General features: G+C 44.0%; 1 protein-coding gene and 1 long non-coding RNA gene across 3 annotated transcripts in view; one reads left to right on the top strand and one right to left on the bottom strand.

The window, feature by feature from the left end:
* The window catches only part of GOLGA7 (golgin A7), a 16,852-nt gene extending 5,960 nt beyond the window's left edge, over window positions 1-10,892 (bottom strand). For both annotated transcript variants that reach the window (XM_065947078.1, XM_065947077.1), the window contains exons 1-3: window positions 10,767-10,892; window positions 10,418-10,550; window positions 5,253-5,405 (exon numbers count right to left, since the gene is read on the bottom strand). In XM_065947078.1, the coding sequence (XP_065803150.1) occupies window positions 5,253-5,405; window positions 10,418-10,528 (264 nt within the window). In that variant the 5' untranslated portion in view covers window positions 10,529-10,550; window positions 10,767-10,892. The remainder of the gene's footprint in view (window positions 1-5,252; window positions 5,406-10,417; window positions 10,551-10,766) is intronic.
* A 21,607-nt stretch (window positions 10,893-32,499) lies between these two features.
* On the top strand, window positions 32,500-37,336 carry LOC136176927 (uncharacterized). The gene is made up of 3 exons (XR_010664651.1): window positions 32,500-32,632; window positions 36,095-36,421; window positions 36,955-37,336. It is a non-coding gene; the product is annotated as an uncharacterized lncRNA (long non-coding RNA).
* The last annotated feature ends 34,753 nt before the right edge of the window (window positions 37,337-72,089 follow it).

Genomic DNA, 72,089 nt, shown 5'->3' with positions numbered 1-72,089 from the left:
GGAGGCTGCTCTGCAGCCTGCTCCTGTGTCCTAGATGGGAACCTCAATTTATAAGTTTAGTATTAAGGTTGTAAATGTCAAAGCAAATGTAGACAAAAACCAGATAGGATAAAAAGGAACTTCTGGAAATTGCCAAATCTTAAGCTTTATTAAGGGCAATTCTGAGACAGATAACCTAGAAGAAAATAAATCTTAATAGCGATACACAAAATCAAAGAGTCACATGTTTTATTTCAGATTCAAGGTCATTATAATCCTTTGCTGGCTCTAATCTTCAAAGAGGCTTTGATCCAATTCTTTAATTACTGTATGTTTCCTTAAATTCACACTACCAGAATATGATAAAGTCGCAGATAAATGTGATGACAACATAAAGGGAAAGAAAGAACTGTAATATGAAATATGTAATATGAAAACTGTAATATGAAAATAAAGCTGGAAATGAAGAAATCTGATTTAACTGTGGGTCTATAATGTGCCAGGCCAAACCAACATATTAGAATGATAAAATGTAGCTGCTTTGGCATAAACTGATTTAGAATTGAAAACTATGCTGTTTATATAATGGATTTTCTCATTGAAGGACAATAAACAGTCTATTCAGGTTACATCTCTGGGGAATAATACAATCTCATGTTTTACGTTTTTTTAAAAAGAGCATGATTTTATTAAAAGAGCCATCTGCAGGGTTATGAAGTAATGTAAGAATACTATTTCTAAAGAAAAGACTTTTTCACCTGATTTCCTAAAGTACGTATGTCATTCTCCTATTTTCAACTCTCAAAGAATTTGAGCAGTGCCTGTTCTTTATGAGCAAAAAAAAAAAAAAAAAAAAATCTCAGTCACTCTCCACCAGCATCTGTCAATCATGCTAAAATATGCTAAAAAGAGGGGAAGCAAGTCACCCATGAAGGTGCCCAACTCAGGATTCTCCCTCTTCTCTCCAATTTCCTTCTGTGCTCACCTGCCAGAGCTGGAAGCCGGAGAGCCGGGCTCCCCTCGCCCCGTCCATTGACCCTGGGGGGACAGTGAGAAACCAGCCGGCATGGCTGGTTTCAAAGAAAGGAGTCCTTCACACAGCTCTCCTCCCCGCCTCGAGTACAGGTTATTAGCAAAGACACAGCCATCCTTTATTCGATCCAAGCATAACTCTGTTGTGCAAGGCTTTTGTTTAAACTTTGATAACACTCATGGCCACTTGGGTTTCAGTTCAGAAAGAAGACAATCAGCTTTCCTTGGATACCAGCTGCAAATCCTCCTGCAGCACTGCAGTGAAGACAGCACCGTGCTAACCCAGACGTGTTGTTAGCAACAGGCAACTCACGGACGTGCGTCAACTCGCACCTCACTCCGGACAGGACGGAGCACCGTTCTCACCCTCAAGGAACTTTGTGTTGACGTTTTAGTCATCCTTCACTATTTTTAGTAAATCGTTGTTAAAACAAACTACAATACTGAGCAAAATTATCTGTTACCTTCAAACCTGCAATAAAAACCTCAATTTGTATAGTATTTACAAAGCTAAACACTCAGACCTCAGGAAAGGCAATTGTCCTCTTTGAGAATAAGCCTCTCAAAGCCCTCGAGGAAAGATAACCGAGGTGGGGCTGAGTGAGAGGCCCAGAGGTTGTGTTTCCAGAAAGCTCTGAGTTCCTCTGACTTGGGCAGCAGGGACGTCCCTGGTGGACGAACACAGCAACTGCTCCTGAAAGAAGAACGTCCCACAGGCCCATTTGCTCCCTGATTACGATGGGCAGCGATGGAGAGGAGTAACACTGAAGTCTTTATCTTCATTGTAAATCAATAAATAGCACATTATAGGGGAAAAAAAAAGCGTGATTGTTCTAGTGGGTTTTAAAAGGCCTATTTACAATCTCAAAAAATTTAACCCACGTGACAAAGTGTAAGTGTCATTATACTTGGCTTACTGTTTGTAGACTGGAAGTTTTAGTGTTTAAAACAGTAAAGACTAAATGACTCAATTTTGTCCCTTCATAAAGTAGAAAATAATAGCACAGGAATTCCTGAGGGGCAAACTGGAGAGAGGGAGTGGGTGAGTGCTCTAACATTTTTATCATCTTATCAAAAATACAAATACACATTTACAATGTTTTCTTTTAAAAGTACATGGAGATTATATCTTTATTATGACCATTCCAGTTATGTACTTTGCATCATCTAGTCAATTCATGTCCAAATTTCTAATATAAAATCACATATTTCTAAAATGTGCCATAAATTTGGGTTTCTTGACTGATTTTATTGGGTCTTTAATTGCTTTATAATACTTACTCTGTAAAAGACACCTTAGTTAGACCTGTAAAATAATACCTTATATGTTACTTATGAACTCAAGTCCATTATTTTCTGATGTTGAGAACTGCCTTCCAAAATTAATAATCAAAATAATCAAATAATAATCAAAAAAGATTTTAATTGAGCTGCTAAATGTTTTAGTAGATAAAGAAACTAGCAGCTGCTAAAAAAAGATTACTTATACACTTATACACTCACGGTAAAAAAAAAACCTGTACATGTACGCACACACGTATCTGCTTAAAACATATATATACACACACGCTAACTTGATTTTTAAGTCTATCTTAAGAAAACTTTATTTAGCACCTGCCATATGTAAGGCAATTTATTAATGCAAAGATCCATTACATTTCTTTTTTGGATTTACCTTTTTTGTGTTTTAAACAATGTTGTGTTAATTACTGCTACCCAGCAAAATGACTCAGTTACACATGTTCACACGTTCTCTTTCATATTCGGTTCCATGACGGTTTCTTTCCTATGTCTCCTGGTCTGCTTCTGCTGACACCCACCCCCACTCCTTGGCAACCACCAGCCTAAGACCCACTTACAACTGAGAACTCAGATTTGGAGAGATGAACTTGTCCATGACTCAAAACTAGGAAATGACCTGGCTGGCACCCAATTATCAGTTTCTTTTTAAAAGTGATGCCAGAGGCAGGTATCTGTTATCTGTTTTAGCAAAGGCACACACAAAAATAAGTCAATTAAAATCTTATCAACAAATGTAAAAACTACAGTAAAATAACAATTCAAGCATGTAATATTTCATGAGGCGTGAATGAAACACGCTGGAGGACGTATTTCTGACTTAAGTTGACGACATCACACGTCTTCGACAGCCACGTGGCATGGCTGTCTTCCCTGTGCGAGCCCAGCCCTCCCAGCCCACCCCCTCCCGGGGTCAGCGGCTCCTCCTCCACCACCTTGTCCCCTGAGTCCGCTCACCTCCTACCACCCCTGCCGCTCCCTCCCTGCCCAGGCTCTCCTCCTCTCCCGCTGGACTTCTAAGAAGTGTCTCCCTCGCACTTTTATACCTTTCTTCCCCAGAACCAAGAAATCCGTTTAAAGTGAAAATCAGATCCTACCACGCTACTGCCTGAAAAGTTGCAGTGATCCTTCCCTGCCTGGAAATAAAATCTAAGCCTCTCTCCACGGAGCACACACTCCATGGGGCAAGACCAAGTCCCCTCACCTCTCCCGTCACCTCTGCCCTCCCCTCCTCGGCATGGGGGACCCACGCTCTGCGCATCCTCCTCCGTCCTCGTGAAAGGCCCCAGGCTCCCCATCCTTCACATGGCAGCTAAATGTGAGCACCCCAGCAGCCCTTTCTGACCACCCCATCTAAATTAGTCTCTCCGGTTATGTTCTATCCTAGGGAAGCCTGGTTTTTTCCCCAAGGCATTTATCACAACTTACAATTCTGTGGACTTTGTTTCCTTAGGACCAGTTTTTACCAGACTTATAAATTCCACAACGTCAGTAACCATGTGTGCCCATTCGGTTATATCCTCTGCACAGTGCTTAGCACAGAGTAGGTGTTCAATAAATATTAACTGAATGGATCCCACGTCCCTTCACTCACCAAAAGTATCACTAAAGAGAAGCTGCTAAGACAAAACAGACTGAAAGTGGATACGGATCCTCTGTGACTTCTGATGTGGAATGTTAAGCAGGAAAGAACGTGTGTGACATGGAGAAGGACATAAACTACCTGTTTAGCTCTTTCACTGTTCACTGGGGGCTCACATCAGGACGGCAAGGAAGAACACAGCGGCACGTTCAGCCCTCGGCTCAAAATGCTGGAGCCGCACCCGTGTCCGCTCTCCACCACGTGGAGTGCAAGACAGTCACGGGGCGACGTCGGCCGGGTAGGTGTGATACTAAGCTCCTTAGAGCCTTCCTTTTCTAAACATGGTCAGAGCGGAATGATCTGCTAGGGCTCTACTGTGATTAATGTACATCCATTCATTCCACACACGAGTGCCTCCTACGCCCAAGGCCTCGTGCTAGGCATCGAGAGGGAGACACTGTCCTTGATCGCAAGAAAAACACACACTTGACGGGCAAGTAAGACAGGAATATAAATGCTACATTCCTCAGCAGAGAGTGCTTAAGTACCAGAAAACAGATCCCAGTAAAGCGCTGTGGGGACAGAGAGGAGAGAAGGAACCCAACTAGGAGAGCGGATGAAAAGTCAGCTGAAAGGCGGACCGAGGACTGGGGCAATCCAGACATGGGAAGGCATTTCAGGGGGAGGAAGACTTCTCAGAGGGTGCGCCGGGCTGAAACAGAAGGTGAGGACGGGGCGAGAGAGGGCTGGGAGGGGCTCGAGCAGGCCCCTCACGCTGCAGGAGAGGCCCGGCTGTGCTTCACGACACTGCAGCTGCTTGGAAATGGAAGAGCAAAGAGGAGGAGCAAAGAGGGGAGGCAAGGGGAGGAAAGAGGATCTGAGGCTGCGGTGCTGGTCTGGGAGAGACGTCACAAGGGCATAAATCAGGTGTCATAAAGTTGATGAAGGGGAAAACGGAAGACAGCTCGGTCTGACTACTGATACAATTTCCCTCTTCTCGACCCCTACCTGAAGATGCTGGGCGAAAAAGATGGGGTGCCACTGAACAAGTGGGGAGTGTGAGGCTTGACTTTCGGACCCCGGAGTTGAGACGCCAGTAGCTCTGGCTCCAGCAGACAGTTCAAAGGGAAGACAAGGACTCAGGTGGGAGGAGAAGATGGAGGGGAGAAATTGGGGAAATAAAAACTCAGTACTCTTCCATGTGTCTGGTCGTAGAAGCAACAGTAAAATCTGAATTATTCTTACTGTAAAAGGCCCTTTAAATTTTATAGCAAGTGTCACCATGTAAACATAACCTGTAACAAACCCATTTTTTTTTTTAAATGATTGTAAGAGACTGGGAAAACACAGGTAGGCTTACCTTCTCATAGTGAGTTTCCATGCACAAGAAGATGGTGTACGCTGTTAGACAAGCCAGGCAGCCTTCCAGATATGACTGGCCCCCAAGCTTCTCGGCCTCGGCATAAAGGTTATTTAGGGTCCGAACTGTTTCTTCAAATTGCTGCCGATCAATCTGTACAGAGAAAAGAATTTTAAAATAAGTTTTGAAAAAAAAAAAAAAAGATGGAACACCTCATTCCTGCTTTCGATCCCTAATTAGGTCACTGTTTTGTCAACATTCTTATCTGTCGGCAAACAAACTTTTAGGTGATTAAATCTGGATCTAAGTTGCTGAAACTGGTTAGTGTTTGTTTAGTTTCATCTTTCTTTTGGACGCTGTGCTATGTCCAGGCTGAAAAGGGTGTCTCCCGATCCTCTGTGCTGAATCACAAGTAACTTAATTAAATAACACAGTCCTTCCGGCCCTCCATTCTCCCACGTTCACATTTACAGAGCTCGTAGCGTCGGGCATCACCACAGGCCTTGGAGAAAGCTGAGCAAGGCACTGACTCGTCCTCACGGCATTTAGTCATGAGCGTAACAGACACGGAACAGTGGAAACACAAGAAGCCAACAGAACGCTGGGACTGAGGCGTGCGTGAAGTACGTGGGGGCACCCGAGGAGGGGCGGCATGCTCCCCTTACCTGGAAAGGGCAGGTGATCTTAAATCGTGGTCCCTAAATGCCAGCATTGACTTGGGCCAAAAAGGGAGTAAGGACACTCTCAGCAGACCAAAAGGGGCAAACTCGGTATGATCTCCCATCTCCTTTCCAGTAACTACTTGGTTACTAAGAGATCGCACTGGAAAAGGCAAAATCTCCCACTACCAGCAAGGCGCTTCTCAGCAAGGACGCCTATGACCTTTCTCTAGTCCATGACGCCATCACCTAACACGTGTACTGACACGACTGTCATATCTCCTTTTCTCTGATCACCTACTTTCACTTTCTTCTTCCAGTATCCCTTTCCTTCCTTCTTTTAACAGTACTTTGTCAATTTCAAACCTCCATGGGAATTTCAGGGCCCATGGTAGAGCATTTCACCCAATTCTATCATTCTCGGTAGGTAACAAAGCCCAACTTATCTGTCTTTATCCTCAGCCTGCTCTCACACAGTATCCCCCTTATTCCTAAAACTAATACCTACTTACATATTAATTCTTTCCTTTATGCAGGCTTTACATAGAAGCAGACTCGGAAAGAAACTCCAAGAACCTTAATATACACTTTGAGACAGAACATTTCCGAATGTCCAAAACATTTCCAAAATTATGCTCCAAGAACATAATTCTCTGTTAACAGATGATCAACCTTAAGCTATTAAAAAACCTTTAGGTAAGAGGCAGCTGCCTTGTCCTTCATGTGAAAAATGGTGAAGATTCAATGAGCCAAAGGCATGAAAATCTTAAAGTGGTGGTGACTCAACCTGCCTTTTAAAAGGAGCTACTTTAAATCTCCCAGAACAGGAGTGTTTCTGACGAGGGCTGGGTGGGTGTGGACACAGCTGGGAGCCAGGGCCGCCACTTGAAGATGCGCCCTGTCACTAATGGTCACCTAGGCAACCTGTCACCATTCCCAGAACACAGTCTTAAAGGAGAACTGCTCAGTGAACAAGTGTTGATGGTAAATTGTTATCTCCACCTGGTTCTCCCAAAGTTAATGTCTTCTGTTTGGTCATCAGTAAAACCATGAAAGTCCAAATAATTTCAAACACTCGCACTTGATTTATCTACAATGTTATGATCTGAAAAAGAAACTTCTCTGAATTATTTATGTTTCTTTGGATAGAATGATTAAAAACTAGGTGATCCAACCCAGAAACTTTTTTTTTTTTCCACCACACCAGGTGGTCTGTGTGATCTCAGTTTCCCGACCAGGGACTGAACCTGCGTCCCCTGCCTTGGAAGCGCTGAGTCTTAACCACCAGACGGCCAGGCAAGTCCCCAACCCAGAAACATTTGATTTCTTTCCGATCTGGAATTACAGATCCTACCAGAAACACTAATTCTTAAAAGTTATTCCATGACTGCAATGCTTTACAGGATGGAGGCAAATCATAAACCATTTTTTAAAAAATTTAAAAATCCAAGGTGAAGATTTTTTTAAGTTTAATTTAAAAATAAACAAAAAAAGGTGGGAGTTCCCTGGCAGTCCAGTGGTTAGGTTTTGGCACTTTCACTGCTGAGGGCCCAGGTTCAATCCCTGGTTGGGGAACTAAGATCCTGTATGCTGTGCAGCGTAGCCCCCAAAAAAAGGCTAAAAAAAAAAAAAGTTAAGAGTTTCTTGGAAAGGTTTAAAAAAAGCATGATAAGCACCAGTAAAGGCGAGGACACACAACACGAAGGGCTCTGTGGGGAACCCAGCCTTGCTCGCACGCCCTGCAGGCTCACGAAGCACGGCCGTCAGCGGTCCCCTCTGGGTACCTGGACACCGACACAGCAGCTATGCCGCAATCTGGAGGTTTGTCAAGTTGGAGCTATTTGGACCAATAAACAGTGGAAGTCTGAATGGAAATAGGAGTCAGGCTCGTCTCCCCAGAATTTTTGTTTCGTGTTGAACTATCTGCTCAAAGCATCAGGCTGAAGCTTATCAAAGGTAACAAGTCAGAGGTGATTTCTACTGACTGGCTGTAGAGACATAGTTTTAAAGGGATGCAGGGAACAAATGCCTCAATGATAGCCCGCTCACTTCTCTTTCTGCCCACACCAAGGGTTCCTAAGATGTCTGTATGCTGGCTAACGTTAAGAATCAAGCTTTCCTTTAAAGAAATGTGGCGACAAAGCGCTTACATATCAAAGTATTACGTTCTCAGAGGCAGTGAGAATGTAAACTTGTTAACACACAGAACTTGTTCTTACTCCCAAATTAAAGGGTACAAATGTGTGTGTGTTTAAGGCTTTAAAGTCATACAAAACAGCTGTATGTTTATTTCTCTCTCTATTACACTGCCAAGTACGACGTTCTCACAAGGGGAAACGCAGCCTCAGTGGCAGCGCAATCAGCACAATTTCTAGGTTAAGCAGTAGAGAAACAAAGAAAGAAACCTTTCAATTTTCCATCAAACAAAGCAAGGAAAATTTAAACCTGTAATTTAAATTTAATCTCAACATACTTAAAAAAAAAAAAATCAAAGCTTTCCCAGTTTAAAGCATAAGCTAGTGTTTTAGTATATGTGCTGCCGAAGCGAGCACATAAGCTAGTGTTTTAACCCAAACATTTAAAAAGGAAAAAAAAAATTTCAAGGGTAGCTCAGCTGATAAAGAATCTGTCTGGAATGCAGGAGATCTTGGTTCAATTCCTGGGTCGGGAAGATGCCCTGGAGAAGGGATAAGCTACCCACTCCAGTATTCTTGGGATTCCCTGGTGGCTCAGATGGTAAACAATCTGCCTGCAATGTGGGAAACCTGGGTTTGCTTCTTGGGTTGGGAAGATCCCCTGGAGAAGAATATGGCAACCCACTCTAGTATTCTGGCCTGGAGAATTTCCATGGACAGAGGAGCCTGGCGGGCTATATTCCATGGGGTTGCAAAGAGTCTGACACGACTGAGCGCCTAAGCACACACACATACATAGTACTCAGAACATAAAATAAAGGCTCCACCACACACAGAGTTGAAGGCTCAAGTCTGATTCTGCATAAATAGACTTGGCTCAATTATGAGCTGGAAGTTTGATTTTTAAATCCTTTAAACAAAGCATCAAGTGACATCCAAACAAGTGTGGGGCGAAAGAGTTGTTTACATTCTGATCTGAAAGCACATAAACAGTATTAAGTCAGAGTTTCCCTAAGAGACTTAAAAGTGAAACATTTGATCTATTTCATATAAGTACTAAAAAAGCCTGTTAACTGTAATGCTAAATTATTTAAAAAACCACATTCAGTAGCTCTAGCCAACAGGCAACTTGCTCAATTTCTATCTTCTCAAACCACCACAGAGGTGTCCAGCTAGTGTCAGGCTGAGTTATCTCCTAACGTGGCGACAACAAACTGCAACAATTACAGGGCATTTCACAAACAAACTAATCTACAAATCATCTTTATAAGGTGTGGTGGGTCCTTAATTTGCATTTAAAGAAACATACTTGGGCCACTAACCTGCTGAGGGTTCTAAGTCAAGCCAAAGCACACGGTCATTGATCTTTGCTGATCTTCCCACCTTGGCAGTCGGGTAGAACGACCTACCCTCCCACAAGCTAATTTTAAGTGACTGCTGCACATTGCTCCAGGACATGCTCATCGACACCTGCCTACTCCACAGTCAGCACTTCACAGCTCCACACCCATGCCCAATCACCCCTGACTCCCTCACCCTCTTGTCAAAGAGGAAAGAAGCACAAAACCTGCTCCCATCTAACCAGAAGTTGACCTCTGAGCAGGAAACAACAGTCAGGTTGAGGTTACAAACCTCAAGACCAAACAGTCTGTCTTTGGGTGTGTGAACACACCTAGGCACAAGAAAACACATACATAGGCTCACTTCGCTGCACCTTTACAGTAAGATCCAATGACCATTATTATTCTTTTTACTAAGTCTGAAAAAAGGGGAAACACCCCTTCCTGAGCGCAAGACCGCCCAAAGGACCCACATTCTGATGACAGTTCTGACCCACAGGCCAACAAAAGTCGGCTCCCAGCAATAATCAGCACAAGGAACCAGTTGAGGGCCTCGTTCTGAGATTACTTCCCTGTCCAGATCCATGCACTGCTCTGGTTTTCAAGGTTCAGAGAAGGCCTGTCTGCGCTGCCCAGCACAGCACTGAATAATAAACCAGCACAAGCGGCGGGATGCCCGTCACTCGAATGATGGTGATCTCCTTTGCGTGGTGAGGTTGGAGAATGCAGCTTACACAACACGCGGAGGTGGGTGGCCGGGAGGGTCAGGAATCAAGCGCCTCATCACTGAGGTCAGTAACCCGGGATGGGGTGGGGTGGACGGCGGCGTACCGATTCCGGCCCAGACCATCATCAGGTCATCCGGCCCGGCGGCTTGGCCTCATTCCTCCTGCTCCCGACACCGGGTCTTGCTTACCAGCCCCCTCCTGGCACAGCCCTGGCCCAGGCCCCTGCTGTGCCCGGCCCCTCCCGGACCCGCACCCCACCGTCGCCCTGGCCCCAGAGCAGGTGCGGGGAGCCCGGCTGCGTACCCGGTTCTCCAGCTCCGCGGGGAACTTGGTCTGGAACTGGCAGCGGGTGCCACTGCTGTAGTCTCGCTGAATGAAGACCTTCCCGGACACCGGCGCCTGCTGCGGCCTCATGGCGAGGACAGGACGGGCCGCGCTGCGGGTTCGGGGGACACCAACCACGGTCATACCCCCGGCCTGGACCCAGGACCACGGCCCGCCAGCGCCGCAGACCCACCCAGCGCCCAGAGCGGCCCAAGGCCCCCCGGCCCCACTCCCCTTCACCCATGCTGGCACCACGGCCCTTTCAGCTCCCTCCCCGGCCCAGGCCCCGCGCCCCCCCACAGCCCGGTTCGGCCCGGGAAACACGAACCCGCCTCCTCTGCCCTCCAGCTGCTGTCGCAACGCCTACGCCGCCACTTACGTCCTGCCGCAAAAGGCCTCTTTTCCACCCCACCCCTCCCCGCCCCTCTGCTCGAACACCTACTTCAAGTCTAGGACCCACCCTCTCCTCCGGCCGTAAAGCGATCCTGTCGAGACTGCGCGCTACCGTGCGGGGACGCGCTGTGGGCGGGGCCCGGGCGGACTCCTCCCCCCGCCCTGCCCTTAGGAGTCCGGCTGGAAGGAAGAGGCCGGGCGGGGCTGCGGGGCGGGGGCCGGGGCGGGGCCTCAGGCCCGGGGGGTGGGACTGCGGGCCCGGGGGGCGGGGCCGCAGGGTCCACCGGGCCTGGCGGCGGGGTGGCAGGGCGGGGCCGAGGGCGGGGCTGCGAACCCTGGGGGCGGGGCCGCAGGATCCGCTGGGCCTGGAGGCGGGGAGAACGGTGCAGACTGAACTCTCCAGAGGGTGCTTGGCCTGTAGGCTGGGGATTTCTGCCCTGTGTCATTTCCCTGCTGTGTCATTTTCTCGTTCGTCCTGCGGACAGAGTTTCTAATCACTGACTGTAAGGTTTTATTTTCGTTTTTGATTGGAACTCTCAGTTTACACGTACAAAACAAACCGCTCACACGCATCCCCTCCTCCAGCTTTCCTGGAGGTGTTGTCTTTTCCTTCCACCCCAAAGATTTTCATCCAGCACCCCAGCCTCCACCCCTTACGTGACCTGAGAGGCTTGTGTGGGCCCTTGGCGCCTTCCCCAAGCTCAGCATACCTTTGCAAGGCAGCCACAGAAGGCCCTGGTGTGTCTGGCTGATACACTATTCCACCTTATCCTCTGTTTTGCTTTCCCAGGTTTCAATTACCACCTCTCCCTCCAGTCACCTTCAATCTGAAAAGATGAAATGGAAGTTTCCAGAAATAAACAATTCATGTTTTAAATTGTGTGCCTATTTTGAGTCAGTTCAGTTCAATCGATCAGTCCTGTCCGACTCTTTGCGACCCCATGGACTGCAGCACGCCAGGCTTCCCTGTCCATCACCAACTCTCAGAGCTTGTTCACATTCATGTCCATCAAGTCGGAGATGTCCTCCAACCATCTCATCAACCAACCATTTCCCAGCATCAGGGTCTGTTCCAGTGAGTCAGTTCTTCACATCAGGTGGCCAAAGTATTGGAGTTTCAGCTTCAGTATCAGTCCTTCCAATGAATATTCAGGACTGATTTCCTTTAGGATGGACTGGTTGGATCTCCTTGCAGTCCAAGGGACTCTGAAGAGTCTCCTCCAACACCACAGTTCAAAAGCATCAATTCTTTGGCGCTCAGCTTTCTTTATAGTCCAACTCTCACATCCGTACATGACTACTGGAAAAACCATAGCTTTGACTAGACGGATCTTAGTTAGCAAAGTAATGTCTTTGCTTTTTAATATGCTGTCTAGGTTGGTCATAGTTTTTCTTCCAAGGAGCAAGCATCTTTTAATTTCATGGCTGCAATCACCATCTGCAGTGAGTTTGGAGCCCCCCGAAATAAAGTCTGTCACTGTTTCCATTGTTTCCATCTATTTGCCACGAAGTGATGGGACCAGATGCCATGATCTTAGTTTTCTGAATGTTGAGTTTTAAGCCAACTTTTTCACTCTCCTCTTTCACTTTCATCAAGAGGCTCTTTAGTTCTTCTTTGCTTTCTGCCATAAGGGTGGTGTCATTTGCATATCTGAGGCTATTGATATTTCTCCCAGCAGTCTTGATTCCCGCTTGTGCTTTGTCCAGCCTGGCATTTCTCATTATATACTGCATAGAAGTTAAATAAGCAGGCTGACAATATACAGCCTTGATGTACTCCTTTCCCGATTTACTGTGATGAAATCTCTTGCTGTTGGCTCTATCTCTTTGGGATTTCCCAATCATCCACCTCCACCGCTGACATCCAGTCACTCACACAATCATGATCCAAGGTTACCTGAAACAGACAATCCTCTGACCTAGTGTCAGAAGTTAATACAGCCTAAGGCTATATCACAATGCCTACGTTGATCATCTCACTTCCTCTCCTCACATAGTCACCTCATCATCTCGCATGATCATAAGAGAAGGGTGAATACAGTACAATAATATATTCTGAGAGACCACATTCACTTAATTTTCATTACAATATACTATCATTGTTCTATTATTATTAGTTGGGGCTTCTTTGGTGCCTCAGACGGTAAAGAATCTGCCTATAGTGCGGGAGACTGAGGTTCAATTCCTAGGTCAGGAGGATCCCCTAGAGAAGAGAATGGCAACCCACTCCAGTATTCTTGCCTGGAGAATCCCACGGACAGAGGAGTCTGGCGGGCTCTGGGGTCACAGAGACCGGACATGCGAACACGACCAAGCGTTGAACACTTTCACTTTCATTATTATTAGTCATTGTTGTTAATCTCTTACTGAGCCTAATTTAAGAACTAAACTATATCATAGGTATGTGTGTGTAGGAAAAAACAGTATATGTGGGGTCTGGTACTATCTTCAGTTTCGAATATCCACAGAGGTCTTGGAATGGATCCCCTTGGGTAAGGGGGACCACTGTATAACTTGTTAGCACCACTCTCTGATACTGCCTAATATATATTTAAATATTTCTCTTATTGTATTTTATTTTATTTTTTCATTTATTTTTATTAGTTGGAGGCTAATTTCTTTACAATATTGTAGTGGTTTTTGTCATATATTGACATGAATCAGCCATGGATTTACATGTATTCCCCATCCCGATCCCCCCTCCCACCTCCCTCTCTACCCGATCCCTCTGGGTCTTCCTAGTGCACCAGGCCTGAGCACTTGTCTCATGCATCCAACCTGGGCTGGTGATCTGTTTCACCCTAGATAATATACATGTTTTGATGCTGTTCTCTCAAAACATCTCACCCTTGCCTTCTCCCACAGAGTCCAAAAGTCTGTTCTGTACATCTGTGTCTCTTTTTCTGTTTTGCATATAGGGTTATCATTACCATCTTTCTAAATTCCATATATATGTGTTAGTATGCTGTAATGTTCTTTGTCTTTCTGGCTTACTTCACTCTGTATAATGGGCTCCAGTTTCATCCATCTCATTAGAACTGATTCAAATGAATTCTTTTTAACGGCTGAGTAATATTCCATGGTGTATATGTACCACAGCTTCCTTATCCATTCGTCTGCTGATGGGCATCTAGGTTGCTTCCATGTCCTGGCTATTATAAACAGTGCTGCGATGAACATTGGGGTGCACGTGTCTCTTTCAGATCTGGTTTCCTTCCTATTGTATTTTAAAAACAGCTTTCAGTTCAGTTCAGTTGCTCAGTTGTATCTGACTCTTTAAGATCCCAGGGACTGTAGCATGGCAGGCCTACCTGTCCATCACCAACTCCCAAAGTTTACTCAAATTCATGTCCCTTGAGTCGGTGACGCCAGTCAACCATCTCAGTCTCTGTTGTCCCCTTCTCCTCCTGCCTTCAACCTTTCCCAGCATCAGGGTCTTTTCCTATGTGTCAGTTCAGTTCTTTGCATCAGGTGGCCAAAGTATTGGAGTTTCAGCTTCAGCATCAGTCCTTCCAATGAATATTCAGGACTGATTTCCTTTAGGATGGACTGGTTGGATCTCCTTGCAGTCTAAGGGACTCTCAAGAGTCTTCTCCAACACCACAGTTCAAAATCATCAATTCTTATGTGCTCAGCTTTCTTTACGGTCCAACTCTCACATCCATATATGACTGCTGGAAAAACCATAGCTTTGACTAGACAGACCTTTGTTGGCAAAGTAATGTCTCTGCTTTTTAATATGCTGTCTAGGTTGGTCATAACTTTTCTCCCAAGTTAGGGAAGAATAAATAGCATACAATAAACTGGAGGTATCTAAAGCAGATAAATTGAAAAGTTCTAACTTACCAACTGTGTATACAGCTGTGAAACCATTGCCTTAATCAAGATAGAGAATATTCATTGCTTTCAAACGGTTCCCAGAGTTCCTTTGTGATCACTCCTTCCGGCCCCTCCCTAGTCTCTTTCCCCAGGCAGTGATCTGGTCCCTCAGTTCAGGAGTGCCCAACCCCCTGTTAAGAACCCGTCTGCACAGCAGGAGGTGAGTTTCATCTGCTGCTCCCCATCACTTGCCTTACTGCCTGAATCATCTGCCCCCACTCCAGTCCATGGAAAAATTGTCTTTCATGAAACCAGTCCCTGGTGCCAAAAAGGTTGGGGGCCACAGCCCGAGTTTGCATTTTCTTGAATTTCATATGAAATGAATCCTACAGTGTGTACTTACGCTAATTATTCTGTAATTCACCTGTCGTGTTGTCCAGAATTCATTCCTCTTTGTTGCTGGATCACATTCCATTGTAAGGATACATTGTATGAATAGCTTGTTATTCATTCTTCTGTTGGTAGGCATTTGAGTCACTTCCTGTTTTGGGCTATTACATGTGAAGTCTTTGTATAGATGTATGTTTTCATTTCTCTTGGGTAAATACCTAGGAGTAGAACATTGGATCATGGATAAGTATATGTTTGGCTTTTCAGGAACCTGCCAAACTGTTATCCAAAGTTGGTTGTATCGTTTTACATCCCTACCAGCAAAGGATGAGAGTTCCAGTTTCTCCACATCCTTGCCAACACTTGGGTTGTGGTATCTCCTTGTGGTTATAACTTTAGTTTTTCTCTGACTAATGATTCTGAACATCTTTTCATGTATTTATTTGCCATCCATACATCTTTTTTGATGATGTATCTGTTCAGATCTTTTGCCATTTTTATTTGTGGCTATTTTCCTATTATTGAGTTTTGAGAGTTGTTTATATATTTTAGAGAAAAGTCTTACGTCACACATACAGTTTGCAGTCATTTTTCCCGTATTCTGTGGCTTGCCTTTCTAGTCTCTTAACACATCCATGGGTTTAGGGGGATTAGGCTGTGGACATCCCAAGGAGGGCATTATTTTGCCTACCACAGGTATGGAATGAAGTTGATTTTTTTCTTACATGTGGTTATCTAATTGTTCTAGTACCAGTCTGTGGAAAGACTCTTTCTCCTTTCTCTCCTTCCTCCACTGCATTGCCTTTGTGTTAAAAATCAGTTTTTTCAAATATTGTATATTAACATATATATGTGGAATCTGGGAAAATGGTACTGATGAGCCTATAGGCAGGGCAGGAATAGAGACACAGATGTGGAGAACAGACTTGGGGACATAGCTTGGGAAGAAGAGTGTGGGATGAGTTGAGAGAATAGCGCTGAAACATACACTCCGCCGCATGTGAAACAGAGAGCTGGTGGGAAGTTTCTATATAACACAGGGAGTCCAACCCGGTACTCTTCGACAACCTAGAGGGGTGGGATGGGGTGGAGGGTGGAGGAGAGGTTCAAGAGGGAGGGGACATGTGTATATTTATGGCTGATTTGTGTGGTTGTATGGCAGAAGCCAATGCAACTTTGTAAAGCAACTGTCCTCCAATTGAAGACAAATCAGTTGTGTGTGTTTGTGTGGTACTAGAGTGTGTATTCTGTTCCAGCATCTGATCTTGTCGTACATTAAATGGCTATCAGTGTTTGTCTATGAAGTTAATGCTTTCTTACTGACTCAGTAAGATCTCTTGGGAGCTGCTTTCCTACACACTCAATATTTATAGTTGGGAACACCCTAAAACAGGCAAAACAGTCTCCACCTTCAAACCTCAGTTTAGTGGAGTAGGCAAAGAAAACAGTTTTCATACATCATGTAAAGGGGCAATATTTTTGGAACTATTTCTCAGTGAGCCTGCTTGAGGGAAAGCACAACTCAACTCTTGACACTTGGAAAGAAGAATCTGGTTGAGAGAGGGATTAAGGGACAATAAGTCAAACTGAATGTCTACCTGCTCCACACACTCATGCATCTGTATTCTTTCAGAAAGAGCCTGCTGGGGGGAGGGTAGGAGGCGTGGGGGAGATGTCAGGATAGCAGGGCAGGGCAACTTGCTCACTGCTTCTCGAGGTTTAGACCGGAAGTCTTCTCTCCCATCATTGAACTGGCCACCAGAGCAAAACAGCTGCTACAAGTGCTGGATAAGAGATGGCCAAGGCTGGTAGGCCAGAGTTGGTGTTCCAAGTCTCCTGTTTTGGGTCTGCACCTGTGACCAGGGGAAAGTCCTGTATGTAAATGCCCAGAGATCTAGGCACACGGAAGAAGCCTGGGATGAGGATGAAGAGGCTGCAAAGTATGAGGGCCTTTGCTGAGCAGGCAGTCTTCTACATTCCCACCAGCATGATGCTCCAAAGAACTGTGTGTGACCAGTCATATCTCAGCAATTAGCAGTGCAAGATGCCCAGGAACTGGGCAGGGCAAACTAGAGGATGCCTGAGCAAGAACCCAACTCTCCTTCCCCCAAGGCGGAGTGTTATGCAAACTCCTCTAGATCTTGGGTTTCCTCCAGGAGAAGGAGGAACTCCTAGTTAACTGCATTAAAAACCCAACCCAGGTGGGAAAACATACTTGGAAGGGAAGTTTTCATGAATAGACAACTTTAAGGTTTCCCCCTGCTCTTGCTACAAAGTAAGAATAAAGAGAATAAAGAGAAAATAAGTTTTCATTTCTTTAAGCCACCTATCGCAGGCTCTAAATTTCACCTCTTACAGCCAGAACTGTAAAGTTATTCCCAAAGATGTAAAATTTGATCGTCCGTGTGAATAGGAGTTAACTAGGGGAGGTGGGCTTTTTCCTACCCTTGATTTTGGTACCAATGAAAGAAGGCTGAGCACTGAAGAATTGATGCTTTCCAATTGTGGTGCTGGAGAAGACTCTTGAGAATCCCTCGAACTGCAAGGATATTAAACCAGTCCATCCTAAAGGAAATCAATCCTGAATATTCATTGGAAGGACTGATGCTGAAGCTGAAACTCCAATACTTTGGCCACCTGATGTGAAGAACTGACTCATTGGAAAAGACCCTGATGCTGGGAAAGATTGAAGGCAGGAGGAGAAGGGGACAACATAGGATGATATGGTTGGATGGCATCACCGACTCAATGGACATGAGTTTGAGCAAACTCTGGGAGATGGTGAAGGACAAAGAAGACTGGTGTGCTGTAGTCCACGGGGTCTCAAAGAGTCGGACACGACTGAGTGACTGAGCAACAACTTGGGGTTGAAGTTCTATCTAACTAAATACAGCTGTTCCTAGTATCCACGGGGAATTGTCTCTCCCTTGGATACCAAAATCCATGGATACTCAAGTCTCTTACATAAAATGGTGTGGTACAGCTGGCCCTCCGTGTCTGCGGGTACCGAAGGTTGGTGGAATCCGAGGATGCAGAATCCGGGAATATGGAGGGTCCACTGTATTTACTCAGATAAAAGTGTGACCATGGAATCGCTCTTCTCCCTTTGAGACTGGTTAAGACTCAATTGATACACTTTTACCGAGTGGCTCCTAAGCTGTTTTTGTGCCTTGATGCACATGATGGGTGACAGTCACACTGATGAAACCCTTCCATAGACATGCCCAGACAAAGACTGCGGTACAGAGGAAAATTTCCATTTCTATCAGTCTTCATTCTCTTCCTCCTTCTTTACTATTCTTCCTCCTTCTTCTCTTCCTCCATTTTTTTCTCCCCCTTTCTTCCTTCTTTGGTTGTTTTACTACTGGTGGTAATGTTGTTGCTTAGTTGCTAAGCTGTGTCTGACTCTTTTGTGACCCCATAGACTGTAACCCGCCAGGCTCCTCTGTCCATGGGATTCTCCAGGCAAGAATACTGGACTGGGTAGCCATTTCCTTCCCCAGGGGATCTTCCTGACCCAGGGATCGAAACCGTATCTCCTGCACTGCAGGCAGATTCTTTACTACTGAGCCACACAGGAAAGCCCCGTTGGTAATGAGGGGTTTAGAATGACCCCAACCCAGTCTCTGTGTTCAGCATATTTTGGAATTCTGTAGCCTGGGTCGGGAGGATCCCTGGAGTGGGGAATGGCAACTTGCTCCAGTATTTTTGCCTGGAGAATTTCATGCACAGAGGAGCCTCCAGGGTCACAGTCCAAGGGGTTGCAAAGAGTCGGACATGATTGAGCGACTGAGCAGAGCAGCAACACTACTAAAACATATTCAGTTTGAGCTATCAAGGAAACCTATAACCATGGCACGGAAATGCCCTTGAAAAATTATCTAGAGACTTCCTTGGCAGTCTAGTGATTAGGACTTGGCTGTTTCATAGCCGTGGGCCTGGGTTCAATTCCTGGTTGCGAAACCAAGATCCACAGGCTGCATGCTATGGCAAAAAAAAAAAAAAAAAGAAGGAAAATGATCTAAACAATTCCCTTGCCTTGTGGCAGACACACCAATGGTAGACTTCCAAGGACTTAAGGGAGGAGTTCACAAACTTTCACAGAGTGACCTTTTAACATCCAACCCTTCCGATTCAAGCTGGCTTTCTGCGCATTCTCAGGGGTCATAGTCAAAGGCTTGCACTCTCTGCCCTAGGCGGTGCACAGAGGGGCCCTGCCGTGGGCGGGGTGTGAGTTGGTCAAGTGTGTGGAGGACTAGGGATGCCCAGGTCCCAGCTGCGGAAACCCACAGGCGGACGTTCCCCACGGCTCACAAACCGGCTTCCTAATGGGTCCGCATCCCTCTGACGGTCTCCGAGGGCCCTGGCTGCTTCTGTTTCCTGGGTGGGGCTTCACACAGCTGGGGAAACCAGGTGCTCATTCGCCTTCATGTTTTCCCTGTGGGAGAAATCAGAGGCCAAAGAGCTTTCTCCTGGCACTTTTTTGTGCCACCTTGGGGGCGGACGGTAACATGGATGAAGGAAGATGTTCTCATATCCTCTTCAATACATCCAATACAGGATTTTTTTCTTAATATGTATATTTTATTGATGTATAGTTGACTTGCAATGTTTCAGGGGCACAGCAAAGTGATTCAGTTATACATATATATATTATTTTTGAAATTATTTTCCATTGCAGATTATTGTAAGGTATTGATATAGTTCCCTGTGCTATACAGTACAACTTTGGTGCTTGTTGCATATCTGTTATTATTTTTTTTAAAATTAGAAATCTAGCCTTCTAGTCATAGTAGGTCAAACAAGCAGAATCAGAATGTCATAAATTTTTAGTTAAGCAAAAATTCATAAATTTTCTAAAAAATATATATTACACATATTGTTTATATATGTATACAAAAGCTTTATTATGCTTGATAAAGGTTAGAGAAAGAACAAACAAAAGAGATGGAAAAATTGGAAAACATAAACCAAATGAAATGGGGGCACTGAATATGAAATGGAAAAAGTCCACTTGTTCTTAAACACAGCTGCTCGTTCGAAACATATCTGGAGCTCTGGACATTAAAAAAAACAATGCTAGACATTTGTGTTTTTCAAAAATTCCAAAATAATTCTGACATGCATCTGGATTTTACAAAAGATTACAGATTTTTCTATTAAATCATAGTTTTGGTGATATAGAGTTCTATTATTTTTCTGTTGGCCAATCACGATACAATGGGATTAAGTGAGTAATGGTTGCATAATCACAATGGTAAAAGATGTTTATTGGTTTTCACAATCAATAGCCAGAGAAAAATATATATAAATACAATTACAATACTGGATTTTTAAAAATCATGTATTTATTTTTGGCTGAGCTGGTTTCTCGTTGCCTGCACGGGCTTTCTCTAGTCGTGGCGAGCAAGCGCCCAGCACAGGCTTCTCATTGCGGTGACTTCTCCTACCGTGCAGCACAGGCTCAGGGCGCTTGGCTGGGTAGTTGTGACGCCCGGGCCTCGTTGCTCGGCGCCAAGTGGGATCTCCCCTGCACTGGCAGGCAGACTCTTATCCACTGTACTACCAGGAAGGTCGCCAGGACTGGGTTTTCCTTACTCCCACGGTGTGCGGGAACTTCTCCGCTGAACTCCTGAACTTTCACCAAAATGCTCTTCTCCATGAGAAATGATCAAAATTAGTGTTTTTCGGAAGAAAGAAGGTAGAAAACGCCTATTCCTCTTTTTCTGACATCAGTTCTCTGCCACAGGTAATTTAGAGCAACTCAAAATTCATTCTGTAAAGCAATTTAAGATTCAGCTGCGGTTAATGCTTGGGCCTTGGAATCTAAATGTAAAGTTTTGCAGTAGATCTGTGCACTTCCTGAGGGCCGGGCTGGAGTAAGATGAACAACCACAGTACCGTCCTACCAGGAGCCACAGAGCATGGCTTGGAACCACCCAAAGGCTTCTGTAAGGGTGAAAGTTTGGTAATAATGCAAATGACAAACAATCATTTTGGGGTTTTTCTTGTTATATTATTTTACTGATTTATTTTAAAATAAAATGCATTAAAATAAATCAACATTTGTATGGTGTGTGCCATCCATTAATCCCTTAGTAACCTTCTTAGTTATCAAATCAACTGTCTTGGTGTCAAACTGCTTGTGTTCAAGGGACCCTTATTGTACTTAACATTGGCTCCAGCATTAAGGGGCCAACAGCAGTGATGCTGGCAATTCAGATCTGCCAAAGAGAAGCTGTGAAGTTCCTTTAAGTGAAAAGGTACAAGTTCTCCACTTAGTAAGGAAAGAAAAAAAATCACATGCTGAGGTTGCTGAGACCTACGGTAAAAACAAATCTACTTGTGATCTTGTGGAGAAGGAAAAAGAAAGCATGCTAGTTCTGCTGTGGCACTTCAAACTACAGTGGCCATGGAGTGTGTTGTTTAGTTAAGATGGAAAAGGTGCTAAATATGTCCAGTAACATATTCTGAGATGAGAGAAAAAGAGAGACCATGTTCATAGGACTTTCTTTACCCAAAATCATACTGTTTTATTTTTAGTTATTGTACTTAACCTCTTATTATACCTAATTTGAAGGGGTCTTTTGGGCCTAGAAAAGAGAACAACAGTCTCAAAGGCCCCTTGCTGAATCATCTAACTTCAGAAAAAACAAAACAGAATTTTAGTTCCACCCTGATGCTCTAGGCAGGTTGCATCTATCTGGGACTTATCAACCCCTGTCCAGAAACCTTCCACCCCCTACACCTGCCCAGGAGACTTATCGCCTCCGTCCGGAAAATTTGCACCCCCTACACCTACCCAGAAGACTTATCACCCCCTGCCCAACTACAAATGTCATCTCAACAAAAGAATATTCAAAATATCCCGCCTGATTAACGTTTCCCTTATCACTTCCACAAACCTCCCGATAAGTATGAAGCCTCCCTGATCCCTCTCGGCACTCAGCCTGCTCGTCAGGCCGACTGTCGCCCCTCCTTGCCTGATAAAGGTAACCTACTTCTGTTGAAGTCGTCTTTCCTTTTCTTCCTCGCGGGAACTATACCCTACATAATTTATATATTAAGCTTTATCACTGGTTTGTATATACAGGAAAAAATTATAGTATGTATAGGGTTTGGTATTAGCTGAGGTTTTAGACATCCACTGGGGGTCTTGGAAGGTATTCCCCAACAGATCAGAGGGGACCACTGTCATCTGAATTAGATACCATCTGTGATGCATGGACCTATGCTAGCTCTAAATGATTACTTTATTCTTTTGTATCTTTTCAAAAGACCTTTAGTATTTTAAGGGACCAAAGTCAAGCTACTGGTCTCTAGTCTTGAAACTTCATCTGTTTCTCCTTTTTGAAACTTGAGTATACTGTCTATGTCTAGTTTCTTTGACCCCTAACATGTTTATCTTATTACTCTGTCCATACTAAATTCTCAAGGAATGATCTGACAATGAATTCATCCAACAAAGATATACTGAGCACTTACTCGCAAGAGCTGAAGTGGTGAACAAAGCATGCAATAAGATCTGTTAAAACTCAACGCTTCTGGGCACCAGAGGGTGGGAGAAGGGAGATCAGAGCAGCTAGATAGGCTTGAAGGAGGAGACAGGGTTCAACAGATGGAGCTCTAATAGGATATTCTAGCCCTGTGTCGGGGAATGATGAGCTTGCATGGTGTGATGGCTAATTTCATGTCAACTTGCCTGGGCCAAGGGATGCCCAGATAGCTGGGTGTGTGTGCGAAGGTGTTTCCAGAAAAGACCAGTGCATGAATTGGTGAACAGAACCCAGCAGGTGGTCCTTCTTACCATGGGTGGGCATCACTCAGTCCACTGAGGGTCTGAATAGAGCAAGGCAGAGGAAGGTTGAATAAACTCACTGCCTGACTGATTGGGCTTCAGTATTGACCTTGTCCAGGTCTCAACACAGCTTGTTCTCAGGACTTTCGACTCAGAATGGAATCTGCACCATCGGCTCCCCAGCTCTTGGGTCTTCAAACTGCATCACAAGCTTTCCTGGGTCTCGAGCTTGCAGAGAGCAGACTGGAACTCAGCCTCCAGAATTGTCGCTTCCTGTGTCAGAGTCTCTTTATATATAAATCTGCCTGTCTGTCTCTCGTCTTTCTGTTTCGGTCTGTCTGTCTTTCTGTTTCTGTCTCTGTCTCTCTGTTTGTCTTTCTGTCTCTATATATGTATATGTTTTAGGTTGGCCAAAAAGTTTGTTTGGGTTTTTCTGTAATATCTTATGGAAAAACTGGAAAGAATGCTTTGGCCAACCCAATATGTGAATGTCTGTATATATGTATGCATTGTCTTTTGGGGAGTGCTCTGATAACAGATATACCTGGAGTAACTAGAACTTGCTGTCTCCCTAGGTGAGGGCAAGGTAGGAGTAGGGATAAAGGATCTTTAACAGAGTGGAGAGATAGTGGTGAAAACCGTACATCATTTTACACCCTCCTGTATTGTCTGCTCTTCTTCAAAATAAGTGAACCAGTCCCCTTTGTCTTGTATGGTAGGATCTCTTTTCCAAAGCTTCAGCCTTTTTGTATGACTTTCAGAACATCCTGGCGTTTAGAACTAGAGATAGGACTCCAGGAAGAGCATTTGTCTGTGCTGAAGATAATCAGAAAATGGCCTTTAGTCCTTTTCTTGTAAACTCTATTTTTTTTTTTTCTGATCGGAACAAAGCAAGCTTTTCAATATGGGATCCTATTCTGTATCACCGACTCATGTTCAACTTTTGACCTAGGGATCATTTTCAGCCCTGCTTACAGACAGCTTTCTGTGCCGCAGTTTATTTCCCTCTTCAGCTGCCATCCCTCCTGGGCTTTGTTCTGTTCATGCCCGACTGCTTCCTCCAAGGTCCTTCATCAAGATTTGAACTGCAAGAGGTGTTTATCCTAAAGACATTTGAAACTGTCCTCCCCGGCCAAGCTTGTGTTGCTAACCAAGCCCCGGGTTTCTCCAACACTGCTTTTGGTTTTTTCCTCCTAAAGCATCGAGGCAGGCTGGAAGGGAAGATTAGACCGGCTTTCTTAGTTTTTGTTTCTTGTTTCCAGCGTGCACTCATAAGATGGACAGAATTCCAAGGAGCAGTGTCTCTTCGTGTTGACGCATTTGAACACAAGCTAGCTCCTGTTTCAGAAGCTTGCCTGTCTTTACTCGATTTTGAGATGGCATTATTAACCTCCCTGAGTTGACAGCGTCTGTTCCTTCCCATTTAAATCCCACCATCCGAAGCCACATGTGTCCCAGTTTCAGAAAGCAGACTGAACAGATGCCTAACAGTCGTCATGAAAAAGCTGTTCTCGCCTGCACTTTTGTGCCTTTCATTGTGAAGGAGAAGAGTGGATTCAACAATGTCATTAACAGGAGTGCTTTGCCTTTATTGTTTGGGTTTATCACGCAGACCTCTCATATCTGAAGTGGCTGGTGGTGGCAGGTTCGGAGATTTCAGATGCTCTTCACCAGCACAGCACAGAATTATAGAGCTGGAAGCAAGACTGGCTTCGTGGACATGCAGCCTGTGTGGTTGCACATGGCTTGGTGCTTACAAGGACCCCACACTTGCCTAAATGTTCTGCTGCTGCATCTTGAAATTCTTCATTTTTGAACATGGGGGTCCAAATTTTCACCTACTCAAGGCTAAGGAGGGCTTCCCTTGTGGCTCAGCTGGTAAAGAGTCCACCTGCAATGCAGGAGACCTGGGTTCGATCCCTGGGTTGGGAAGATCCCCTGGAGAAGGGAAAGGCTACCTGCTCCAGTATTCTGGCCTGGAGAATTCCTTAGACTGTGTATAGTCCACGGGGTCGCAAAGAGTCGGACATGACTGAGTGACTTTCAAGGCAAGAAGAATAAGAGGGCAGCTGGTGGCACACACCATCACTTGCTTGGGTAGATGTCTCAACTGAAGAAAAATGCATAACCTGAGTTGTGAATTATCTTTTATTCAAGGAACTTACAAGGACTGTAGCCTGGAAGACAGCCTCTCTGCGCTGAGCAATTATTCTCATGAGGAAAGGGAGGAACAAAGATACAAAGGAGTTCTTGTTAAAAAAAAAACCCATGTAGTTGAACAAAGTGAAAGTCGCTCAGTCGTGTCTGACTCTTTGAGACTCCCTGGACTGTGGCCCTCCAGGCTCCTCTGTCTGTGGGATTCTCCAGGCAAGGATACTGGAGCAGAGGTTGCCCTTCCCTTATCCAGGGGATCTTCCTGACCCAGGAATTTCACCCAGGTCTCCTGCGTTGCAGACAGAGTCAAAATAATCAAAAGATAATTGCTAATCACAAAAGCAGACATCCCAAGTTAATGATTTTAGTGCTTTTATATGTATGGGAAGATGCAAAAATCTGGGAAACTATCCTGATATGCATCTTAACTGTCTAGGGCCAGCATCCTGCTTTTCTCCACATTGCATTTCCCTCAGGGTACACCATCAGGTGTGGCTATGGTGACTTAATGGCATTGTTTAATGGAATGGCAGGAGACATCTGTGGACATCACCCATGGAACCTGATTCAGTGTGAATTTTGACAAAAGTTAAAAGAAAAAAAGAATCTCTCTTAAAACTGCATCTTCCAGGTGTTGGAAGGGCCTGACAAGTTCTGCTCTAGGCATCGATCTCAGAGTGGGACACCATGAAACCATCTTTGTGACTTCTGGGGAAGAAGACATCACATGTCCCCAAGAGGGGGACGTCTGTTGTAGACTGTGCCCAGTTTTCTTTTTTCTTTTTAATTGATTTTTTAAATTTATTTGACTGTGTTGAGTCTTAGTTGTGGCATGCGGGATCTAGTCCCCAGACCAGGGGTCGAACCTGGGCCCCTTGCATTGGGAGCGTGGAGTCTTAACCACTGGATCACCAGGAAAGTCCCCTGCTTGGTTTTCTTATAAAGGACAAATATTTGCCAGACATGAAGGATTAATACCTATAGAATCTTCACAGCAATACGCATTCATAGTAATACACATAGTAATTACTTCATAGTAATACACATTCCAGGGCATTGGCAAAATGAGAATTGAGGCTGTCAGAATATTTAAGATTCCCCCCCCCCTCCCCACCCCAAGAACAAGCATTGCTGAAGAAGAATGCATACTTAGATCTTTGCTTTGGTGGGAGAGTAAAATCACTCTGTCCTTGACATCTGGCCATTTGTTGTTCAATTACTCAGTTGTGTCTGATTGTTTGCAATGTCCCATTTGGCCATGGAGACTCATTTATAGAGGGGAGGAGTGGGAGCATTAAGGGCTAGAAATGAATCAAGAGGGATGAATGAAGGAAGAATCCATCCCCACCCTTCAAACAGAAAGAGAAGATGATGCCTTGGCCTTTGGGACAGCTACGTTACCAGCCATCGATTGAGCATGCTCTAGGATCCTCTCCACTTTCTAAACCACCTGCCCACATATGTTATTGAACCCTGTCCTGCATAAAGCATGGCATGTTCATGCACCCGTGAGCCCGTCACACCTGTCCTGCTGGGTGACGCTGAACCCTGTTTCCATATTGTTTGGCTGTTTTCAGTTCTTTCGCGTAAGACTTGCACGATGTCCCTACTAAACTCCATCTTGCCCTTGAAAAATCAGTCTCATTCATGCCTTGCCTGACGTAGTGAATCTCTTATATTTTACCAGCAGAATTTCTACTTTGTCATTTTAGTCGCTGATAGGCAGGACCCTTTGAGTAACAGAGGTAAAAAGAAATCACTGTGTAATCAAAGAAATGGCCCAAGGCCCTTCTACCCAAAATGCATCTCTACTGTTAGATTTGCTGCTTTGATCTCATCCTCTTAGCCAGGAAACCACAACTGGCAAAATAGCAATCCCCCCCCACCCACCTTTTTTTTTTTGCCAAATTTTCAGTATATTTTTAAATGGAAGTATAGTTGATTTACAATGTTATGTTAATATCTGCTGCACAGCAAAGTGATTCAGTTATGCATGTATATATATATATATATTCTCTTTTAAAATACTCTTTTCTATTATGATTTATCACAGGGCGCTGAATATAGTTCCCTGTGCTATACCGTAGGACTTTGTTGTTTATCCATCCTATGTATAATAGCTTACGTCTGCTAACCCCAACCTCTCACTCCGTCTTTCCCTCAAACTCCTCTCCCTTGGCAACCACCCGTCTGTTCTCTCTGTTTTGTAGGTATTTGTGTCATATTTTAGTTTCCACATGTAAGTGACATCATATGGTACTGTTCTTTCTCTTTCTGCCTTCCTTTACTTGGTATGCTAATCTCTAGTTGCATCCATGATGCTGCAAATGGCATTATTTTGTTCCTTTTTATGGTTGAGCAATATTCCATCATATATACGTACCACATCTTCTTTATCCAAAATGACGATTTCCTACTGGAGCCATGTTGATATTCATGAATGTGTTAGCCTAGACTGATTTCTTTTTTTCCTAGGGCCTTGAAAGGCCTTGAAGAGCCTTGAAGACTGTGAAGAAGTTTTCTTTCCCTGGAGAAGTGTGGACGTAGTTTGGGCACATGGAGTAGCCCAAGGGAGCTCCTAGAGGGTTTCCTGCGGGTCCAAGGCTGCCTAAGGGCATAGGATGCCTGGGAAAGGGCCTGGCTAGGTTGTGGCGGGTACTAACTTGCAATGTCATCAGACACTCACAGTTTTGCTAAGAGCTGGTCCAGGACAAGACACCAGCCCTATACTGTGTCCTCTCTGCTGAGAAGTTTCCCTTCCCCACTGCCCCTTAGTAGCTGTCAGATAAGTCAGTCATCAGATGGGGCCAGGGAGAACAGAACAAAGGCAGAGTGAACCTGGACCAGGGAGGCTAGAAGAGAGAGGCCTGAAGCAGGGCAGGCTCTTGAGTGATGGTCTCTAACGGGCAAGTGGGAGAAGGACCTGGGACAGGAAGCTAGACCAAGATGAATGTCTCCTACTTTCTGGTAGGATGGGCCCGGTTCTACTATCAGGTCCCCTTAAAAGATGAGAAGACTGAACGAAATAATACAATGAGAGTCCGTCTCATCTTCCAGGATTTACTTCATTTTTTCATGCAGTGCATATTTTCTGAGAGCTGATCATTGCCAGGTCCTGTGCTAGATCTTGGGATAGAGCTGGAAATAAAGCAGGTGGTCTTGCCTCACGGAACAAATGCTCTAGTGAGGGCACAGCCTCCCCTTCTCCCCTACTGGCCACCTCTCCATAAGGCTCCCTTCAGGGCTATGCATGCTGGTTTCATTTTCCCTTCAAATTTGACCTTGGTCATTTTAACCAGATAAAGGCTATTTTTAAAAACATGGTAAAGAGAATGAGAAGGCAAGCTACAGACTGGGAGAAAATATCTGAAAAGACACATCTGATAAAGAAATGACATCCAAAATATAGTCAGCACCCTTAAAAATCAATAATAAGAAAATGAACAACTTGATTTAGAAATGAGCAAAAGATGTGAACAGACATTTCACCAAAGGAGATATACAGATGGCAAGCAAGCATATTAAAAGTAAGCATGTCATGTGTCATCAGTGGCATGCAAATTAAAACAACAAGATTTACAGTGAACAAAACCCAGAACACTGACAACACCAAATGTTGATTCGAGGCTGTGGAGCGACAAACCCTCATTTGTTGCTGGTGGGGATGCAAAATGGATCAGCCACTTTGGAAGACAGTTTGGAAGTTTCTTATAAAACAAAATAACTCTTCTCATAAGATCCAGCAACTTCTTGATATATATTCAAGAGAATTCAGAACTTGTGTCCATACAAAAGCCTGCCGACAGGTATTTATGGCAGCTTCATTCAGATTTGTGAAAATTTGGAAGCAACGAAGATGTCCTTCAGTAGGTGAATGGATGATAAACTGCTGCAACGAGACAATGGAATATTAGTGCTAAAAAAATGAGCTATGGAGCCACGAAAAGACTTGGAAGGAATGTGTGTTGCTAAGTGAAAGAAGCCAATCTGTAAATGTTCTATACCGTATGATTCCGACTATACGACATTCTGGAAAAGACAAAAATAAGGTGATGCTAAAAAGACCAGTGGTGGGCCAGGGGGAAGGGCGCAGAGAGGGGTGAGCAGACAGAGTACAGAGGATTTTTACGGTAGTGAAACTATTCTGTATGACACTAAAATGGTGGATACATGTCACTATACATTTGTGAAAAATGCATAGAATGTACAACACCAAGATGAGCTGTAACGTGAATTATGGACTCCGGGTGATGTGTCAGTGTAGGTTCAGCCACAGAAACAAATGCATGACTGTGGCAGTGGGGAGGGGATGTGTGTGGGGGCAGAAGCAGATGGAACTCTGTATTTTCCATTCAATGCTGCTCTGACCCTAAACTGCTCTAAAAAATATTGCATTTAAAAACCAAAACCCAGAACTCATGGGTAAATTGGAGCTGCAGGTAGGAATCATCATCACTCCAGCTTTTGTGCCTCTTTCTCCCACTCCACCTCCGCATGGATGACACTCCCAACCATTTCTCCTATGTCACGTCTGGCTCCTGTTTTCTTTCCTTCCTTTAACTTTGTTAGAGTTCATGGAATGTCGATGTCCTATACTAATGTTTCCACTAACACTGAAAAAACATACTTTTCTGATGCCCAATAAACTTTTAACTCGCTTCCCAAATCTCTCAAAGCACAGGCTTCTCCATTCTCACCAGCCACTGGTTTGATTCTACTTAATTGAGTCTGTCCTTTGTATATCACCATGTGGCTTCAATATGTCTGCTTTCTGGATCTCCTAATACGTTATCTCTTAGACCCAGAGCATTTATAAAGATGTCGCAAAAGGAACTTAATTAAAAACAGATGGATCCTCTTTGAACCACTTCCTTATCAATTAACAATACCAGCTGTCTCACTAGTGCAACCCTGGAGAAGAGAGAAAGCATGTAGCTCCTTCCTTTTGTAGATGAAGAAAGTGGTTTTCCAAAGGTCACACAGCTAGGGAGTGACAGCACTGTGCTTGGGGTTGGAAGACCCAAGCTCTGGTTCAGTTAGGTTTCCATCAGCTTAGATCCTGCCAATAAGGCGTGTTTTCCGGGTCCCTGTGGTCAAGTGTCCCCTTGCAGAATGTTCCAGCCACTGTGTGGAGGAAAGATCATTCATTTCCGTTGACTGTCTCCTCTTGTCCTCCTCCTTCACCTTTTCCTTCTTCTGTCAGACAGATAAAACAAAAATATTTTTTTTTCATGATCTCACACCTTTCCTTGGGCTTCCCAATTGCCACTAGTGGTAAAGAACCCACCTGCCAATGCAGGAGATGTAAGAGATGAAGGTTCGATCCCTGGGTTGGGAAGATCCGCTGGGAGAGGGTAGAGCAACCCACTCCAGTATTCTTGCCTGGAGAATCTCATGGACAGAGGAGCCTGGTGGGCTGCAGTCCATAGGGTTGCACAGAGTTGGACACGACTCAAGTGACTTAGCATACATGCAAGTACACCTTTTCCCTAAAAAAACAAACAGAAAAGATCATTCATGATACAAATAAACTTTCTTACAAAACAGAAACAGACTCACAGACATAGAATATAAAATTATGGTCACCAAAGGGGAAAAGATGGGGAGAGGGAGAAATTAGGAATTTGGGATTACTAGATATACACTATTAAATACAAAACAGATGAACAAGGACCTACTGTATAGCACAGCGAACTGTATTCAATATCTTGTAATAACATAAAAAAGAATGTGTAACTACATCACTTCACTGCACACCTGAAGCTAATAAAACATTGTAAATCAACTGTCTTTTAAAAAAAATCACTGCAAAAACTTCAGAGGTCATTGAACCTAGCCCTGTCATTTTACAGATGAGAAAACCGAAGCCCAGAGAGTTGAATTAATTTGAAATCACTAGCTCCAACACAGAGAAAAGGTACATCTGAGATCGGAAGTCCACTCTGCAGACTTCTAGTGGAGAGTGCCCTCCTCAGCCTCTTAGTACACCCTGATCTGCAGAACCAGTTTATTTAGTAAGCAGCTGGTGGCGCTGTATCACCCAGGGGGTCCACTAGGAAGCATTTGAAAATGCACCACTAATTAATTTCATGTGAAGAGGATCCAATACTTCTAAAAAATGCCCCTGGGTCAAAGATACCACTGTTGCCCTGAGCTGCTCAGAAGATGAAAAGCAGAAGTTTGTACTGGCATAGGCTCTATCAGTCCGCAAAAAAGGAAGAATGTCCTTTTTTTTGGTGCAAAGAACCACAAGGATTATCAATTTCATTGTGTTTTCCTAGGAATTCGAGAGAGTGAGAACAGATTGACCTTTACTCACACATTTTTCCTCAGTTTATTTTGCTGATAAACATATTACCATTTCCAGACCAATTAACCTTTGACCTCCAGAATCCTGCCTTCCCAAGACACAAGCAAGATCAAAGATTATTTTGTGCAATGAAACATTAGGATAGCTGTTATTCTACCAACTCAGCTGCTCCAAAATGTGATGTTTTATTCCTCTTCTTATATCTATTTTCAGAGGTTTCCTTTTTAAAATCAAAACCCATCAGACTTTTATAGAGGCAACATTAATTGTTTGTGAATTTTAGCATTCCTTGATAATAAATTTGAAAACAGATTTTAAGCCGGTAGGCTTAAAGCAGCATTTGTTAGAAACTTGTCTACATTAAAAACCCAAAAGATATTTTGGACTTTAAAAAGCATTAAGAAATGTTCAATTAGTGCTAAACTTAAAAGCTTAATTTTTATTTCCCAATTATCTTGATTTTGTTCTCAATCAAGTGGCAATTTCAGTAGTTTGAAGCAGAGAGGGTGTTATTGTTACCAAGTCCAAGCTTGTTCTGTTCACTTTGCAACAGGTCAATAAATTGGGAGATGAGGTGTCAAGGCAAAGAATAGCCAACTTATTCAGAGAAAACTCAGGAGACAGAGGAGATGGTGGACTACTGTCTCAAAGAACCATCTTACCCGAGTCAGAATTTAGGCTTCTAAAAGGGAAGGGGGTGTAGCTGGTTGTTGTAAACTTCATGGTGTTGGAGTCTTTGGTTTTTGCAGCTGTCCACACAGGCCTGGTCACCATGCTCCTGTAAACCTCCAATAAGACAAATATTATTCCTCGTTCTACAGCTTTTTATCTCGATATGAATGGGAAAGTGTTATACCTTTAAAAGTCAGAGGCCTGAGAATGGGCTTCCTGTGTGTTTCAGGCCACAGGCAACATGCTTTTACAAAAGGCGCATAGCCAGCATGACTCAGCACAGACCACAGGGCACAGAGGTTAAAATAAAAGAAACAGGTTGAACACAGAGTCAGACTTGTTCTTCCTGATTACATCAGGGGTGGAACTGTGTCCCATCCCAAATTCCTGTGTTGGAAGTCCCAACCCTCAGTATCTTAGATGTGACTGGGTTTGGAGATAGCGTCTTTAGAAGTAATTGAGTTAAAATGGTCATGTGAGTGGGCCCTGATCCAACGTGACTGGTGTTCTTACAACAAGTGAATAGGACACGGTCACACATACAGGAAGGACCGTGTGAGGATACAGGGAGAAGATGACCATGTACAAGCCCAGGAGAGAGGCCTCGGGAGAAAACAGCTGGGCCGACACTGGTGTCAGACGTCGAGCCTCCAGGGTGGTGAGATGATAGACTTCTTTGTCTACGCCTCCCAGTCCGCGGTCCGGCAGCCCTGGCAAACTCTCAGGGAGAGGGCTCTTGGAGGGACAAAAGGCCCTTGTTTCCCTTCCAGAAACAGCAGGAAGGTGGCGCCTCACTGGCCCTCGGGGCTGCTGAGAGGCTGCCGCGTGCTGACGGTGGGAATCCCTGGGGTGTGCAACCTGGGTTGTCTCCTTTGATTCTGCTCATCAGCCTCCTTCCTGCCCTGGGGGTCCTGGGACCCTCTGATGGTGACTTCACATAGCTGCTCGGTACCCCCCTGCCCCCAGCTGGGCCCCCATGGAGCTCGGTAAAAATACAGATTCCCAGGCTCATCTGCAGATCTACTGATCCACTCCCAACCCCCAGCCTCCGCCCCCAACAAGGGGTGCACAGGAATCTCTGTTTTTAACAAACTTCCCAGCCGATTCCGGTGGGAATGCAGGGTTGGGAGCAGCTGGATTGGGTCATCTGTAAGCTTTCTGCCTGAGCCAGCGTTCTGTGCTTCTGTGCAAAAAGGCTTTGATTCCTGACCTCCAACAAAGGGGCTGGAAGCAAATTGGCAGTGGGGTCTTGTCCCCATCACACACTGATTAGGGCCCTGTTTTATTGCCTGCACATTTCCCTGCCCCTCTCCGGATGTTCCGAGGCATCACAAGACACCCTGGGTCAGCTGATGGGACGTGGGCTGCTCGCTGGTGGCGGGCTGTTGATGGCGCGCAGCCTGGAGCTGGTCTGGGGTTTAGCTAAAGGGATCGGAGCCTAAGCACGAGGCTGGAAGGAAGACTCCGGGTGGCCCAGGGCCGTGGTGGCACATAGATTGATGCACCGAATTCCATTCCCAGTTTTGTAATGTTCTTGTTACATGGTGTTGGACAGTTTAGCCGAAACTTCAGTTACTTACTTGCAAAATTCATTTGTTTTCTCCTCTCCCTGTCTCATGGGATGATCCACTGAGATGATGGTTATCCAACTACCTTGAAAAATAGGAATCCTTATCATCAGTCTCTGCTCCTATCATTAGGATATGCTGATAGGGGCGGCGGGGTTCAAGCAGAGGTCTTTGGAAAGCTGGAAAGATGAGCCGAGTAGCTGTAACGTTTTCTGATATATGTCTAGTTGAGCCGTGCAGCTTTGGTAAATGCTGAGCCAAGAATATGGGTTACAATGCCAGATACTAACTGGTTCCAAGGTTCCAGGCCAAACACATGGCAGAGTCAGAATACATGGACATCCAGGTCTGCTGATGCTCTGATGGGGTGCTCCTAATGTCATTCCCCTGGCAAGGGTCTCACTCCCCAGTCCTACCCTTGGAAGGGCAAGTTCCAAAGAGAATCTCCCAAGAGTCACTGTGGCTGTCTTTTATCAAGTCTCTTTACTACCCATGCCCTGATTTGTGGAAGACCCATCTGGTTTCTCTACATATGTGTTGATATTTGCACATCTGATGTTCAGCCTCACAATGTTTACAGATGTTAACTAGTAAATCCCCAGAGAGTCCCTATGTGAGACTGCAATTCTAATTTCAATTTTATGAAAAGAGCAATTGAGAAATGATGGGACGTCCTCCAAATTCCTGTTAGTAGGGAGGCCAGATTCGAGAAAGTTGATTATTTCAGCTCAGACTACACAAACTTATCACTCCCTGGCATATCAGAAAGTCCCGTAGTCACCCCTTAATCACCTCTTACATGGCTTGAGATTAGTTGGAGAGATGGGTTGAAGTAGAAGGTTTTTCTGGTTTATTTTATTCTTTTTCATGTCTGTGCATGTGTGTATAGATACACACACCGTACATAAATACAAATTGTATACGAACACCTATTTTCCCCAACAAAGTCTTTTGTTAATTGTTTTTGAACCAGGAGTTGAGACTGACACCTTGCTTTTGGTTTTAATGTCTCTCTAGACTCTGTTCACCTAGAGCAGTCCCATCATTTACTCTTTTTTCCACAACATTGACCTTTTCAGAGTCCACATCAGGTGTTTTACAGAATATCCTACATTCTGGATTTGTCAGTCTTTTCATGGTGTTTTGGACCTGTTCCTCTCTCCCCCGCTTTCCTGGGAAATAAAAGTCAGGACCAAGTCTTGGTTAGATTTAGGTCAAACCTTTCGGCAAGAGTGAATCACAGGTGATGCTGTGCCCTCGTCTCGCACCTCATCAGGAGACACCGATGCCGTGTGTGATCCCTTGGTTACAGTGGTGACCGACGGACCTGCCAGCCGTAAGGCACGCTTGCACCCTGGCCATCAGGGGGCGACACTTGGGCACCCCCGGACTCTCCTGCTCCCAATGACATCTCGCCAAATGGTTTTATCATCTTTGGATGATCCTTACCTGACTCACTGACTACTCTGTGGGTTGCAAAGAGCTGTTTTTCTCAGTGTATCTTTTTTTTTTTAATATTACCTGAACTTCTGTAAAGAAGAATTGACCTCTGTGCCTCCATAACCCCTTCTCCTTCCTTCTTTGAGAATCACTGTGGACTCAGGCATTTCATATATTTAATGTATTACAGTAAGTTAGAGTCACTTGTGTGTGTGTATGCTCAGACATGTCCTACTCTTTGTGACCCCATGAACTGTAGCCCTCCAGGCTCTTCTGTCCATAGGATTTCCCAGGCAAGAATACTGGAGTGGGTTGCCACTGGAGTGGGTACAGTACTTGTGATGCTAAATTTCCACAACTTAGACAGCCTTCGTGCCTTCGAGTGGCCCCATGTCCTTCTGGTTTGGCCCAATGCCCCTCGTGTGCAGTCCTTGCTTCCTGGCCCTTGATGTATTCTTGCCTTTTGTTCTCTGTCTCCAGACTTGAAATCAGTCATTGCTCAGAAAATCCTAATTTCCTTTCACAGGAGGGCCATGAAAAACTGAGATCTGACTTAATAATACTGACCGTACACTTGAAAAGGTTAGGATGTTATGTGTACTTTGCAACAATTAAAAGAAAAAAGCAACAACCAAGATCCAGGTGCTGGGAAGACATGTTCATTGTTGCTGTCAGTTTCCATGTCATTTCAGTGGACAGAACAAGGAAAGAATACTTCATGAGTTTATGTTAATATTTCCAAATGTAATCTAATGTTCTAGACTTTTTTCCTCCCTTCTTTTGTACAGGAATATCTGATCTCATTCTGAAAATCGTGACTTACAGAATAACCTATTTAACTTATTTTCTTTACCTTGCCATATATGTAATTTCATGTCTATCATCACAATATCACTGCTAACAGCTTACCAAATGAAGTTTAATTTTTGTTTTTTGCAGGACTTTTTTGTCCTTAGAATAGTCATACAGAGAGAACAAAACCAATGGTGATGCAGAGAGTGTGATATTCAAACATTACTTGAAATATGTTATTATTTTGATATTCAGTTAGGCTGATTTATTTCTGTTTCCTATTCATTTAGGTTTTTTTTCTCTTTTTGATTGAATTTTAGGTTTTAAATATTTATAAAGCTTATGGTGAGAGTTGGACTATAAAGAAGGCTGAGCGCCGAAGAACTGATGCTTTTTAACTGTGTTGGAGAAGACTCTTGAGAGTCCCTTGGGCTGCAAGGAGATCAAACCAGTCAATCCTAAAGGAAATCAACCCTGAATATGCATTGGAAGGACATATGCCAAAGCTAAAGCTCCAATACTTTGGCCACGTGATGCAAAGAGCCGACTCATTGGAAAAAATCCTGATGCTGAGAAAGAATGAAGGCAGGAAGAGAAGGGGACGACAGAAGATGAGATGGTAGGATGGTGAGAGATTCAATTCCTAGGTAGGTTGATAAGAAGTCCAGGGGTCCCCAAGGAGAGAGGGGTCTGGAATTTTCAAGGAGGAGAAAAAGACAAACTTTTTTTTCCTCTATATTCCTTAGTCTTAAGGCAATTACACAGCTCAGTTTAAACTCTGCACGAGGGATTATACAACAGTGCATCCTGCTTTAGGGGAGTTTCTCCTTCCTGAAAAAGCCTTCTGACCAATCCTGGTATTTTAGAACCCATGCTATGGGAGTGGGTCTGCAGGATCTTTCTATTTTTAGCTTCTTCTTATCCTAAAATGTAATTTGTGGGAGTGGGTCTGGTAAAATTTTCACCAACTTGAGACATTCTTTTGATTCATTGTAGTAACTAATTAAAAGGTATAAAACTCCATTGCTAACACTAGCAAGTGGGTACTCTTTCTGCCCCCTTCTGATGTCTATGTCAGAAGCTTTCTCTATCTCTTTCATACTTTAATAATACTTTATTAAACAAAAGCTCTGAGTGATCAAGCCTCGTCTCTGGCCCCGGATTGATTCCTCTCCTCCAGAGGCCAAGAATCCCAGCGCCTTTTGTGGTTCAGCAACAACCTTTCAGTGGCATCATTGACTCAACAGACATGAGTTTGAGCAAGCTCTGGGAGATGGTGAAGGACAGGGAAGCCTGGTGTGCTGCAGTCCATGGGGTCGCAAAGAGTCGGACACGGCTGAGCAACTGAACAACACCAACAAATATTCATAAAGTTTAAAGGTCAGAATCATATAAAGATTATACTACTTGGAAAATCCTAGGTCCATCTACCTCCCATTCTGCACCCACCTGCCATTTTCATTTGTGTATGGTTTATATTTCCTATGTTTCTTTTTGAAGCAACAACAACAACAAAAATGCATATTTTTCCTCTTTCTTTCAAAACAGAAATTTTATTTAACTTCCAAAGTATCCTTTAGGTACTAAGTATACCATTTGTGTTTTTCTTAACTTTTCCCTAATAAAGATCTTGGAAATAATTCCATATCCATTCACTAGAGACCTTCATTTCTTTAAGGCTGCATAGAACTATATTGAGTAGATGTAGCATAGTTTATTTAACCAGTCTCTGTATGGTGGCCGTTTGTATTTTTCGAGTCTTTGCCCATTGCAGATAGTTTAATGACTGATTGTGTGCACATGTCATATATGTTTGTTGAGTTAGATCTTCAGGGTAGATTTTTAAAAGCCCCAACTCCTTCAAGCCTTTTGCCACTCTTTTGCTAGTATCTGTTTCCCCTTCAAACACTTTGTCCAAATTAAAGCAAAAGGTAGTATGAAATATGAGAGAGAATTTTGGATAATTATTAATGAACATCAAAACTGAACAAAGATTTCACCTTTAACTCTGCACAAAGACTCAGACTCTCCAGCACAATCACTTGTAGACGGTGCAGTGTGTACTTATGATGAGCTCTGTCTCTGGGGTTGGACGACAGGCAGGAATTACACAGGGATTATCCTCTTTTTTGGCCTGGATTAGAATGCCTTCTTTAACCGACATTTATCAAGATGGTAAATGGCCTGTTCTCTCCCAGTGCTTGAGTCTTTGCTATTGCTGTGTTTCAGAATTCAGATCGCATCTTAGACAGGGAATTTTATTTTATTTTTTAAAAATTTGACTCATAGTGGTTAGACTTTACGTGAGCACAGTTCTGCTGAATGGAGTATGAATTTTTACTATACGGATAGCTCCATATAGCCCAGGGTCACTGCTCAGACGTTATCACGTACTGTGCTTACTCCCTGACCTCTAGATAATTAAAATCCCTCTGTTTACATATAGGTAGATAGTATATAATCACTCACTCCCAGATATCAAGAATATTCATTATCCTAACTGAGACCAAGCTTAGAACCATTGAAGTCCTACTCTGAAATAAACTGTAACTCCATCTGTCAATCTCTAAGTTTACTGCTCCAATCTCTAAATCATGAAATTCTTCTATCTCTGCCACTTCCCTTTCCTCTAGGAATGTTTGGTTTAGGAAAGGATGTGGGCTATTCATCCACAGAGAACAAGTGAGCTGCTGTCTCTTGTGCTTCCATAATGTTTTGTACTCACGATGTACGTGTCTTATACGGCACTCAAATGTGTGGACACAAACTTGTGACAGTAGAGTGTGAGATTTCCCCTCTGGACTGCCTTGAGAGTAGAGAGGGCATCCTTCCGCTGTCACGGTCTGGGGCACAAATGAGGGATGACCATTCCTTATACTCATTCCTCCTGGAGCATTCACATGTACCCACCGGGGAGAGCTGTAACATTTCAAGAGATGATAACAGCAAAAACCCTGTATGGATATCTGTGAAGAGTTGGACATGGGGAGAAAGAGCAAGCTGCCATCTTGATAAATGTCGGTTAAAGAAGGCATTCTAATCCAAATCATTAAGGGAAGAACCACAAGAAACCCAAGATGTAAGCCAGTCACCTCCATCCTGTCTTCTCTGCTTTTCTAGTCTAGCTCCCAGGAGACCACAAGCGAGTCTCTGCCTGGGCCATCCCTGGGTCATCTTTTCTTTGCTATCCAAATAAAATGATGAGGTCAACAAGAACTTCTTACATTCCTATAGAACGAACATGCTGCTTAAAGGAAGTAAGTGTCTTTTAGGAATCTCTCCAGGCTGTCTTTCCTTTTGAAGGTATGCAGAGCTGGTGTGTCCATCTCAGGGTGCAGACAGCCTCCAGCTGAACCTCCATCCTCCCATCCTTCACCCTCCATATGGAGTCACAGAGCTGGTGCCGGTGGAGCCCCATGTCTAACCTCATAGGTGGGGTACACACAGACTCTGGGTAAACTCCCAGACCCCGGCAGGCAGAGGCAGGCCCAGACCCCGTGTTTGGAGGAGGTTCTAGGTAATCCCGAGATTTGCAGATGGATGGACAAGTGTCTCTGCTGTCCAGAAGGCAAAGTTCACCAAGAGCAGTGATGGCAAGAAGAAAGTGACCACCCTGACTTCTGAGGGGCCCTGAGGATGGTGTTTGGCATGAGACTTTGGAATTGCACAGATCTGGGAGCGACAGAAAAGGAAAGGGAGGGAAGTGCATAGAAGGACATGCCTAGGAGGTCTGTTTCTCTGGCCCTTCCTTTTCTGTGGACATTTGGAGAGACAAATTGGCCAATTTGGGGAGAGATGAAAAAGAAAAAGGTAAGAGAGATACGTAGCAGAGAGTTTTGCAGGACAAGGCCAGTTTCTATCAGCTAGAGACCCAGGAAATGCTAGCGAAGCATAGCTGGGCTGCCCTAGATCTAGTGGAAAGAGCACATTTAGGGAAGCAGACAAGAAGAGAGTGAGCCCACGCTGCCGACTGACAGATGGAAGGCCAGCGCCACAGAGGCCAGGCTGAGCGGAGCGGAGGGCGTGGTGGCTGACATGTGGGAGATGAGTTTGGGAGAGGGGTTGAGGCTGCGGGGGTGGGGTGGGGAGGACAGAGTGCTTTGACCACCCAGCTAAGAGCTCTCCATCTTACCCTAAAGTCGCAGGCAGAGTCTAGTTTTGTGTATTTTGAAGCACATGAAATTTTTTTTCGGGGGGGGTGTCTCAATTGATGAAAAAAATCCGAAATTATGAAAACGAACTTGCTAGGCTCCTTGCCGGGGCCTGTGCCAATGACAGGCAGAGAAGATGAGCCTTCATTAGCCTTGCTATGCCCGGGGGTACCTTGGATGTTTCAGAAGTGGGGTGGGTGGGGGAGGTTCCCAGGATGCCATGCTTGTCTAGAACTTTTTGGTTTGGGGCTGGAGGCAGACATTATTTTTGGAGCGCCCGGATTGGAGTCAGATGAGTTGGGACGCTTAAGAGGGGCTCTTGGCGACAAGTCAGCACAAATGCTGCTGCTGCTGCTGCTGCTGCTAAGTCGCTTCAGTCGTGTCTGACTCTGTGCGACCCCATAGACGGCAGCCCACCAGGCTCCCGCGTCCCTGGGATTCTCCAGGCAAGAACACTGGAGTGGGTTGCCATTTCCTCCTCCAATGCATGAAAGTGAAAAGTGAAAGTGAAGTCACTCAGTCGTGTCCCACTCTTTGTGACCCGACGGACCGCAGCCTACCAGGCTCCTCCGTCCATGGGATTTTCTAGGCAAGAGGACTGGAGTGGGGTGCCATTGCCTTCCCCACAGTACAAATGGAGGGGCTTTAAAATGATGGAACCTCATTCTCACGGTTCAGGAGGCTGGGACTGAAATCGAGGTGTCTCAGGGCTGGGGGTGCTAGAGGCGCTGAGGGAGAAACCCTCCGACGCCTCTCCCCCAGCTGCTGGAGGGGGCCAGGGACCCCGGGCGGTGCTCGGCTGGTTACTCCAGTGTCTGACTCCATCCCCACGTGGCCTACTTCTGTCTCCTCTTCTGTTTTTTAAAAAAATTTTTTTTTCAAATTAATTTTTATCAGAGTATAGTCACTTTACAGGGCTTCCCAGGTGGCTCAATGGTAAAGAATGCTCCTGCCAAGCAGGAGACCTGGGTTGGATCCCCGGGGTCGGGAAGATCCCCTGGAGAAGGAAATGGCAACGCACTCCAGCATTCTTGCCTGGGAAATCCCATGGACAGAGGAGCCTGGCGGGCTACAGTTCCTAAGGTCGCAAAGAGTCGGGCAAAACTGAGCGACTAAACCCAGCAGCAGCAGCTGCTTTACAATGCTGCGTCGGTTCTGCTTAACCGCAAAGTGAATCAGCTGTACTTACACACACGTCCCCTCTTTTTTGGATTTCCTCCCCATTTAGGTCGCCAAAGAGCGATGAGTACAGTTCCCTGTGCTACACAGTAGGTTCTCATTGTATTGTGGTGTGCTAAGTCGCTTCAGCTGTGTCAGACTCTGTTCCATGCTCCTGACTGTAGCCCGCCAGGCTCCTCTGTCCATGGGATTCTCCAGGCAAGAAGACTGGAGCGGGTTGCCATGCCCTCCTCCAGGGGATCTGCCCTACCCTGGGTCTCTTGCATTGCAGGCAGATTCTTTACTGCTAAGCCACCAGGGAAGCCCCATTAGTTATCTGTATTATATATAACGTGAGAGTGAAAGTGAAAGTCGCTCAGTCATGTCTGATTCTTTGCGATCCCATGGACTATACAGGATTCTCCAGGCCAGAATGCTGGAGTGGGTAGCCTTTCCCTTCTCCAGGGGATCTTCCCAACCCAGGGATTGAATCCAGGTCTCCCACATTGTAGGTGGATTCTTTGCCAGCTGAGCCACCAGGGAAACCCAAGAATACTGGAGTTGGGTAGCCTATCCCTTCTCCAGGGGATCTTCCCGACCCGGGAATCGAACTGGGGTCTCCTGCACTGCAGGCAGATTCTTTACCAGCTGAGCTATAGTGGTGTATATACGGTAATCCCAATCTTCCATTTCAGTCCCCCACATCCCCCTTGGTGTCCAAAGGGTTGTTCCCTGCATCTGTGTTCTCGTCTTGTAAGGACACTTGTCCCTGGGTTTAGAGCCCCCATTCAACCCAGGATCATTTCATTTTGGGATTTGAAAGGACCTTGTTTCCAAATAAGGTCATACTTACACATACCAGTAGTTAGGACTTGGACATATTTTTTGTTTGGGGGGGCACTAAAAAATACTGCACAATTAAAAAAAATTTATTTATTGATTGATTGATACTGCGCAATTTAATGCCTATGTCTCCATGTGGACCTAAGCTCTCTTGCTGCCGTGAACTCACACCCAATCTGATCTTGACTCTGAGGCCTCGGGTGAGTCATTTAACTCTCAGTGCGTCCAGCAGAAATGGAGATGCTTGGCATAGATTTTCACATTTTTGTTCACATCAGAACTTAAAAACCTCATGGCCCAGGCCACATCTCATATCAGTGAAACAAGAATCTCTTGGGGGCGGGGCTTCTCATTCATAATAAAAAAGCGCAGGCACAGGGAATATAGCCAATATTTCACAATATTTAATCAAGGAGCATAATCTATAAAAATTTTGTGTCACTGTGTTTTACATCTGAAACTAATATAATATTGGAAATCATCTATATCTCCTTAAACAGACACACAAACTCTTCAGTGATTCCAGTTCACAGTGAGTTTGAGACTGGAGCTTCTCAGCTTTAAATGTGCATATGGATCACAGGGTCGGGGGCAGGGTGGAATTTTGGGATGTGAAGGGAGGAGTCTGTGAAAATGCAGATTCCATTCTTCGGGGTCTGGGAGCCTGAAATTCTGCTTTTCTAAGGAGTTCCCAGGTGATGCCGACCCTGCCTGTCTTGCATGACCTCACAGCACCTCTGTGAGGATGCTACGTCTTACAGAGATCAACCCACTCTAAGAGGGCATCCTTGAAGGACTGACATCTGAACAGAGTTCTGGAAGTCGAAATTGCCCAGGGGAGACAGTTGCCAAGGGAGAACGCTCCAGGTGGAAGGAGAAACCTGCGCCAAAGCCTGGAAAAGGGAGGGCACGTGGACTTGAGGAGCAGGGGGAGGTGGGGAGGATGCGATGCAGGAGGTGGAAGGCAGGCTGCTGGAGCGGGAAGGGGTGGGGCCACGTGGGGTACTCAGCGTCCCCTTAGGTAATTGCCTCCGTGTCTTCCAAAATGTTTACGCTCACCCTTTCCCAAGAAAACTCCTCCAGGCAGAGGGCTTGTGCCTCCTCATTGTTTCTAACCTTTTTCTTTCTTCGCCATCATCCACCACCTTTACCCCATCACTGAAGTTTGCTAGGACCCTCACCTACATAGGCTTCATTTAAGTTTTATAAGCTTTAAGATTAAATCATTGTTTACTGACGAGGTAGCTTCGATTCAGAGAAGCTAATCCACTTGCCCAGAGTTGTGGGGTGAGTGGGGACTCTTTTTTTAACCCCTCTCCCTCCCTTCTTTCTTTTCTTACTTCCTTTTTCTTGTCTTTCTTTCTTTATAAAATGGAATATGAGTAGATGTGCTAATATTTCACATTCTGTCATATTCACATGACACAATTTCTCATTATTTTATTCACATTCTTAGATATTCTTCAAGAAGCTATTTTTTTTTTTAAGTGACTGTTATTTGAATGTATCCTAATCCAATCAGTCGATCCTATGTTACTGGGTATTTGTTTTCACTGATTGTTCTCAATGGTCGTTGTTCTCAGCAGTAAACAACCTTATACATAAACTTTTGAAGATATTTTTGATCACTTCTTTAGGAAAAAATTTATAGATGGGATTAGGGGATCAAAGGCTGTGTACAATTTAAAGATTTCCTACACATAACGCCTTCTGGATGGACTGAACAGATGCAACTTCCCGTCAGCAGCGTGTGAGATCGTCTTGGGTACAACACTTGAGTTGAGCAAGGCTGATTGATCTGTACCACTTTGGTTGCTGAGAATATTTCGATCAAAGCAAAGCAATGAGAGAAACAGCATACTTCACAATATGCTGCTCTTCACAGTGGGACCCACTCCTTCTCCTTGGTTAGCACTCCTCTCTTCCCCATCTGGTTTGAGTCCTGAGGATCCAGGGTAGCTTTGCTCACGTTTCTCTGGGTCTGCTCTCCCCCTCCTCAACCCTTCTTGTCCATCTAGATGGAGCTTGGGTATCACTTGAAGTATTTGTAAGATGCATGAACTCAGATTCACTGCTGTCTCCGGTCACACCACCCTGAACATGCCTGATGTTGTCTGACCTTGGGAGCTAAGCAGGGGTGGGCTTGGTTAGGACTTGGGTGGGAGTTCCTTAGATTTGTTACCTGAAATCTCTTTCCAGTTTCAGGAATTCCAGTTTTATAGTCTTAGGAATTCAGGACTTTTCGCGTTGCAAAGGACCTCAGTGGTTATCAGGCCCATTATTCCATCTGCATTAGCCAGCTGGTGATAGTTGCATGGTTAGATGTCCATCTCTTGATGGTTCCATTTTTGGTCCTTCAAGAGGTTACCCTGAGAGCAAGTCTATTTTGCTCAGAGATTCAAAAATTGTGGAATATTTCAAACATACAAAAATTCAGAAAATAATGTGATACCCATGTCCTACTATGAGTATTTACCAAATATTAATATTCTGTTATATTTGTTCTAGAAATCTCTTTTAAAAAGAGAAAAAGTTCTAAATACTGGTACTACAACTATTCTTTTTTGAAATTGCCTTGACTATTCTAGGTGCTTTTGTTTTCATATAAAATATAGAATAATGTTGTCCCGTGATTCATAAAGCTAATCTCCATTTTTGGACATTTTCTTCCATATTTCACTACTATGAATCATGCTGTGATGGTTCGTACATAAATATTTATGCACATTCTTATTTTCTTTGTTAGCATAAATTGCTAGGAATTTACTTGCTAAGTCAATGATTAAGCATCGTTTAAACGGTTTTCACACAAAGTCTCACACTGGCCACCTGAAATGTATGAGCGCCCTTTTCTTATGCTGTTGCCAACACTGGGGGTTTGTTATCTTTAAACTCTTTTCTATAATAGGATAGATATAAAATGCTACTCTATTGTAGTTCTAATTTGTATTTTATTAGTGACTAAGGACGTTGAAAATTTAATCATATGTTTGTGGACCCTTGAAAGTGTTTTGTGAATTGACAGCTTATCTCCTTTGCTCATTTTTGTACCGGAACGTTAATATTTTGATGTTGATTTCTAAGGGCTTTTTATTGTTAAACACACTGCAGATGTTATTTTATTTGCATTTATTTGTTTACTTTTCAATTTTCTTTTTGTTTTTTGAAACAGAAGTGTAAACATTTTACTTAGTCAAATCTACAGGTCTTCTTTGTGCCTTTTTCTTTTAGTGTGAAGTATAGAAAAGCCCCCGTTATCTAAAGTTCATGTAAATCTATTTTATAGTATTAATCTGTTTTCCTATAATAGATTATATAAATCTAATTTCTTTCAGTCACTTTTACATTTAACTTTTAAAAATTCTAAGAACACTTGTTTATTACTTTTTGGCTGTTCCGGGTCTCCATTTCGGCATGCAGGAGTTTTTAGTTGCGGCATGAGAACGCTTGTTGCTGCACGTGGGATCTAGTTCCCTGACCAGGGATAGAACCTGGGCCCCCTGCACTGGGAGCGCAGATCTTAGCAACTGGACCACCAGGGACGTTCCTAACTTTTTGATAAAGTTGGAATTTTGGATAAGTTATAGGGCAGAGGTCTGACTTTTCTCCCATCATGTTTCATGCATCCACCCTGGCACTACTGGTCATCTATTACTTTCCCAGATTCTACCTTCATCTTATACCAACACTTACGTATGTTTGGATTTGTTTGGGGTCTCTCTGATCTGTAACACATTTATAGGGTATCACATTAATGTGCTAATTATTATAACTTTGATGATTTTAATTTCAAGATATATTTTAATAATATGCCAGTATTGCTTTAGTTTTTCTTAATTATTATTGTATATCTTACATAGTTTTTGTTCCAAAAACCAATATATAAATATTTCATAATAAAAAATAAGTCCTACATACATGTGGCCAATAGTTTCAATAATGAATTGTATAAATGAAAAGTAAAACCCCTCTTTCCCTTTCTCCAGTTCCACTCCCAAAAGGCAAAAACTGGTTTTTTTTATCCTGTGTCTTTCTGTGTCTTTAGAAAACACACCTATTAAAATTACACCTGTGTATCCATATTTACATACGTGGAACCGTGTTGTGCAGAGTTCTCTATGATTAGTTTTTTCATTTAAAAACATATCTGGTATGGCAGGAACCAACAAAATTCTGTAAAGCAATTATACTTCAACTAAAAGAGAAATAAATTAAAAATAAATGAATAAAAATACATCTGAACATCTTTCCATACCAGTGCACAAAGTTCTAAATCATTCATTTTAACTGCTTTATGACAATCCATTGCATGGATAGAATATAATTAGTTTGGCTAGTCTTTGATTGAAGGTCATTTAGGTCACTTTCAATTGTTTTTATTAGTACAGATAATTGCTCATTTTATTTCTTGCTGAACTTTAGATCATCTTCTTTCCTATTTAAAAAATGAAAATTGCTTTAAATTTAGAAAATAATTTATAGAAGATTGCCATCTTGTTTATTTTTTAGTCTGTCCATCCATGAACAAACCACATCCTTCCATTTATGTGACTATTTTTTATGTACCTCAGTAAAATTTTATAAGTCTTTTCAAATAGAACTTTCACAATTTTGTTAAATTTATTCCTTGGGGTTTTATTTTGTCTTTTATTAGATTTCACAATGCTATTATTTCCTGTTGTATTTTCTAACTAGTTATCTTTGGCAAATGGCTAAACCACTACTTTTTTGTGTATTTATTTTATGATTAGCCACATTACTCAATTCTATTTGTAATTATAAGAATTTTAGCTAGTTCTCTTGTGTCTTATAAAATCAAATGATATATAGAAATTATATTTTTCTTTCCAATAGCTGTATTGATACTATTTTTATATGGAAAAGTACAAGTTATAAGAAACACCTGTGTACCTTCTACACAAAAATAACAATGGTTTTATTATTTCTTTTCCTTTTTTTATGACAAAGGTAAAAGCTCTGGAACAAATATGAAATAATATGTTTAAATAGATACGTTTGTTTTGATTCTACTTTTTTTCCTAGTTGGGGACATGAAAGACACTGGATTGTTCCGTAAAGCTGCACTTTCTTAAAAAAACAATACTTTTCAATGTGGAACCAGGTTGGACTTACAGAAAAGCTGCAAAGATAGTACAGTGTGCCCGTGTATCGCACACCCAGTTTTGTCTGGTGCTAACATCTCACACAACCACTAAAACCAAGAGACCAACATCGGGACATGAACATTAACTAAGTTCTAGACTTTATTTGAATTGCACTGCTTTTCCCACTAGCTCCCTTTTCTATTTCAGCATGCAGCTCAGAATAGCACGTTCCATTTAGGTGTCACGTCTCATTAGTCTCAACCGGATCTGTGACAATTTCTTCATCTCTCCTTTTTTCTGATGGCGTGTTAGTCAAGTGTTGTCTTGAAACCTCCTCAGTTTGGATTTGTCTGATGGTTCCTCACATCAGACTGTGATGATTGGTTTCAGGGAAGAAGACTCCAGAGGGGTCATTTCTTTCCCATTCCATCGTGTCAGCAATGAATACTTGTTATCAACATGACATCGCTGGCAAAGAGAAACATGGCCCCAGGCCAAGGTCGTGTTTGCTGGATTTCTATCTTGCAAAGTTACTTTTATTCCTTCTCATCACTCTTTTAATTGGGAAGCAAGTCACTAAGTCCAACCTATACTGGAGGGGACACAGTTTGATTTCCATTAAATTAGAATGCGTCTAGCATTTTGCTGTTCTCTCATCAGTCTTGCCTTGATATATTAATGGATATTCTTTATCATATTAGAGAAGTATCTATGAGAAATGTATTTTTTTACATGAGTCGTCAGCCACCTAAATTATAATATAGGAAAGAAAATGACAACAATGAATGTAGGGGAAACAGAAGGGCTTTGGAGAAATTAATATAATATTCAGGAGAAAGAAACCCTGCTACCTGCATTAATTCAGAGGTGGTTGCATCTGAACTAAGTGAAAAGTCTGCTCTATAGATACTCAAAGTAGTTAAACTTAAATTCAAGCCAGGAAAACCAGGTGGTTGTCTTATAAAAGCCTGGGCTGCTTCTTTGCAGAATCTGTGATGGTTTCTTCTTTTCCTCTACAGGGTCAAAAAGACCATACATTATGGGAGTTCAACCAGGGTTTGTGGAATGGAATTGAATAAGCCTGTAAGTGCGTTATCCATCTCCAGAGGAATCTCTTGATTCTTATGCCATGTGAAATGTACTCAAGCCAGAAACATATCTGCTGCTACTTTTAAATGTTCTTTAAAAAGAAAGCCAGATGCAAAAGATCTAAAAAGACATTTATCCAAGGAGATACACACAGGACCAATAAGCACATGGAAAGATGCTCAACATCATTAGCCATTAGAGAAATGCCCATCAGATCCACAGTGAGATACCAGCTCACATCCAATAGCACAGGTGGGAACCAAAAAGACTGATAAGGGATGTAGTGAACTTGGAATTCTTATACGCTGCTGGCAGGAGTGTAAACTCCTGCAGCTGCTTTGGAAAACAATCTGGCAGTTCCTTTAAAAGTTAAACATAGAGTTACCACAAGACCCAGCAATTCCACTCCCAAGTATAAACCCAAGAGAAATGAAAACACGTGCATCCCTGCTAAGTTGCTTCAGTCACGTCTGACTCTTTGCAACTCCATGGACTGGAGCCCACCAGGCTCCTCCGGCCATGGGATTCTCCAGGCAAGAACACTGGAGTGGGTTGCCATGCCTTCCTCCAGGGGATCTTCCCAATCAAAGGACTGAACCTGCATCTCTTGCATTTCCTGCATTGGCAGGCAGCTTCCTTACCACTAGTGATACCTGGGAAGCCCAGTGAAAACACATGTCCTCATAAAACCTTGTATGAGAATGTTCATAGCAGAATTAATCATAATAGCCAAAAAGTAGAAATAATCCAAATGCCCATTAATGGATGAATTAGCAAATGAATCATATCATAGTGATACAATGGAACATTATTGGACCATAAGGAAATGAACTAGTGACAAATATTACAACATGCACGAACCTTGCAGACACTGGGCTAAGGGCAAGAAGTCAGTCAGAAAGGATCATGTATCATATGATTTCATTATATGAAATGTCCAGAATAGGCAAATTCATGGAGACAGAGAGCGGATCATGAGCGGATCATGGGCTGCCTACGACTGAGGAGGCTGGAGAGAAATGGGCAAGGTCTGCTAATGGTTATGGGGTTTCTTTTCAGGGTAATGAAAATGTTCTAAAATTGATTGTGGTGATGGTTAGACAACTCTGTGAGTACGCTAAAATTTATTGAATTGTGTGCTTTAAACAAGTGAACTTTATAGTATGTGATTTATATCTCAACAGAACTATTATTTTAATATTTTTTATTAAGTATAGTTGATTTATAATGCTGTATTAGTTTCAAGTACAGCAAAAAGATTCAGTTATAAACTTTTTTAAAGTTTTTTTTTTCCATTATAGGCTATTACAAAATAGTGAATATTGTTCCCTGTTATACTGTAAATCTTTGTTACTTATCTATTTTATGTATAGTATTGTGTATCTGTTAATCCCATATTCCTAATTTATCCCTCCCCAAGCTGTTGTTTTTAAAAAAAAAAAAAGAGGAGAAAGCAAGCCAGATCTTGGAATATGGTTCCAATTTAGACACTAAGGGCATAAACTCAGGCCACAAATTACGTGAATGATGTAGGGAGGGTGGGAGGTGGTTACAAAAACACAAGACATCACAACTGCTCTAGAGCTGGGGATCTGTGTTCACACCTGGGACAGAGAAAGTGACCTCCAAAGTGATGATTTGAGGGGCGCTTGGGAAGGCCTAGCACTTAGGTCTGAAATGCTGTTATTACATGTCAGGATCAGGGTTTTTTTTTGTTAAGACGGCAAACTTGAAATGTCAGCAGTCTAATAAACATCTTAGTGTAAATGCATACGTGAGTTCTTACTGATTGACAGCTGGAAGGGGCAGGTTCAGATAGCGAAGGAGAAGAACCTGGCTGGGCAGGTGACAGCTGGGGGTGTGCCAGGTTGCTGGGTGGGGGAGGGCAGCTGATGAGAGGAGGCCAGAGAGGCCCCACGGCTTAGCTGGGGTCGCCCCTCCCAGCATCTGCTCTGGCCAGGTCTCATGGCCTTTGGAACCAAGTCCAGTGGCTCAGCCTGTCTTCTGCATCCCTCGTCAGGAAGTTTTTCATGCCTTTGGCTCACGTGTGAGTTCTAGAATTTTTGTAGCCCTCTTGGAGGGATTAAATTGCACTCTCGCTTATTGTTTTATCCCTCTGGACAGCCTCTGATACCGTGGTGCTGTTTGAACAGGACTGTTTTCTGCCTTGATTGTGCTTTTGCAATTACTTATGAGATGAAGCTCTGGGAAGATCAGGTCAGCAGACTCTTACTCAACTATAGGCTGTCCCTGGCTCCAGGCCGCATTTCACCACTCTCTCAGCTCTGCACCCCTTCCAGTGCTGCAAAAATATGTCTCTGTGTTGACCCAAAATGGCCTGGAGGGGACTTCACTGGCGGTTGAGTGATTGGGCCTCTGCTCTTCCACTGCAAGGGGCGTGGGTTCAATCCCTGGTCAGGGAACTAAAATCTCGCATGACTTACAGTAAAAAAAAACACCCCCCCCCCACACAAATGGCTTGAAGTTTGGCCACACATCATCACATTGCACTCCACTGTGCTGCCCAGGACACACGCATGTGCACGTGCGCACGCACACACACACACACACACACACACACACGTTCACCCTATAGAGGCAACCAGTTTAGGGCTAGGGTCTCTTTTGTTTTATATTAAAAGTGTGTTTTTTTATAATAAACAAAGTTGGACTTGGGTTCATCAGCAAGTCTCTTCCCTTCTCTGGATTTCAGGTTTCTTACCTTTAAAACAAGGGAAGGGGACCTCTGGGGTTTTTCTACCCTCTATGGTGATGATTTAGGATGAGAAAGTCTGGTTTCTAAGAGTCAGAGCTCCTTCAGGTTAGAGATGCTAAATTATTTGTTAAGAATTTCCCCTTTTACAAAATCTAACTGTGGTTTTGGATTGCAGTTGAGTATGGGAGAATGAAGGGGAGTGTTTTCAGGCTTCCTCCTACTTTCCAGAATTAAACAGAGAAGATCCCTCTCCTGGCCGAGACCCACTAGGCTAGCTCTTCCCTGCGCCCCAGGAAGCGCTCAGTAGGGGGCCTCTTGATGAATTGGTTGCCAGCACGCTGACCCTGTGTACTGATCTTCTTTTGCACTGTGTGTGTCTCCAAATCTTTCTCTGATAGCTTTTTGGTTATGAACTTTGCCTTTCCTCCTTCTGGTTTGCTTCAGCAAAGTGGAGCGCACTCCAAAATATGCCCATTTTTCATCCTCCCCTCTTTGTCTCGGGACAGCCTGGGATGCTGGCGATGCCTTCCTTTGGCAGCTGAGAAGCTGGGATCCATTAGGGCCCATTAGCGCACTGCAGGTCCAGCGTGCTGGTCACGGTGGCACCTGTTTAATTAGACAGGGATCAGAGGGACTGTGCCCCCTCTGGGGGCTGCCTCAGAAGGGGTCAACAGGGCAGCTTCTTCTCCTCGGGTCCAAGGAGACCGAGAGGGAATTTGGATCACTCCAAACTCCCTCTCTGCAAAAAACAAGTTGGTCAGTCTGCCGACACCCCGTCTGTCTGCCTCAACCTTTCCTCCCTGCTCCCACGCTTGCCGCATCCTCAGGGCATGGACTCAATCAGTCTCTCCAGATGGGAATCAGACAGCGGGACTAATGGCTCAGCTCCCCCAGTACCTGGACTGCATCCAGGGCTCTGGACACATTCCATGGTGGGACCGCCCATCTCCTTCAGGGGTGCTTTCACTAATACAGACATCTGAGCAAGGAGACTCATCTCACATCACCCCCAAAGACCCAGACTAACTGGAGCACTGTCCCCACAGTGCCCCCTAGTAGGAGTCAGCTGGGTCTAGTCATCAAGGGAAGACCTGGGTGGGTGGGCAGCAGCAGAGAGGGAGTGACTGGTCTAATATTCAGGGGAATCTACTGTGTGTTGTGTGAGACAGCGGTCCCCAACCTCTTTGACACTGGTTTCATGAAAGATAATTTTTTCATGGATGGGGATAGGGGACGGGAATGGTTTTGGAGTGATTCAAGCTCATTGCATTTATTGTGCACTTTATTTCCATTATTATTGGATCAGCTCCACCTCAGATCATCAGGTCTTAGATCGCAGAGGTTGGGGACTCCTGATTTAAGACACTGTGGCAAATCAATCAAAGCACCTATAGAAAATCAGCTTTAGCCTTGGAGCTGTTCCGCCAACTCAACATCAATGTTTGCACGAAGCTCCTTAAATATATGCAGCAGGGATACCAAACTTTGGGGGAGGAAGGAGGATGTGTAGAGGAATGGGGTGGGGAGCAGGTGGAGGCTGGTGAGGGGAGAAGAAACTTGTGGTTCCTTTCCCACGTCCCCCAACGGGCAAGCCTCATCTGGGTGCATCTTTCTGCTTGGGGGCCCTGGGTAAGAAGGGCTGACGGAGCCATGGTGCACCCAGAAAACATGGGTTTCCTGGTAAGTCCTCTCTTCCCTCCTTTCTCTCCTCCTTCACAAGCTTACATTGGCTTCCAGGAGCAAAATAAAGGATGCATACTCTGTCCTTAAGGAACTTGTGTTCTGAAAGCAGAGAGGAGAGACCAGAGCCCCGCCAATGGAAAAACCACAAGCTTGGGAGGCAGAATGCTTGAGAGTCTGAGTCAAGCACCCACTTATGAGCTTCGTGTCTCAGGACAACTTAACTTAGCCGTTAACTTCTCCAATCTGTGCCTTCCACTAGATATGAGGGGTTAAAACATGATGTATGTGTATGCAATATAGAGGTACAACAAATGACCGCTTCATCATTATGTGATTATACAGGTAACACAGGTACAAGCCAGGATGCGATAAGGGATGGAAATGGGGAACCAGCCAAGTGTTCCGGAGTCACATGGCGACTGAAGGGTGAAGTTCAGAATCCTAACCAGCTGACTGCCTTCTACAGCGTGGGGACTATGGTCCCGGTTTTCAGGGACCTGCCCTTTGATGGTTCCGTTTCTTCCTAACAAGGCTCTTCCACTGGGTTCCAGGAAAGCTGTTTTTGGGGGGATCTGTGGATGCATGAATCTGTTCTCTGTGCCAGGTTAAATTCTAAGCTTCCTCACTAAGGGAATTCAAGGCAGAAATTCCCTATGGGTGCAGGGAATTGGGCCCAAAGCAGGAAAGGCAGGCCACAGCTTTGCCGCACTCCCTGGATGCACATGGGACTTCAGTAAAGGCCCTTATTCCATATTCCAGGGGAGTGCAGGCCCCTGGCACTCACATGAGGAGCCCACCGAGGTCTTTTTTTTTTTTAAATTATTTATTTTTGATTGCACTGGGTCTTTGTTGATATGCACAAATCCAACCAGTCCATCCTAAAGGAAATCAGTCCTGAATGTTCATTGGAAGGGCTGATGCTGAAGCTGAAACTTCAATCCTTTGACCACCTGATGTGAAAAACTGACTCATTGGAAAAGACCCTGATGCTGGGAAAGATTGAAGGCAGGAGGAGAAGGGGATGACAGAGGATGAGATGGTTGGATGGCATCACCGACTTGACATGAGTCTGAGCAAGCTCCAGGAGTTAGTGATGGACAGGGAAGTCTGGCGTGTTGCAGTCTATGGGGTTGTAAAGAGTCGGACACAAATGGGCAACCGGACTGAACTGCGCAGACCTTCTCTGGTTGCAGCAAGCGGCGGCTGCTCTTCCTTGCAGTGTGCAGGCTTCTCACTGCGGAGGCTTCTCTTGTTGGGGGGCACGGGCTCTAGGCCTGTGTGCTCAGTTTTTGCGACTCCCTAGCTCTAGAGCTCAGACTCAGAGGCTGTGATACCCAGGCTTAGCTGCTCCACTGCATGTGGGATCTTCCTGGACCAGGGATTGAACCTGTGTCCCCTGCATTGGCAGGCGGGTTCCTACCTGCTGCGCCATCAGGGAAGTTCACCCACCAAGGTCTTGGTCCGGATGCAGTTGGTGTCTGGGGGTTGAGCGTCCTCATTGCTGGTCCTGTGAAGCTGAACTAAGTGAGGATGCAAAGGAAGGTGCTGCCTCCATATGGAGTCACACCAGGATCCGTGGAACACCACGAGCAAGGTCAAGCCCGCGGGCAGCAGCATCTGCTACCACCAGATGCCAGGACACTGAGAAAAAGTGGCATGTCCCTTGGGGTCTCTCACAATGATATCCTTTTATGTTTGTGCAGAACTTAATTCACGAAGCACTTTCACAGTCCTCGTCCCTTGACTTTTCTGCAGGAGCAAATCTGAGGCCACGTGATGAGGCAGAACTAGCCCCGCGGTTGGCATGAAATGTACCTGCATTTGAGTCTTTCTACGAGATTGAGTAGCCGTGACCTTGGGTAAGTTATTAACTCTTCTGTGTCTCAGTTTCCTGCTCTGTACAGCGGGGATTATCCCCCGGTGGGGATTACAGGACATCTGATACACCAAGGGCCCAGGCGTCTTACAAAGGCTCTTCTTCCAGGTTCTTCTGCCTCCTTCCTGCCTGCCGTCTGCTCCTGCAGCTCAATGCTGCCTAGGGTCTGTGTGTGAAACGGGGGTGACCGTGGCAAGGCTGCCAAGACAGAAATTCTCCTTGTTTCTCTTGTCTTCTGGCTGGAAGGTGGGTCTCTGGGCAAGGGTGTTGCGGGGGCCGTGGTGGGGGCCCAGGTAGCTCAGGTGACTCATTATCCCTGCCTTCGTGTGTCCCCGTGAGGGACGATGAAGGGATGCCTGTCCTATGGTGTCGGCATGTGACAGGGGCTCTGGGGACGAGCCGGCATCACCGCCTGTCCAGAACAGGGACGTGGCAGGTATTTAGCGTCTCTCTTTGTGAGAGGGATCCACGTTGCCTGGGTCGGGTGATGGTGGAGAAACACAAGAAAGGTTCATGTGAGCCGCTGGCAGCAACATTTGCATCAACCAATCAAGGTACCATCTTGTTTTATGTGTGTTTTTTCTTTTTTTTTTTAAACAAAACAAATAAAGGAGATTTATTTTAAGAAAAGTTTCCTTAAACTTTTGCCTTTTTTCTACCTTGAAGGTTAGATAACTTTTTCTCAATGCATCCAGTGAATTTTCTTTTTTCATAAAGTTTTTATTTTCTATTGGGCTATGGGTAATTTGGTCTTCCCTGTGGTTCTGGTGGTAAAGAATCTGCCTGCAGTGAGGGAGACCCAGGTTCGAGCCCTGAGTCTAGAAGACTGCCCTGAAGCAGGGAATGGCAACCCACTCCAGTATTCTTGCCTGGAGAATCCCATGCACAGAGGAGCCTGGTGGGCTATCGTTCATGGGGTCACAAAAGAGTCAGACACGACTGAGCAACTCATACAGACACACAGAGTCTTAGTTGATTTACAATATTGTGTTAGTTTCAGGCATACAGCAAAGTGATTCAGTTATATTGAATACATGTATATTTATTCTTTTTCAAATCCTTTCCTTATTTAGCTTATTACAGGATATTGAGCATACCCTGTGGTATGCTGTAGGTCTTTGTCGGTTTCTATTTTAAATTTCCACATGCGTTTCTGTTCAGAGGCAGATGGACAGATGAGCTCCTTGTGTGATACAGCAGGTTCCCACCAGCTCTCTCTTTTACACATGGTAGTGTATATATATCAATGCAGCTCTCTCAATTCATCCTATCCTCTCCTTCCCACTCTGAGTCCACATTGTCTATTCTCTATGCCTGCATCTCTATTCCTGCCATGGAAATAGGTTCATCTGCACCTTTTTTCTAGATTCCACATATATGCATTAATATATGATCTTTGTTTTTCTCATTCTGACTTACTTCACTCTGGAGGGCAGACTCTAGGCTCAACCACATCTCTAAAAATATGACCCAATCTCGTTCCTTTTAGTGGCTGAGAAATATTCCACTGTGTGTAGCTGCCACATCTTCTCTCTGCATTCAGTTGTCGTTGGTCATTTAGGTTGTTCCCATGTCCTGACCTTTGTAAATAGCGCTGCAATGAGGACTGGGGCACATGCATCTGAATTATGGTTTTCTCAGTATATGCCCAGTAGTGGGATTGTCGTATCATATAGTAACGAGCTCATTCTTAATCAAAACCTAGCAACCAGGTCTTTTAGCTCTAAATCAGTCATTTATATTTTAGCATGTGAGAATTAGAGTTAGACCGATGGGGACATTCCCTAAGTGAATTCTGCCACTGTTTGGACCTTTGACTTCTGAGATTGGTCCAATTGGTTGCCCTTCGGAACCAAGTTCAATTTGCAAGCGCCTGTTGAGATCTTGGAAGGCGGTCAGATTCCAAGCCTGGATCCCAAGTGTCCGTTGCTGCAGGAGAGACTTGGAACATGGGACAGAGGCCAGATGCCCCCTCTAAGGACCCCTGTGGGAGGTGGAGGGCACACCTCCCCTTCCGGTCCTTGCACAAGCTTGGGAGCGGGGACTCGGTCTCCACGCGGACCTCTCGGCTGGGGAAGCACGTCCTCTCGGTCCAGGGACCACCACCGCTGTATCAGACTGCTGATGCTCGTGGCTGAAGCTCACAGTTTCATCAGCAGCCCAGCCCACATCCTGGCACCTGGAGAGGTGGAATCTCACTTGATTTGTGCTCCAGGTGATCACCCTGGGATTTAGGGTTGAGTCTTTTCATCAGAGGGACAGAAGCCCCGGGATCAAGGCAGATAATTCTTCCCACCTCAGGGAAGAACGAGGAGGCAACAGTAAGCTGTTCTTTCCTTTTCCCAGGGAAGCTTGAGAACTAGACTCTGGTATCAAATCAGAGGCTTGATAGCACTTTCAGCTCCTCTTGTGAGAAAAGTGACATCAATATAAGCATCTAGAAAAGCAGAAATAGAGACACAGAAGTAGAGAAAAACTGGAGAATAAACACATGGACCAAAAGGGGAGTGGGATGAATCGGGAGATTGGGATTGACACATATACGCTATTGATTTGTTGTTGTGTGGTTGCTAAGTTGTGTATGACTCTTTGCAACCCTATGGACTGTAGCCCACCAGGCTCCTCTGTCCATGGGATTCTCCAGGCAAGAATCCTGGAGTGGGTTTCCGTTCCCTTCTCCAGGGAATCTTCCCGACCCAGGGATCCAAACCAGGTCTCCTGCATTGGCAGGCAGATTCTTCACCGTAGAGGCACCTGGGAAGCCCATGAAACTATTGATACTAGGATGCTAGACATGGTCCTCTCCCTGAATGAAAGCTTACCAGACCTTCTATCAGGAATCTCCGTTTCAGGAGAAGAAGGTCTTGATTGGGCTTTTCACAGGTAGGTCGTTTGTTTCCAGCGAAATGCCTGAGGAATTGGAGGATATTTCGTAAATATCTGCTGTATGAAGCAACCGGGGGGAGACTGAGGTTGACACGTGTGTACACCCTCGCCTGCTTTCGCCGTCATTTCTGAACAAGCTTTGGGGAGAGGATAACCTCTTTCTGCCACATCTCTGGGGACCAGGGGAGGGCTCCGGGGATGAGTAAAATGAGCCCCAGCATCTGGGAATGTATTACTAGATACTCTTCCCTCACTAGCTCATCAGAGGGGCCTTCTGAGAGCTTTCCAGAAAACTTAGGAGAGAAGCCCTTATCACATGCTCTCCCCTCTGCTTTCTCTAATGGTCGTTATCTGAAAACTGTCTAGACTGTAGATTCCAACCGGGCTGAGGCACATGAGGATGAAATATGTCTTCGCTTGGGGGTGGAGTGGGCATGATGAAATATCCCTTTCCTGACCTCTGAGGCTGACTCCCTCACAGTCAGCTGGAGGCCCCACAACGTGGAGAGAATGGGATTTGTCAGTGTCTCAGTGATGACCCGTCATAAGGAGTCTAGAGACAGCTTGGCTTGCACAAGGGCGTTTTTGCAGAAAAAGCCTTTAATCTTGCCTTTTACATGGTATCTGGGATCGGGTTGGGGTCAGTTCCTCCCAACTGCTGAGAGAGCATTTTGGTGGGAGGGTGGGAGGTGGATTCCAGCCCCCCTTTTGGATCCATGTCTAACTTGTTTTATTTTTTTTTAGAAAAAAAAATCTCCTTTTATCCCAAAACTCATCCTGCTAGCATCCAGCCAAGAGTACATTTTTTTTTTCTGCCGCTTATTAAACATGTTGCCTCTCAGATCTTATATTAAGCCCTATTTCCTTTCTGTAGGGGACAAGTTGAAACCAGGGAAGTTGCCTTGTAATTTTTCCTACCTTGATTCTCCTGCTGGCAAAAGGCATCTCCCGCTCTCCAGTTATAGCTGGGAGTTGCTCCACAGGGGGAGGAAGGGAGTTAAATCTAGATTTGCTGCCCCCAAGGAGGATGGGGGTGGGAGTGGGGTCCCTGAGGAAGCCGGGCTCCCCTTCCCTGTGCAGCACTGACTTGGCATCAGGCGAGCGAGTCAGGGAGCTTGCTGGCCATGAAAATTCAGTTAAACCCAACTCTCATTCAAACCACAATCAAATAGAAGCTATCATCTGCTAATACAGACCCAGAAGGAGTTCTCCCTGCTCTGCGGGGTCTTCCCGCCCTGGGTGATGTCTTTATCTCCTGCAGCATTCGTCCGATGGCAGCGGGCTCTTCAGGGTCAGAAGGGACTTAATAACACCCGCACCTGAGCCTGGAAATCTCTGCTGAGAAAAGAGCTGACTTTCCTGCAGGTTGTCAAGAGGCTCTTCCTCAAGTTGGGTTGAGGTCTGGCCTGCTCCCGGGCACCGGTTTCTGCCTGAAGAATCTTCTTTAATCTAAGTCACCCTGTTACTGACCAGGGTCCCTGGTCTTAATCAAAAGAAATTCACAGGAGGCCAGACATGAAATTCAGGCAAGGCTTTATTAGGACCCCGGTTGCATAGGGAGGGAGTTAGGATAGGTTAGGATAGGATAGGTTAGGATAGGGAGGCCTGGCGTGCTGCAATTCATGGGGTCGCAAAGAATCGGACACGACTGAGCGACTGAACTGAGCTAAACTGCAGTGGGAGGAGTAAAAGCAAATGACTGTTTCCCTTGCCCCCTCACTGACTCCACTAAGTGGGGCAGCCTAGCTCCTCATATGGGGTGAGGACAGGGTTATGTCCAGGGGTTGGTTGGAGGGGTGGCTTAGCAGGCGTGCCCCCCCCCCCCCCCCATCTCCGCTTTGATGTTGAGTGCAGGGGGTATGCACAGTACCCTGCTTCTTCACAAATGGCAGTTGAGTTTTTGGTCTTTTTGCATCTTGTCGTCCATCATTTGCCCCAAATGTGCATGCATGCAGTGACTTTTAGTCCCTTATACTTTCTTTGCATTTTGCTACTCAAGGAGACATTTGTCCAGGTGCAAGCACTCGGCAAAAGGTGTCAGGTCCCAACCTGTCTCAGAGTTAAACTTCCATTTCTAAAGGGGAGAGCGGTTTCCTCTGCCAATCACCACTGTCCACCTGGACAGAGCTTACCATTGTTCAAAACAAGCTGGACATTCAGATTGTTTAAACGCACAATCTCTTACTTTCTGAATCCTGGCAGCTACTTAAGGAAATGTATTATAGAAGAGTGAAACCAAACACATAAAGCCAGCAACAGCTCGTGGGTCTTCACTGCATGATGGAAAAAAGGAAGATCAGGGGCTGCGGGCGTGAGAAGAGCCTACAGCTCTGAAATATTCAGAACCCCATCCTCCACCGTATTCTCTGTTCCCCCAGGAACCACCGACATGTGGTCCTTAAGTGTTCACATCCATGGATGGTGAGGAAGGGCAGAGAGTGTGTCCCGCCCAGAAGCAGGTGGCGGTGAGACAGCTTCCAGCCATGGTGTGGGTGGCAGGGGCAGTGAGAGAGAAAGCAGGGACCAGCTGGAGCCTGCCCCCGCAGAAGAGAGAGCTCAGAGGGATGCGGGATGGGGTGGGGTAGCCCCTGGAGATCCCCGGGTTGCAGAGACTCCTGGGTCCCTCCAGAGTTTCGGGAAAATAGCACCACCACCCCACAGGGAAGGGAACAGCTTACCTTGCCGGGGTGGACAGACGGGAGTCCGCTTGGCAGAGCTCAGGGCAGGGCGTAAAGAGGTGGCTTCTCTGGCATGTGGCAGGGGTGGAATGGGCCAAGAGGGGAGGTGGGGGATGCTGATAGGGGCTTCTCTGAATTCAGAGCCAGGAGAGCAGGCTGTTACACGGCTCCAGAGGGTTTGTTTTTATTTCCTGGCTGTTACTGACACCTTGGTTAACATCTCTCTCTTTCTCTCTTTTTACTATATGAGTATGAGGGTGGTGCTAGTGGTAAAGAAACTTCCTGCCAATGCAGGAGACGTAAGAGATGTGGGTTGGATCCCTGGGTCGGGAAGATCCCCTGGAGAAGGGAAAGGAAACCCACTCCAGGATTCTTGCCTGGAGAATCCCATGGACAGAGGAGCCTGGTGGGCTACAGTCCATCAGGGTCGCACAGAGTTGGACACGACTGAAATGACTTAGCACACAGCACACTGTTTCTACTCTACCTCTGTATTGCCCACCTGATAAGCCCTTAATGAGTGGTGAATGAATAAACTTGCACACATGTACCCCATGTACGTATTTGTATGTCAGCATGTAGTGATGGTCATGGAGGCGGTCTGCACACACTTCTCAGTGGTCTGGGGTTTACCTCCGCTCCCAGGAGTTCAACTCTCAGGAGGGTACAAGAACCCCCGGGCAGACTTACCTATTTATTTTCTTAACTGTAATCTTTGATGAGTAGAAGTGTTGAAGTGAAGTGAAGTGGAAGTTGCTGAGTCATGCCTGACTCTTTGCGACCCCCTGGACCACACAGTCCATGGAATTCTCCAGGCCAGAATACTGGAGTGGGTAGCCTTTCCCTTCTCCAGGGGATCTTCCCAACCGAGGGGTCGAACCCAGGTCTCCCGCATTGCGGGCAGATTCTTTACCAGATGAGCCACAAGGGAAGCCCAGTAGAAGTGTTAAACTCTAATAATAAAGTCAATTTTACAACATTTTCTTTTGTGATTATTGCTTTCAGTGTCCTAAGGAATCTTGTCTCTTCCCTAGTCACGAGAATATTCTCAACTCTTCTCTAAAAACTCCATGGTTTTAACTTTTATATTCAGGTTTCTTATCCACTTTGAATTAACTTCTTGGTATAGAGTGAGATAGGAACTGAGGTTTATTTCTTTCCCCACATGAATATCCAGTTATCCACAAACAGTTCATTGAGGAGACTTCTCTTTCCTTTACTGAATTACTTTGGCATCTTTGTTGAAAATCAAATGACTTTATAAGTATGGTTTTATTTCTGGACCTTTATACTTTTTCACTGATCTGTTTGTTAATTCTTGTGCCAGTACTAATCTGTCTTGATTACTGTAACTTTAAGATAAGTCTTGAAGTCAGGTTGTGTAAGATTGTTCTTTTTTTTTAAAAGATACTTTTGGCTATTTTAGACCTCTACATTTTCATATAGAACTATGAATTATCTTGTTGATTTCTATAAAACAATGCTTGCTGGATTTATGATTAGAATTGAATTAAAAATATGGATGAATCTAGGGAGAATTGACATATCAAAATACGAGGTTTTCTAGTCTATAAATGTAGTATATCTCTCGATTTATATGTCTTTAATTTCTCTCAGCAATATTATGTAGTTCTCAATAAAGAGGTTTTGCCTATCTCTTGTTAAATTTATTTCTGAATATTTAATTTCTCAATGTGGTTGTAAATGGAATTTATTTACTTATGGATGTGGACCATTTTTAAAGTCTTTATTGAGTTTGTTACGATATTTCTTCTGTTTTATGTTTTTTGTTTTTGTTTTTTGCTATGAGGCATGCAGGATCTTAGCTCACAGACCAGGGATTGAACCCACACCCCGTACTTTGGGAGGTGAAGTCTCAACCACTGAACCACCGGGGAAGTCCCTGTAAGTGTAACTGAAAATGTAAAAATTTTCCTACTGATTGATCCCAGTATCAGTTCAGTTCAGTTAAATGCTCAGTCGTGTCCAACTCTTTGCGACCCCATGAACCGCAGCATGCCAGGCCTCCCTGTCCATCACCAACTCCCGGAGTTTACTCAAACTCATGTCCATCGAGTCGGTGATGCCATCCAGGCATCTCATCCTCTGTCATCCCCTTCTCCTCCTGCCCCCAATCCCTCCCAGCATCAGGGTCTTTTCCAATGAGTCAACTCTTCGCATGAGGTGGCCAAAGTATTGGAGTTTCAGCCTCAGCATCAGTCCTTCCAATGAACACCCAGGACTGATCTGCTTTAGGATGGACTGGTTGGATCTCCTTGCAGTCCAAGGGACTCTCAAGAGTCTTCTCCAACACCACAGTTCAAAAGCATCAATTTTTCGGTGCTCAGCTTTCTTCACAGTCCAACTCTCACATCCATACATGACCACTGGAAAAACCATAGCCTTGACTAGATGGAGTTTTGTTGGCAAAGTAATGTCTCTACTTTTTAATATGCTATCTAGGTTGGTCATAACTTTCCTTCCAAGGAGTAAGCACCTTTTAATTTCATGGCTGCAGTCACCATCTGCAATGATTTTGGAACCCCAAAAAATAAAGTCTGACACTGCTTCCACTGCTTCCCCATCTATATCCCATGAAGTGATGGGACCAGATGCCATGATCTTAGTTTTCTGAATGTTGAGTTTTAAGCCAACTTTTTCACTCTCCTCTTTCACTTTCATCAAGAAGCTTTTTAGTTCCTCCTCACTTTCTACCATAAGGGTGGTGTCATCTGCATATCTGAGGTTATTGATATTTCTCCCGGCAATCTTGATTCTAGCTTGTGCTTCTTCCAGCCCAGCGTTTCTCATGATGTACTCTGCAGAGAAGTTAAATAAGCAGGGTGACAGTATACAGCCTTGATGTACTCCTTTTGCTATTTGGAACCAGTCTGTTGTTTCATGCCCAGTTCTAACTGTTGCTTCCTGACCTGCATACAGGTTTCTCAAGAGGCAGGTCAGGTGGTCTGGTATGCCCATCTCTCAGAATTTTCCACAGTTTATCACGATCCACACAGTCAAAGGCTTTGGCATAGTCAATAAAGCAGAAATAGATGTTTTTCAGGAACTCTCTCGCTTTTTCAATGATCCAGCGGATGCTGGCAATTTGATCTCTGGATCCCAGTATATTAAAGTACAATTGTCAGTCAAAAGTATATCCAGAGTATATAAGTCTGGGTCCAATCAAGAAAACGTGACCACACAATAATTTGAATATGGAGAGTTTAAAGAATTATTGAGAATAGAATGATGAGGGATTGGCTAGTGAGAAGTGAACAGAATTCTATAGAAGAGAGAAAGAAGAGTTACAAGATGCAGTCACTGATCCTTGGTCTGATACAGAGCACCTACAGAAAACACTCCGCTGCTCAGACAGAGGCAGAACCAACGCAACAGCCACGGCTGTGGCTCCCCGGAGAGCAGAGAAGGTGCTGAGGGGCAGGGCTGGAAAAACCTGCTGGAAATCCACCGACTTGGGAGCCAGGAAAGCAAATCAACTGGCCACTGACTAGAAACCACCAAGGGTGCTGGAGAAGTTGTGAGCACCGCGGGATCTGGAGGTATTTTGCTACAAAGGGTCGGAAGACGGGGTGGGAGTGAAATTGCAGAGGAAGCTGCTGGCAGAGGCAGGCACTAGAGAAGGTGTGAGCTTATTTGGAGCCTGGCTCTGTAGAATCCACACTTCGGGCAAGAACCCACGGAGCACGCATGTGTGTGCCTGCCAAGTCACTTCAGTCGTGTCCCCCTCTTTGAGACCCTGTGGACGGTAGCGCTCCAGGCTCCTCCTTCCATGAGATTCTCCAAGCAAGAATACCGGAGAGAGTAGTCATTCCCTTCTCCAGGGGATCTTCCAGACCCAGGAATTGAAACTGGGTCTCTTGCACTGCTGAGTCACCAGGGAAGCCCTAAACCTAACATTAGCTTTAGGTTTTTCATATGCATCCTTTTGTTAAGTTTGAGAAAGTTCTCTTCCATTCCCACCCAGTTTTCTAATGATCAGGTTGTTTCTCCCTGCTTTGGGCTTCTTGCTTTGTGTGAAGGACTTATGTTTGACTTGCCATTTGGTACAGACCCTGATTCCTGCCTCCATGTGAGGCCTATTATATTTGAACTTCTAGGGAGCCAGAGATGGGCATGTTTTCCTAGGAAAACCTTGAACTTAAGCACTTTTTGAAGCCTCTTTGGATTTTTGCTCTTTGGGGGCATTTTTTGACCTCTAATGAGTTTCCTCAACCTCTTGACAGTTCGGTCATTATTTTTTAAAATATTTTATTTTGTCCGGTATTTTTATGTGTTTTTGTATTAGGAGGCATTTATAGTTTGTCTGGTCTGCCATACTGCTGAAAACAGAAGCCACTCTAGGGTTTTCGGCATTGAAAGGGCTTTTAAGTTTAATCTCATCCACTGCTTTAAAAAAAAAAAAAGATTAATAAGTCGAGCTCCTCAGAGTTGTATTTGAACTCATTTGCTTTGCCTGCTGTTTCACATGGTACAAGTGAAGCAACAGTTTCCCAAACTCAGGACTTCTGACTCTAAGACCAGTGTGCGCTCTCCTATACCAAGGGTCAACAAACTAGGGTCAGAGGCCACTTTCCTTTGCCGTTTGTCATTGTACGGACTGTGAGCTAAAAATGGTTTGACGTTTTTTAATGGTTGGAAAAAATAAAAATAAGAATGATATTTCATGGCCTGTCAAAAATATATGAAATTTAACTTTCTGCATCCATAAATAAAATCTTACTGGAACACAGCACGCTCGTTCACTTATGTGTTACTTATGTGCTACCAGGGCAGAGCTGAGTAATTGGGGCAGAGATCACATGGCCCCAAAATCCTAAAATATTTGCTATCTGACCAGGTACAGAGAAATTGTGGACTCCTTGCTATATATTAGGTCATCTTTGCTCAGTGAAGCTAAAACGTCAAATTCTTCATTGAGCCTCTAGAGGGAGACTTTGAGTAGGGTCTTCAGTTAAGGTTTGAGTCCAGCCAGGCACTGATGATTTTGCATGGGGTTGCATGTATAGAGTTCACACGTATTCCAAAACTTCTACCTAAATTCAAAGACCTGTAGCTTAATACAAAATATGCATGGGAAACATGAAGGGCTATGTTTGAGACTCTGGAAAAGCAGCTCAAAATCCCACATAATACACTAAAAAAATTGAAATCACATTGTATCCTTGGTCAATAAATGAAGAGGCGGGGGTGAGTCTGGGTTGTCATTGAGGGACATGTTGAGGGATGATGAGGGATGATGTCATTGAGGGATGATGTCACTGAGGAAATGTCATGATCAGATTTTGAAGGTTTAAAATTTAAAGGCCCATAAGAATCCTTCCATGTCTAGAGTCAAGTTGACCTGGGTTCTAATCCTGGTTCTACCACTTCAACACCTTGTAGTATTAGACATTCACACAACTCTAATGGACCTAATTTTTCACAGCAGTAGTGTTCTACACATTTAAATATATAGGCCATCTGAAACAGAAGGTGACTTTCTCATCTTACAAATAAAAAGATTCCTAAATACTTGAATGTTATTAGAAGTAAATGAAATACTCACATGTCTACCTGCAATCATTTATTAATTTAGTTTTATACATTTTGAATTTCACATGTTTGATAACATGTTAATTCCAAGTAGGACTTTTAAAAATTCTCATGTTTTAAGAAATATTTTTAAAAAGGTTTTTACAAGTATCTTTTTATTAATTATTTTTTAAAAAATATTTATTTTAATTGGAGGATAAGTTCTTTACAATATTGTGGTGGTTTTTGCCATACATCGACACTAATCAGCCACGGGTGTACATGTGTCCCCCCAACCTGAACCCCCCTCCTGCATCCCTCCCCACCCTATCCCTCTGGGTTGTCCCAGAGCACAGGCTTTGAGTGCCCTGCTTCATGCATCAAACTTGCACTGGTCATCTGCTTTACATATGGTAATATACATGTTTCAGTGCTATTCTCTCAGATCATCCCACAGTCGCCTTCTCCCACAGAGTCCAAAAGTCTGTTCTTTGTGTCTCTTTTGCTGCCTTCCATGTAGGATTGTCATTACCGTCTTTCTAAATTCCATATATATGCATTAATATACTGTATTGGTGTTTCTCTTTCTGACTTACTTCACTCCATATAATAGGTTCCAGTTACATCCACCTCATCAGAAGTGACTCAGATGCATTCTTTAGAATTTTACAAGTATCTTTAATTTAATGGCGCTGTCATTAACTAGTGATTTTCTGAGTTTTTTAAGTACGGTATTTAGGAACACGTCATCCTACTTTCATCAAGCTGTTTGAGATACAGTACATTTTGAATCTGGATATGATGCTGTTCTTGGAATTTTATTCAGGCTATAATTTCCCATTCACATAGTATTATGGAGAACACGTATATGTGTGTTCTCCGCCGCTTACTTGTTATATTGTTCTGTATTAAAACATTTTTAAATTTGAGATAATTGTAGAGTCATTTGAAGTTTTAAGAAGTGACTTTACCCACTTTCCTCCAACGGTAACACTTTGCAAAGCTAGGCAATATTATGCTCTGAAAACTGACACCAATATGATCTGTTGATCTTCTGATCTCTCCAGTTTGTGCATACTGTTATATGTATGTGTGTGTTTAGATTTGTGTGATTTTATTACAAATATAAATTTGTGTGTCCACCATTACAGTCAAGCTATGGAACAGCTGGATCACACAGGGGTCCCTCCTGTGACTCTTCTATAATCACATCTACCTCCCACCATCCCGTTGCCTGTCCCTGACCTCTGGCATTCATCTGTTCTCTGCTTCCATACCTAGGTCATTTCAAGAATGTTATATGAATAGAATCATACAGTATGTAATTTTGGGGGACTGGCTTTTTTCCCACTTCTAAAATTCCTTTGGGATTCATCCAAATCATTGTCTGTATCAATAGTTCATTCCTTTTTACCGTTGAGTTGTATTCTGTACTATGGGTTGCATGCGTGCGTGCTCACTTGATCAGTGATGTCTGACTCTTTGGGACTCTATGGACTGTAGCCCGCCAGGCTCCTCTGTTCATTCATGGGATTTTCCCGGCATGAATATTGGCGTAGGTGGCCATTTCCTCCTCCAGGGGATCTTCCCTAAGTCTTCTGCGCTGAAGGCAGATTCTTTACCACCGAGCCACTAGGGAAGCCTGCAGAGCGAGTTAATCACAGTTATTTAGCCATTACCCATCGAAGGACGTTGGGCTGTTTCTGAATTTTAGCTTTTATCAGTAAATCTGCTATGAACATCCATGAACAATTTCTTGCCTAAAAAAGTTTCTGTTTCTCTTGTTTTCAAAATGATACTTAGAAGCTCATCAAATCTCAACATTTTCAATTGTGAGTTCATGTCCCCAGGATTTGATTTATTCATTCCACAAATATGTTTTATTTTCTATGTGGCAGGCACTGTTCTAGGTGCAGGAATATGCAGGTGAGCATATTTCCTGTCTTCTTGGAGCTTACACTCTAGTGAAGAGTGACAGAACAAACACATAGACACATAAATAATCATTATGTGTTCTAATTATAATTAATTAAAGGGTGCTACTTTTTTTTGTCCTTCTCTTTGAATAGATCCTATCGGTTGACCTCTGGACATCCAAGTCTAGCATTAAAAGGTCTCTTCTGCTCGTGTGTCCTCCCTAAGCAGTACTTTATTATTTACAAATGAAATCACTGAGAGACACCAGATAATGTTTGGGAATTTGTAAGGAGCTGAATGTAAGGCAACCTCTTACTTTCTGAGGGATGTTTGGAGACAAAATGTTGCTTCCTATTGAGGTTCATTCCTGCTTGCTTTGCAACAGTACAATGACAGAAAGTCAGAGAGCTAACAGCGCTCTGGGGGATGATAGCATGTGTATACTGCTGGCATCTTGATGTAAAAGCAAATTGCTTTTGAGCTGTTTTACGGCCAGGGTTTAAAAGGTTGCATTTGCTAAGTCTAATGCCAGAGGCTGTGTTAATCTATTCCAGCAAAGATATCGCACCAGAAGGTTTAGCTGAGTCTATTACTTGATTAAGTTTACAGCAGATCTTTGTCAACTGCCTTCATCCATCTGATTTTTTCAGGGCCCTTATGAATAAATTAAGCAAAGATAGGATGGCAACCTCCTGCCTGCATCCTTTAGGTTTTTGATGGGGACACCAATATCTGCCCTTCCTCCTGACTTGAACTCTTGCCTCTGAATTACTTCCTGGTGGGAGTGGGAGTAGTTTCAGAAGCTTCTCTTTGGCCCTTCTTACCAAAACGGCTCTTATACCCCTGCACACGGAAGGAACATGAGGGCTTTGCCAGCTTGAAATAAACTCTTCCCCATTTATGCCCTGCGTGGCTAAGAAGCTAACAGTGAGCCCCTGTGAGATGAATCAAGTTAGGGTTCCATTGATCCTCCAACCATCAGCAGCTCCCGTTCTGAATGGGAGGCCGTGACGGTACTTTGGATTCCTGGGGTCCGATCCCTGATCCTGGAGGATCGCACGTGCTGCGGAGCAGCTGAGCCTGTGAGTCGCAACTACTGAGCCTCTGCTCTGGGGCCCGGGAGCCGCAGCTACTGAAACCCACGCACCCTAGAGCCCATGCTCTGTAACAGGAGAAGCCCCCACAATGAGAAGCCGGTGCACCACCACCTCTAGATGCTACCTAGAGGGTAGCATCTGCTCGCTGCAACTAGAGGAAAGTCTGCACAGCAACAGAGACCCAGAACAGCCACAGATACCTTAAAGAAATAAAATTAGGTCTAAAAATGCGCTATGTAGAAAAAGCACACTTAGAGCAACAGAGATAATAAAAGGAATGAGTGAATTCAACAAATGCAAACCAAAGGAAACCGGAGAGGCCCATATTAATGTTTATTGATATCAAACAACTTGGAATTTAGGATGAAAACACTAAATAGAATGAAGAGAGGTCCTCTGCAATAATAAAAGCACAACATAGGAAAAAGAAAAGTCATCAACTTACATGTGCCAAACTGCATAACAGTACCGCCATAAATGCAAAGCAAATAAAAGAACCCGCTAAAAAATAAAAATGTAGTGCAAGATTTAGTTACTCGTCTTTGGTTTTGAGTCGTGCAAGGGTCAGGAGCGTGCATCAGCGGTGTCACACGCTGCAGATCACATAGGGTTAACTGGAAAAAAAACTTACAAACTGGAGAGTAGCAGAGAGGTAGCTGCACTGAATTCTTATTATTCCACAGCATGGTGGTGGTTTAGTTGCTAAGTCGCATCCGACTCTTGTGACCCTATGTAGCCTGCCAGGCTCCTCTGTCCATGGGATTCTCCAGGCAAGAATACTGGAGTGGGTTGCCATTTCCTTCTCCAGGGGGTCTTCTTGACCCAGGAATTGAACCCAGGTCTCCTGCATTGCAGGCTGATTCTTTGCCGACTGAGCTATGGGTCCAGATATCTGTTGGCGCATGGTCAGTGGGCCATCCCGGAGCGCTCCAGGACAGAACACACACACCCTCACACCACAGTAGGTATTTACGGGTTAGCTTCTTCAGGTAACTAGAGCTGCATCTAGGGACCTCCTGGGTCCAAGATCAATGCTAGGGGTCTGCACAGTGAGGGCTCTGGGCACAGCCTCACACAGCAAGGATGATGACAACCACCTGTCCCTCGGCAGATTGGCTCAGCCCAGGCCAGGCAGCTCCCAGAAAAGAGCCTCCAGGGCTTCTGTACTTGCCTCTTGTGCATTTGAATCTGAGTACCAGATTTTAAAGAACATGCAGGAACTGAATAATGGCATCAATAAGCTTGACGCAATCAGCTCATTGAATTTTTAAAATAAATAACATAAATTCTATACATATACATTTTTAAATTGAAGTATTGCTTATTTACAATGATAGTTTCAGGTGTACAAAAAAGTAACTCATATATGTGTGTGTATATATATATATATATATATAAAATTTTCCAGGTTCTTTTCCATTATAGATTATTACAAGATATTGAATATAGGGCCCTGCGCTCTACAACAGGTCCTTGTTGTCTATTTTATATATAGTAGTGGGTGGAGACGACAATGGCCCACTCCGGTACTCTTGCCTGGAGAATCCTATGGACGGAGGAGCCTGGTGGGCTACAGTCCACGGGGTCGCGAAGAGTCGGACACGACTGAACGACTTCACTTTCACTTTTCACTTTCACGCATTGGAGAAGGAAATGGCGACCCACTCCGGTACTCTAACCTGGAGAATCCCAGGGACGGGGGAGCCTGGTGGGCTGCCGTCTATGGGGTCACACAGAGTCGGACACGACTGACGCAACTTAGCAGAAGCAGCAGCAGCAGTGTGTATCTGTTAATTCTTAATTCCTTATTTATCCCTCCTTCCTCTTTTCCCTTTGGTAACAATCAGTTTGTTTTCTGTGTCTGTGAGCCTGTTTCTATTTTGCAATTTGCATCATTTTTTACATCCTACATATAAGTGATGTCATATGATATTTATCTTTCTCTGTATGACTTACTTCACTTAATATTATAATCTCTATGTCCATCTCTGTTGCTGCAATTTTTTTTTTTTTTTTACTAAGATGTGACATACAATAGTTTCAGGTATTTGATGCATGGATAATGATTTGGTACATGTATACGCTGTTAATGGTTTCCCTTGTAGCTCAGGCGGTAAATAATCGGCCTGCAATACAGGAGACCTGGGTTCGATTCCTGGATCCGGAAGGTCCCCTGGAGAAGAAAATGGAAACCAACTCCAGTATTCTTGCCTGGAGAATCCCATGGACAGAGGAACCTGGTGGGTTACAGTCAATGGGGTTGCAAGAGTTGGACATGACTTAGCTACTAAACCACCATCACCATATGCTATTAAATGATCTCTATGCTTTGTTAGTATCCATCAACACACATAGTTATAACTTTTTTCTGTAATGAATACTTTAAGATTTACTCTCTTAGTAAGTTTCAAATATACAATATACAAATATACAGTACAGTATTAACTATAGTTGCCATGCTGTACATTATATCCCTAGAACTTATTTCTTTCATAATTGGATGTTTGAATCTTTTGACCTTCTTCACCCATTTTGCCTACTCCCCATCACCCACATCTGGCACCCACCAATTTGTTCTTTGTATCTTTGAGTTTGATTTTTCCTTTTTAGATTTCATATATAAGTGAGATCATGTTGTATTATCTTTATCCATCTAGCTTATTTCACTTACCATAAAGCCCTCATGATCCATTCATACTATGGCACATGGCCAAATTTCCGTTTTTATGACTGAATAATATTGTTATATATACATATATATTCTTTATCTATTCATCCATCCATCAGTGGACACTTAGGTTATTCCCCACACATTACTTTTTATATGTTCATAAAACCTTCCTTAAAAATTGAGCAAAATAAAAACAGTAGAAATTTTATAGGACACTTCTTTTTGAAGATCTAATTGGCTTTACTTAACAACTCATTCATGATAGGGCAGCATCCCATCTAGCGAGTAGAAAGGTGCTCCCCAATAGGACACTAGTGATGAACCAATAAAATTAGAAATAAGTAATTAAAAGGGGACTGACAAATGTTAACTATTTGAAACAAGAAACACCAGGATCAAAGAGAAAATTTAAAAGGAAATTACTGTCTAGAAACAAAGAAAAGGAGAATTACTGAAATAGAAAGCTAACAAAAAAAGCAGAACAGCAAATTCAAGTCATCAAATTAAAAGAATCTGAATATAACAGTAAATGACAAGAAAGCCTTGAATTACATCTATCAGTCATTATTAATAAAAAGAGTATTCCTATTTAAGAGGAAACTCTTAAATTTTAAGACTATCAAAATCCAATAGCAAATATTACCCTAAAGTGAAGACATTAAGACAATTTCAATAACAATTAAAAAACTAGAAAGAAGGATGCCTATAATTACTCTTACTATTTAACATTATTTCAGAGATTTTAGTAAATGTAATAAGGCAAGAAATTTAAAAAACAGGCACAAGTATTGGAAAAGAACAGAAAAAAATCATCTCTTCTTGCTACTAATAAGATCTTATATTATGGAAGTCCAAGGAATATTGGGTAAAAACCTACTGGATTTAATAAATGAATTTGAGTGAAAAATAATTT

Source organism: Muntiacus reevesi, chromosome 10 (genome assembly GCF_963930625.1).
Source record: "Muntiacus reevesi chromosome 10, mMunRee1.1, whole genome shotgun sequence".
NCBI lineage: Eukaryota > Metazoa > Chordata > Mammalia > Artiodactyla > Cervidae > Muntiacus > Muntiacus reevesi.
Note: the sequence above shows the minus strand (reverse complement) of the source record. Positions and strands in the feature narration are given on the sequence as shown.